Genomic DNA, 70778 nt, shown 5'->3' on the forward strand with positions numbered 1-70778 from the left:
TTTTGGTACACTCCAGGAGAATTCTCCAGGTGGACTCTTGGGCTGGTCTCAGATCAGACACCGGCCAAATTTTCAAATAGCAATTCCTCAATCCCCTTGCTTACAGCTGTCAAAGCTCTGAAAAAGTAAGAATGCCAAGTGTTGCCCTTGGGGGTCTGAGGCCTTGGCCCCACCTCAACCCACCCCCAACCAAAGCCAACCTGGGTAAACAGGTAGTCAAAGTAAAACAGTATGTTTGCTGTGCAGACTCAGCTCTGAGGCAAGCCCCGACTCCCGGGGGCCTCTTTCAAAAGCCCAAACTTTTCTTTGGCTGAGGGAGTCTTCCTGCTTCCTCCTTGGGTCTTCCCTCTGCTCCTTGCCCCTCTGGAGCCTTACAGCCAGAGTCTGTGAGATGGGAGAAAAGCCAAGGAGAAACACTGACCAAAAAGCACTCATGTGCCTGCTTGGTGCCGGTCAGTTGGAATCCTTTCCCATACACCACCTCGAGTTCGTCCTCAAATATTCAGGGGGAGCAGGGCTTAGCGGCAGACTTCCACTGAATGCTCTAGAATTTTAGGCCTTTGGGAGAGCTCCAGGCAGACGCTCAGCTCTGGCCTCTGCCCTCCGCTCTGCCTGTGTCTAGCCCTTAGTCCTCCATGAGGAGCACCCCCAACACCCAGCTTCCCTCAGGCCCTACCCTTCCTCGGCCCCCTACTGGTGACATCTCCCCTCCCTGGTGCCAGCGGCTTCTGCCCTACCTTCTCCTACCATTCTCTTCAAGGGGAGGGTCCTTTTTTGTCTTTGTTTCCGAGACGACTAAGTCCATCCAACAAAAGTAAATGGAACTTTTATAATTTAAGATGTTCTCTCTCACAGACAGCAATCCTGTACTTTCCCACTCCCGACCTGCCCCCCAGGACCCATCCTGGTCTCTCAGGATTACTGTAGGCTTTGGGTACGGCTCTCTCTATAGCCAGGATCTCAGAGGGCCTCCCTCTGGTGAGTGAGAAACTGCAAGGGGGCCAGGAACTGAACACGGAGATGTGGGGACTCTGGGAGCAGAAGGTCTGTGACGGGCGACAGCTATAAACCCCACATCCCAGAGGCCCCGGAGACCCTTGCCAGTCTGTCTCCTCTTAGGATGCTACTGCTCTTTCATTCATTCGTTTGTTCATTCCATAAATGTCCTGAGCACAGCTCCATGCCAGGCACCAGACACGGGAGAAAACCATGGTCTCCAGCAGGTCCTCTGCTTACTGTGCAAGAAAGGGACCCCTTAGCTCATAAACGAGTAATAAACTAATTAGTTAATACATGAATTAACTGGGTTCAACTTCAGATGACCAGAAACTTTTCAGTCCTCTGTGGGCCCTCCCTTCAGATCGGCCAAAGTATCCCATCACCCTCCCCATACATGGTGTGACCCAGGTGCTGAAAGCCAGCACCCCACCAAGTCCCGTGTCTCTACCCCAAACACTGGAGGGAGGGGTCTAGGCCAGGCAGGCCAGCCCAGGAACCCCTGCCTCCTCCCCCCACCTCCCTTCTGCCAGCAGTGACAGACCACAGTGCAGAGAGCAGGAGGGCACGACCCTGCGTAGCTTGGGGTCTGAAGAGGGGCTGCCCACCAACACCCTCTGTCAAGTACTCAGTACACCTGGTTCTTGGGCTTGGTATGGCTATTGCTGGGCTTGGTCTGTGATGACCCCAGGCCCTGAAGCCAGCCCTGGCAGAGGGCAGACTCTGACAGACTCTGGCCTCAGTAAATGAAGGGATCTGAGGCCGACAGGGTGGTGCAGGCACTTGCAGGGAGCTGGGTCCAGAAGGCCCTCCTGCTACCCTCCCCATCCCCCACCTTTACCACAGGCCTGGGTGTTCTCAGTCCCTCGGCAGCTTGCCCCTAGGGATGCACTCTGCTGTGTACTGGGCCTGGGAGGGGATCCCAGTTCCTGGGAAGAGAGGCCACCGAGAGGAGAGACTGGGGCTCTCCTCCCAGGGGCTGCTCCCTGGGGAGGCCTCCGTCCTCTGGCTGTGCAGCTGCTCCTCCCAGCCCCCATTATTCAACCTGGGGACACAGGCAGGATGCAGACACTGCCCTTCCTTCTCTCATGGGTGAAGGCCGACATGGGCACGGATGTTCTCTAAGAGCAGGTGCCAACTCGTGCCTGAGGCCTATCTCAGGTGTTTCCATGTGGATGGATGCGGATGGGGCAGGGGGACACATTTGAGGGGCTCTTGAAGGAGGCGTTGAGATCACCAGAGCACAGAAGAGACACAGAACATTCCCCATGGAGGAACAGCCCCGGCACAGACACACATGGCATCTCCCAAGGACCGTAGGCAGTCCTGAAGCCGAGAAGCCTGGTGGGGAGCATGGGAGAGGCAGAGAGAGGATGGGCAGGGGCTTGCCGTGCCCCACTACAGGCTGGGTTTTCTCCTTTGGAGCTGAGAAGGGCCATCAGGGGCCACAAACCAGGTAAATGTGCTGCCTAGAAAGATGCTGGTAGACATGCCAGGGTGGATTTTTTTTTTTTTTTAAGATTTTATTTATTTATCAGAGAGAGAGAAGGGGAGAGAGCGAGCACAGGCAGACAGAATGGCAGGCAGAGGCAGAGGGAGAAGCAGGCTCCCCGCTGAGCAAGGAGCCCATGTGGGACTCGATCCCAGGACGCTGGGATCATGACCTGAGCCGAAGGCAGCTGCTTAACCAACTGAGCCACCCAGGCGTCCCGCCAGGGTGGATTTTTAAGGGGAAAACTGGAGGCAGAGAGAATAGGTCAGAAGCAGTTGCCACAGGCCATGCTCGACAGGATGACTGCTTAAATCTGGCCAGGGCTGCCGTGGGAAAAGACAGTAGAAGAGAGAAGACATGTAGGCTGCTCTTGAGCTTCCGACTTGGATCCTGGGGGTGATGGTAGCCCTGACCCAGATGACTAGCCAAGAATATGGGGACTCCGGGACACAGGTGGTGGGAGGGGCATCCCATCATCGTCACTGGCTCACCCACCTCCACCGTCCCACTCCTGGAGAAGCTGGACGATGTCTCACCAGAAGATGACAGCAGCTTCTAGGAAAGAGGTGTGTAGGTGGGACCGGACCCAAAAGACTCCACAACTAAGTATTTCTCCTGTACTTCTTAGGATGACAGATTTATTTCCACAGGTGGAAGCACTGTCCCTCTAACCCTCTGGTTGAATCTATCCTTTGGGGACATCTGGGGAATGGTCCCCATCTGCTTTGAGAAGGGCACATCTTTGACTCCTCCATGCCATCCCCAGACTGGTCACTAGATGGCACCAGACTCCACCTGTCAAACAGGAAGGGGTTAGGTCCAAGGGGAGGTAGGGCTGTCCCTGAAAGGGCAGCATCCGGGAAGGATGTCCATTTTATCTAACCCCGATTTAATTGAACTCTTTGGGAATACATTCTTATCTTAATATATGTTATTCCTATAAGTAGATTCTTTTTATAATTATATTGATGAAGAATATATTCCTGAGTATAAAAACTTCTCGCAAATACACTTTTCTTACCTCCCTGTCCCTCCAACCTCCCCATCTCTGCTCTCAGGGCTTCAGACCTCTGGGGCAGAGGTCAGTTATACATTCCTTGGCATTCTGGTATAAAATATGAGAACTGTTCCAGTTAGACTAAAAGGGGTCTACAGACTGGCCAGCTCCAGATGGGGATGGAGATGGGGGCTGCAGGTGGCGAGTCAGTGTGTGCCTCGTCAGGGGCACTCCTGTGCCTCCAGCCATCACCCTGTGCTGAGGCGCATGGCCATGTCTCATCCAGGAGGGCTCTGCCTGCAGAGGGCACAGCCTGCCTGGGGAGGGCCCCACACACCAGCAATGACTTGTGGTAGCTATCGGTGGTACCTGGAGACCCAAAGGATAAGGGTGGGCAGATTGGAATCTTAGACATGGACAATAGCTCTATGACCAGCACCTGAGCCTGAGTGCAGGGGGGAGAGATCCAAGGGCTGCAAGAAGGCGCAAGAGCCAGCAGAGCAGGCAAGGAGGTCCATCAGAGGAGACAAAAACAGAGAAGGAGCCCTGAGTGGAGCTCAGGTCTGACTCAAGTGGGTCCTACAGTAAAGCCTGTGCTGAGTACCCCCTGAGCAAGGCTCCAGCAGATCCAGGGCAAACGGGGGAGGCAGGAGCCCCCAGGCCTCCTTAACCACGATGAGCTTGAAGGCTTCTGAGAAACACAGGATACAATGTCTTTTTATTTTACATTTTGCATTTTTCTAGGCCAGGAATTGGGGTGAGGAGGGGCTGTGGGGACAGGGAATGCTCCCAGCCCCTGGGTTCGGACATAGGCTCACGGCCGTCCTGATATAGAACTTCCTCACCCCACACATGGTGGTCTGGGGGTCTCAGGTCCTGGACACTAAGCAGAAAGGACTGAGTTGCAGAAATGGGAGTTGCAACCCATCCAGATCTTGCCATTGGAGTCCCCACTCGGCTGCCAGTTCAGGGCTCCCTTCCTGTCTCCAACCCGTCAAACACACCTGAGCAGCACCTGCTGGGCCCAGAGCCCAAGGCCTGTCACACTCCATTCAAAGAAACCCTGAATCCACTTTTGCAAAACAACTGCCCAAAACAGGAAGAGCAACGGGACGACATCCTTCCTCCACCTGGAAAAGACCCTGTTCTGCCCTCCCACTCGCAGCCCCCGAGTCCCCACACAGGCGGAACAGCAACAGCAAGGCCACTCGCCCTTGTTCATGCCTTTATTCTGCAGGGTCAGGTCAGCAAGCTCAGCTTCGGGTGTCCCCTGCTGTCCTGGGTGAATGCAGGGCAGAGTCCAAATGGGAGGAGCTTGATGGGGCTGGTGTTTTAGCAGACAGTGGAGGCCCGTGACACAGCTCCCAGACAGATGGCTCTGAACTTGGGAAAGCCCTTTATGTCTAGAGAAGCTGACTTCTCTGGGTGTGAGGCCTGTGCAGCCTGGTCCTTAGGGGACAGTTGCCTCCCAAATCAACGTGCCTGCCTGCTGCCCTCCCTCCCACCTCCCACCCTCCCCAGCTGGGCAGAAGCCCTGTGTCCTCAAGGTCACAGACTTGCTCCCAGGACCTCAGAAAGGAGCTGCTTCCTAAACTTTCGTGGCCGATTAGATTAAGCTGCCCTCACTTGCATTCTACAGGGAGGTCGTGGGAACCGGGGGCTTCATTGGTTAACGAGTAAAGTGTGCGGGGAGGCAATGCAGTTCTGGCCTAGTGGGTGGGCTCCCCCCACTCTGCCATGAGGTCACTGCCCGCTGCACCTCTGCACCCCACCCTGAAGGGCTGACCTGGGGCCCATGGCCTAAAACTGAGGACTTAGTCAATCAAAGGAAGACGAGCAACTGCCCGGTTGCCCCTCACCGACCTCATGGAAAGGCTTAGCCCAGGACCAGTCCCTCGGAGCAGTACACCCAATACATACACCCAGTAGACGGGGCCAGTGGGGGCAGGGGCTGGGGAATGTGGGATTTGGGCAGAAGAGCACATGCAGGAAGGGGAAGAGACGTGCCCAGGGAGGAAGACCAGTCACGTCCGTGAGTGAGGCGGGGGTCAAGGGAAAGAATCCCGCTTCCTGGTACTTACAACCCCTCAGGCAGCTAGAAGGGGAAGAGAACCAGTCGGGGCGCCTCTCAGACCACAGCCCAGAGCTGGGACCCCGTGTGCTGCACGCACGTAGGTGTGTAGGGAAGAGGGACCGAGGAGGACCGTCTGGGGCGGGGGGACAGGGCAGCGATGGGCTGGGCCATGTAGCAGAAATGAAACACCCTCTGAGGCGAGCCCAGGCGGGACTCAGGCAGAGGCCCCGTGTGTGTCCCGACAACAGATGAGCTCCTAGAAGCTGATGTTCTTCAGGTCCGTGGAGCAGCGGTACCTGCCATCCGGGCACCTGGAGCACAGCAGGTTGGGCAGGCAGGGACAGGTGTGGTGCTGGCGTTTCCTGAAGAAGGGGACCTGGGGAAAGAGGAAAAGAAGGAGGACAACTTCACCATGAGGGAGGTGGGCCTTCTGGCAGGAGCTTCTGGCCGGCCCAGCCCTGGCCGGTGTCTCCCCTCCAACCAGCACAACAGTAACAGTTATCACAGAGGGGGGAAATTGAGGCATGATGGCTGAGCGACTTGCCAAGCTCACGCAGCTGGTTTGTGGAGGAGCCCCAATATAGACAGACCCAGGCAATCTGTCCCTCCCCCCCCCACAAGGTAACCAGCCTAACCTAACTCAACGCTAGGGGGTGCTGACGATGCAGCAGTGGACCGGACAGACACTGTCTCTGCCCTGTGACTCACCCGGAGACTAAACTATTGATATTTCCTCCAAGGAGGGTGAACAGGAACAGTTATGATCATAGGTAGGGTCAGACCGCCCGGGTTCATTTCCCAGGTCTGCCCCTTCCCAGCTGCGTGACAACTGGCAGGTTCTTTAGTCTGTGGGTCTCAACCTGATTATCTGCAAAATGGGTCAAAAATAGCACCTCCCGGGTGCCTGGGTGGCTCAACAGGTTGGGCCACTGCCTTCGGCTCGGGTCATGATCTCAGGGTCCTGGGATCGAGTCCTGCGTCGGGCTCTCTGCTCGGCGGGGAGCCTGCTGCCTCCTCTCTCTCTCTCTCTGCCTGCCTCTCTGCCTACTTGTGATCTCTCTCTGTCAAATAAATTTTTAAAAAATCTTTAAATTAAAAAAAAAATAGCACCTCCCATGTATGGCAGAAAGAGGTTTAAGCTATATAACTGCAAAAGCTCTTAGTCTGAAAAGTGGCCCATAGTAAGCACTCAGCTTTAGCTTTTACTGCCCCCGGTGTCCCCTTGCGGGAATGCAGATCTGCAGCCAAACTATCACACACCCCAAGGCAGCGAGGACTGTCCCACTGTCCCATCTTGACTCGGGCCCGCCTCCCCAGGCCCCTAGCTGTCCCGATCTGGAGCATGACCACAGGAGGACGCCCAGAAGAACCCAGGGCTCCTAGGTGCAGACGTGCTCCCCTGAGCAGCAGGGGGTACTCCAGAACCGCAGGGAACCCAGGGCAGGGGCTGGCCCACGGGGTCCCCGTGCACACCTGGGGTTGCTCCTATCTCAGCTGTTGAGAAGCAAAGGCCTAGTGGCCCTTCTATGCCGCTGGGGCTGGGAGCAGCCTACCAGGGGAGGGGAACTAGGCACGTAGGGCCCAAAAGGGTACAAAGCATATGCCCTGGGCCTGGGGCTTGCAGCGCCCTAACCAGACTCATCCCTTGGGCGGGAGGCCATTTTGTGAGTCTTATTTCAGGTTCTTGAGGGATGGTTCCTAGGGGCAGAAGACATTCAGGTCCCCTTGAGAATCTGAGTTCATCAGATCTGAAAGAGACTTCTGGGGTAACCAGTCTCTTCCCCTCATATTCATGAGGTGATTAAGGCCCAGAGAAGTCATGCTAATTGCCCAAGAGCACCCAGCTGAGGAGCAGCTGGGGTTCCGGCCCGCAGATAACAGGCTGTGTGGTCAGTAGCACCCCTCCACCCCAGGCTGCCCCCAAGAAGCAAGGAGCCGGGCCCAACCAGGTGAGCTGCTTCTGATGTCAGAGTCAGAAAATCAGGGTCTAGTCCCAGCTGTCTGGCTCAGGGCCCTGAGCACGTCTGTGCTGTACCTTATGGCTGCTGGGGTGACACTCTTCTCCTTCCCGCCCCAGCGGGGTGCACATCCGAATCCCACGCAGCCACAGGCTGATTGCACAGCAGGAGCCCGCCCCACACTGGACATCCCTCTCACAGGCCTGCAGGGAGACAAAGCGGCCATTCGGAGCCCGTTAGTGCCACCCAAGAGAAACCAGAAGGGAAAGGTACATCCGAATCCCTCACGGCTGCCTGGCACCCCAGACAGCACATCTGTGCTTCTGCTCCACTCACAACAGGATGCCGGGGCTCAGCGAGGCATCCAACTGCGTCCGAGGACCCCTCCAAGCTCCTCGGAGCCCATCCAGTAGGGAGGCAACGCTCCTCCTCGGACCAAGCCAGAGTCAGGAGCACGGCTCTTCAGCTCTAGTAAACGCTCCAAGAATGCTGGGGAAATGGAACTGATCTGAATTCCTAGAGGGGGGGTTGGGGACATTGATGGTCCAAGTCCCGAGGGGATCAGTCCTTGGACTAACGATCCAACCTTGACCCTACACCCAGGGTTGATGTCTTCCTTCCCCTGGCCCCCACCTCGGCCCTCCCCTTGGCCTTCACAAGAAGCCCAGCCTCACTGAGATGCCAGCACCCCAGAGAACAGGGGTCTCCCCAGTGCTTCTCTGCTGGCATCCTCAATCCCCAGAGACAGGTGGACCCCTCTGGGCTGGGCTCCAGAACAGGAGCTGGGCGGCTTTGCCTGGTTTCTGGAAGCTGTGAACTTGCTCAGACCCAGGGAGGGAAAGTGGGGCTGTGGGGTCTGCTCCCGCCTCCCAGAAGAGGTGCAATGACAGTCACCTGGCCGTGCATGTCTCCAGTCCAGTGAGGGCACATCTCACACACCCAGCAGCCCCTCAAAGCCCGGGTCAGGGTCGAGCAGACCCTCCCTTACTGTTCTGCCACAGAGCTGGAACATCATGGTTTCAATCTGGCAGGAGGGAATATCCCATCCTGAATCCAGGAAGGTCACAGTCCAGGGAGCAAGGGCATGTAGCCATGTCCACCCAGCCTCTTCCTGGGAGTCAGCCTCAGGGCGGCAGCAGGGCATGGAGAGGGGAGGGAGAGCCTGACACCCCCTCCCCAGCACTGGGTCCCACCCTCTCCAGATGGTGGAGCAGGCCCAGTGGGGTCACCTGGGCGTCAAGGTCAACCCGCATCTCCCATCCCTCTTGGTGGTTTCTCTCCTTTGTTCTTGGCCTCCTCCGTCTCAGGCTACACAATAGGAGATTCAGAGACTGATTCATTAGGTATAATTTTGCCCTAACAATGTTATTCATGCTCTGGGTCTTAAAAGCATTGACTTGACTTTAATATGTGTTCGTCTTTGAAACTTAGTCTTTTTCCTTTAAAAAGGAGAAGAAAGACCTTTCCTTTCTGTGACCATGAAAACTAATGAGATTTTAGGAATGGTTTGGCATTTTTCTACATTTCCATCCTTTATGTAAAAAGTTAAAGGACATTGGGGAAAAATTAATTTCCCTCTTTTTTTTTTTTTTTTTTTTTTTTTTTAAGCAGCTTTGATCTGGAAAACTGTTAGGTATTACTTTCCCTTTTAGTAAGAGTCATCCCACCACTGTAACGCATTTGAGGGTGGTCCCAGGGAAAGCCCCAGTCTGAGGGTTTCGAATTCTAAGACAGGCAGCGCCCCTGTGTGGGAAACCTCCACTGGGAGGCAAGATTTCTACTTGTTATCAGATGCTTACTTTTGGGTACACCCAGCCAAATGCTCTGATCAGAACCGAGCACAGTTAAAATACATAAACAATAAAGAAAGGAAAGAATTTCAAGACAATCTTCCTTAAGAGTAAAAAAAGCAGAAGTTAAACATCCCCAATTAAAGCTAATAAGGTCCCTGACTTTAATTAAGTCAACATGCTGTGTAAATGACACGGACATGTGGACCAGATTGTATATGAAATCCCAAATTTATACAAAAGATAAATTACGGGGTGCTAATCAGCTTTATGAAAGAAGTCCTTACTACACAATTAGGAATCTTATTCTTCCCCAAGGTCTAAACTTCAAAATGTCCGATGTTCTTCTAATGAATTTGGAAATAAGACTCGATTTACGCATAGCCTCTCCAAAGTAGACCCCATCTAGGAGGGGGGTAAGGTATGATTAATCTGAAAATCATGTGGAATGCCCCTCTGAAACGCTGGCTGACCACTGACTCCCTAATTTTTGTTTTGTTTTGGTTTGGTTTGGTTTGCCTCCTGCATGGTTGCTGGCTCCTATCCCATGCAAACCCTGACACCCGCCCAAACCCAAGGCATGGAGGGAGTTGGACGCCTTACCCCAGTGATCACGGCACAGTCCGACATAGTCAGCAGAAGGAACATGAATGAGACTCGCATGGCACCTCTCATGGTCACTTGGGGTGAAGGCACAATGCTGCCTGCTCCACGGCCTCTCGCTTGGTCCCCCTCAGCCTCCTGCACCAGCTGGGAAGGCCAGGCTGTCCAGCCCTTTCCCTCCTCCCAGATTTATGCAGTCCGATCCCGGCTGCCCGTGGGCGCCTCTCTCGGCTCTTCCCTTCCCCGTCACCAGTGCTATTTAGATGATCTCAGGGACAAACATGAGACCTGAATCTCTGATGACATCAGATCATCATCAAAACCAATAAAAATGAACACATCGGGGGCGTTGACAGTGGCTCGAGCTCTCCGAGGAGCCCAGAGATGCAGTCAGTGACATACATTTCACTCTATAGTCTTTGGTGCCTCTGGGGCATCCTTCTATTCTGATTGGGGCGGGGGGTGGGGGGGCAGGCAGCTCTGGCAATGAATTAAGGGATTTACAACATCACCGTTTATCCTTTCTGCTCCAAACCATGCAGCATACACATAGGATCACCCGCCCCCTCACTGTCAAGCCAACAAGAATTACCTGGGTATTTACCATTGGTCCAGCCCAGAGTTGGTGGCCCAGAAGACATGCATGGGGAAGGCAGTGTCCCTGGTCCTCAGATTAAAAGTCTGATAGGGAGACATAAGACAGTGAGAAAATAAGGCTATGCTTGGGGGGAAAGTGTTGACAACTCTGAGAGGCCCACATGAACAATAGCTCCGTAAGAGGCTCAAGAGGAACACCAAGTGTCACTTGGTACAGGAACCAGAGGGCAGAAGATGAGCCCAGGTCTCTTCAGAGAAGCATGTTTGGGTCCAGGTATAAGATAAAGAGAGCCAGGAGCCTCCCCGCTGCCTTCCTGGGTTTGGGGTGAGCATGAGAGGGGGTGAACAAACACAGTGGACCCAGTGCCAGTTTGGTAGGAACTTGAATTTGGGCATGGGTCCTCTCATTGGGCTAGGAAGGCCCCGGTCCCAGACCTCCCACACCAGCCAACCCAGAGATAGCTCTCAGAATCCTGTACCAGACATCTGCTTCCCTTCACAAGAATAAAAGCTATTATTTCCAAGGTATGCTTTGAACTTACACAAGTTCAACCAGGTTTTTTACTGCAGAACTTTTCAGAGTCTTTCCTAGGCTACCAAGCAGGAAAGGCAATTTGTAGCTCTCCCAAACCAAGCCATCCATCAGAATCTTTTTCCTTAGAGTGTCTCAGGGAAATAGGATTCCTACACAGAAACACCGGCAGGTGTTTACGAGTGCAGAGAGAGGTGAACTGGCACAGTAGCTAAGAGCCAGACTCCAGAGGTGAGACATCTTAACTTCTGGTCCTAAGTGGCTCATTCATTTTATGACCCCAAGAATACTGTCAAACTCTCTAAACCTCAGTCTTCTCATCTATAACATGGGGAAGAGAGTACCTCTTACATTATGGGGGTTGTGAGGATTCATCCATTTATGTTTTCATTGGCCACATATTTATTTATTTATTTATTTATGACCACTCCATTGGCGGCACCGTTCTCAGTGCTGGAAATCAAGCAGTGAACAAAACAAGGTTCCTGCACTCAGGTAGCTTTGGTTCTAGGGAGGAGATAGGTAATAGACAACCAAATAGATTTATAATAAAATAGCCACGTGTGCTGAGTTCTATCAGGAACAGAAGAAATAGAGCCCAGCAACACGTGATACTTTGGTTGGGGTGAGGCTCTCTGTAAAGAGACACTAGAGAAGGCCTGATAAAGTGAAGGAATGATGTGGGCAGTGCCAGGGGGGAAGAACCAGTGCAAAGGCCCTGGGGCAGGGCCTTCTTGGCCAGTTCCAGAAGCAGCAAGGAGGCTGGTGAGCAGGGGAAGGGAGGGGATACAGTTGGAGCAGGAGCCAGGAACCATGCCCCACCAGCATTGCAAGACACTGTATTGGACCTGGCTGCAAATGTACCAGAGTTCTTAGATGGTTTGGGGCAGGGGAAAGGTCCGGGGAGATGTCGTTTATACTTTGAGAGGATCTTTCTGGCTGCATACAGAGAATTAAATGAGATGATGTGTGTGACGTGCTTTTCACCAGGCCTGGTACAGGGCAGAGATTTGCTAACAATTAGCAATTTGTATCACACACACACACACACACACACACACACACACACACACAAAGATGGACCAATCTGCCTTAATATAAAATTCTCCTATGAGGTGGGCATGGAAATAATGACCCTGTATGACCTACTTTTCACTGCGCACTGAGTCAGGCACACAACCAGAGAAACAAGAGACCATCCAGCCTGTCAAACACTTACCTGCTGGAAGAAAGCAAGGCCATGCTGGGTGCTAGAGGAACTCCCGAAGCAGTCCTGGGCTCTGGGTGTCCCCACAGATGCCTCCTCACAAAGGCCGCCTCCCCTGAGACAGTGGTAAATGATGGCTGATCACCCCCCACCCCCCCACCCCGTCCTCCCTCTGCCTCCCATTCTCACCCCCTCCTTTCAACACAAAACTAATTATCCCACGCAGCTGATGAAGAATGGTAGCGAGAAATACTGTTGCAAACAAAGCCAATAACATTGATTGAAAGCGTTGCATTCATCTGGAATGCTGGCATTTGAGGAAAAGCCAGCTTCATCAGAGGAAGGTAAGGGATAGCTGGTGACTTTGGTGGGAATCCCGAAAGAGGTTTTTGGGGAGCTTTGGGGGTTCTTTACCCGATAACTCGACTAAGCAAATATTTGCTGGGTGCCTTCTACATGTCAGGCCTGAGAGTTCATGGTTACGGGTCTGATTTCCCTCTGGAACTTGGAGCTCTCCTGTTCCTGTGAATACGTAGATTTCAACAATATTTTTAGTACACTTTAACCAAATCGGGGTTACTTTGGGCTGACAGATATAGCACAGAAGAGAAAGCAGGAGTGGGGAGGCCCCGAACTAGACCTAGGTAGGAGCCCCAGGAGACAAAGGAGAAGTGAATGGTGAGAAGAAAAACACAATGACAAGTACTAACAGTGAATTTTGTCCCCTAGGGACACGAAAGCCAGTGAGATGTGCAGGGCCAGAGGGGATGAGGCATGTGGACAGAGATGGCCTACTGCTGACTGATCGTACAAGAGGGCTCTGTGCCACACACCTTGTGACTGAGACCTGGCCCTACTTCTCCCTCTAGCTAGTTTTGGTGTCACCATTCTCCAGACCGTACAGCTCTCTCTCTCTCTGTGTATGTGTGTGTGTGTGTTCATGCACACACATGTGGCAAACAAGAGCCATTCTCTGGGCCCAGGTAAGCACTGGCCTGGCATCCTCTCCAAGAGGTACCTTCATCCACAGAATAAATTTGACTGTAAGGGCATTGGCGCTCTCTTTCAGCTCTGCCATGAGGTCCTTGTTCTATAAGCTACAAAACAGTGCACATCAGGGGGTCTCCCTGCCCCTGTCTTGAGTGTGACAGAATGGGGTCACTACCATTGGTTCCTTGCCAATGATTAAACATGAATTACTCTGGCTCATTTAGGAACAATATGAAGGGGGCGCCTGGGTGACTCATTCGGTTGGGCATTTGACTCGATTTGGGCTCAGGTCATGATCTTGGGGTCATGGTATCAAGCCCTTCGTAGGGATCCACACTCAGCTTGGATTCTGCTTGAGGTTCTCTCTCTCTCTCTCCCTCTGCCCCTCCTCCTGCTCATGCTCTCTAAGTAAATAAATAAAATCTTAAAAAAAAAAAAAAAAAAGACCAATGAAGAAAGAAATCGACAAACAATGGAAAACAAAGCGCAGGGACCAGGGATTCTGAACCTGGGGTCACAGCCTCCCAAAAAGTTCTTGAACAGAATTCGGAGGACCCATGAGCGTGGCTAGAGAAAAGAATTGTGTCTTCATCCTCACTAAGGTCTAACAAGGTGTGAACATTTTCTTCGGTTCTAGCTATAGCCACAAACACAACAGTATCAGTGAAACCTAGCTCATGATCACCAAGAGAAGTTGCAGGTGTTTTCATATCCTATGAAAACAGGTCAAAAGATTTCTTTTGTTGCAAACAGCTCAAAAGATTTCTGCTCATTCGATATTGAAGTTATGGGAGTTACTGGGACACTGCTAGACTGTGCTACTAGAGGGGTGAATAAAGACACACATCTAGGGATGCCTGGGTGGCTCAGTCGGTTAAGCATCTGCCTTCAGCTCAGGTCATGATCCCAGGGTCCTGGGATCGAATCCTGCATTGGGCTCCTTGCTTAGCAAGGATCCTGCTTCTCCCTCTGCCTGCCACTCTCCTTGCTTGTGCTCCCTCTCTATCTCTCAGACAAATGAATAAATAAAGTCTTTAAACAAAACAAAAAGCATACCTATTACCATATCACAAATGTGTTTTTAATATGTTTGATAACTATATTTTAACTTAATCGATTTCCTTTGCAATCTTGCGTACTTTATTTTATACATTTCAAAACATTATTCTGGGAGAAGAGTTAAGATGATGGAGGAGGAATGGGCCCAGGCTTGCCTCCTCCCTCAAACACAGGTAAATACATAACAAATCATTGTGAACACCCAGGAAATCCATCTGAGGACTTAAGGAACCAGCCGCACATCTAGAGTTAGAAAAATGGCCACACCATAGCAAGTAGGAGCTGTGGAGAGGTGATTTGGGGGAGAAAAGAATCGTGGGTGTTGCAGAGGGGAGGGAGCTCTGATAACGGAGAGAGGAGTGAGACAGAGAGAGAAAGGGGGGGCAAAGACAGAGTGAAAGAGCACTGCAGAACTTCAGCTCTAGGGGAAACAGGATCTAGAATCTTTCAACAAGCAGATCAGAACACACCTTGTCAAAACTTGTCACACGGTAGACAAGGTCCAGACACTCCCCACTGATGGGCAAGGAGAAACTTGGCAGAGGACTGACCTAAGGGAAAGAACAGCCAAAACACAGCAGCAGAGTGTACACTCTGAAACATTTCCCAAAGCACCAAGCCCAAGACAGCATGGAACTTCTGAATATAGTCATTACTCTCAGGAGCAGGAATATAACAGGCTTTCCTCACACACACACACACACACAGAAACAGTAACCTGGACAAAATGACAAACAGGAGCAGGAATATAACAGGCTTTCCTCACACACACACACACACACACACACACACACACACACACACACACAGAAACAGTAACCTGGACAAAATGACAAAATGTTGGAATTCACCCAAAGAGAAAGAACAGGAAGAAGTCACAGGTCAGGGATTTAATCAAAACAGATATAAGTAAGATGCCTAAACCAGATTTAAAACACCAATCATTAAGATACTAGCTGGGCTCAAGAAAAGCATAGAAGACATTATAGAATTCCTTACTGCAGAGATAGAAGAACTAAAAACCAGTCCTGCCAAAACAAAAATGTTATAACTGAATGCAAAACTGACAGAATGTGATGACAAGGAGGATGGATGAAGCAGAGGAATGAATCAATGACACAGAAGATAAAATTATTGAAAATAATGAACTTAAAAAGAAGAGGAGGGATGCCTGGGTGGCTCAAGTCGGTTAAGCGGCTGACTTTGGCTCGGGTCATGATCTCAGCATGCTGGGATTGAGTCCCACATCAGGCTGCTTGCTCGGCAGGGAGCCTGCCTCTCCCCTCTGCCTCTGCTTGTGCTCTCTCTCTCTCTCTCTCTCCCTGACAAATAAATAAATGAAATTAAAAAAATAAATAAATAAAATCTTTAAAAAAAAAAAAAGAAGAGGAAAAGAAAGGCATTGGATCATGAACGTAGACTTAGTGAACTCAGCAACTCCTTAGGGCATAATAACAGATAATATCATAGGAGTCGCAGAAGAGACAGAAAAGGGAGCAGAAGGTTTATTTCAGCATATTATAGCTGAAAACTTCCCTAATATGGGAGAAAGAAACAGACATCAAAATCCAGGAGGCACAAAGAACTCTCAACAAACCAACACCAAGACTTATCATAGTCAAATTCACAAAATGCACAAAGAAAGACTCCTGAAAGCAGCAAGGGGGAAAAAGTCCTTAACTTACAAGGTAAGACAAATCAGTTTTGCAGCAGATCTGTCCATAGAAACTTGGCAGATCAGAAGAAAATGGCGTGGTCTATTCAATATGCTGAATGGGGAACATATGCAGCCAAGAATACCTTCTCCAGCAATTCTGTCATTCAGAATAGAAGGAGAGATAAAGAGTTTCCCAGATAAACAAAAACTAAGAGTTGGTGACTACTAAACCAACCCTGCAAGAAATGTTAAAGGGCACTCTTTGAGTAAGAAAGGAAGATCAAAAGCAACTGAAACCAGACAGGAATGGCATTAAATTCATATCTAACAATAACCTTTCTGAATGTAAATGCTCCAATCAAAAGACATAGAGTATCAGAATGGAAAAAGAAAACAAACCCATCCATATGCTGCCTACAAGAGACTCAGTTTAGACCGAAAGTGAGGACATGGAGAACCAGCTGTCACACTAATGGGCAGCAAAAAATCGCTGGAGTAGCCATACTTACATCAGACTAACTAGATTCTAAACCAAAGCCTGTAACAAGAAATGACGAAGGGCATTCTGTCATAATTAAGGCCTGTATCCATCAAGAAGATCTAACAATTATAAATATTGATGCCCTCAACTTGGGAGCACCCATAATTTAAATCAATTAATAACAAACAAAGAAACTCACTGATAATTATACAAGAATAATAGGGGACTTTAACACCCCATTACAGCCACGGACTGATCTAAGCAGAAAATCATCAAGGAAACAATGGTTTTGAATGACCCATTGGACCAAACGGACTAAACACATATACTCAGAACATTTCATCCTGAAGCAGCAGAATACAGGGCACACGGAACATTCTCTGGAATAGATTATTTACTGGGTCACAAATCAGCCCTCCACAAGTACAAAAAATTGAGATCATACCATGAATATTTTCAGACTACAATGTTATGAAACTTGAAGTCAACCACAACAAAAAATTTGGAAAGACCACAAATACTTGGAAGTTAGAGAACATCCTGCTAAAGAATAAATGGGTTAACCAGAAATTTAAAGAACAAACAAAAAAAGTACATGGAAAAACCCAAAACCTTTGGGATGCAGCAAACATAGTCCTAAGAAGGAAGTACACAGCAATACAGGTCTACCTCAAGAATCATGGAAAGTCTCAAATATAGAACCTAACCTTACACCTAAAGAAGCGAGAAAAGGAACACCAAATAAAGCATAAAACCAGCAGAAAGGAAATAATAGATTAAGCAGAAATAAATGATATAGAAACAAACAAAAAAAAGCCTCAGTAGAAGAGATCAACAAAACTGAGAGCTGGTTTTTTGAAAGAATTAATAAAACTGATAAACACCTAACCAGACTTATCAAAAAAAAAAAAAAAAAAAGAGAGAGAGAGAGAAAGGACCCAAATAAATAAAATAATGATGAAAGGAGAGAGATCACAACCAAGACCACAGAAATACGAACAAAGAGAATATTATGAAAAATTATATGTCAACAAATGAGCCAATCTAGAAGAAATGGACAAATTCCTAGAAACATACAAACTACCAAAACCAAAAACAGGAAACAATAGAAAATTTGAACCAGCAAGTAAATTGAATCAGTAATTTAAAAAATCTCCACACAAACAAAAGTCCAGAGCCAGATGACTTCCCAGGGGAATTTTACCAGATGTTAAAGAAGAATTAATACTTATTCTTTTCACACTGTTCCAAAACATAGAAATAGAAGGAAAACTTCCAGACTCATTGTTCAAGGCCAGCATTACCTTGATTCCAAAACCAGACAGAGATCCCACTAAAAAGGAGAATTACAGGCCAATATCCCTGATGAACACGGATTTAAAATTCTCAGCAAGATACCAGCAAATCGAAGCCAACAGCACATTTAAAGAATTATTCACCATGATCGAGTAGAATTTATTCCTCAGCTTCAGGGGTGGTTCAATATTTGCAAATCAATCAACATGATACACCACATTAATAAAAGAAAGGATAAGAACCATATGATCCTCTCAATAGATGCATTAGAAGTATTTGACAAAAAACAGCATCCATTCTTGATAAAAACTGTCAACAAAGTAGGTATGGATGAAACATACCTCAAAATCATAAATGCCATATATGAAAGACCCACAGCTAATATCATCCTCAATGGGGAAAAGCTGAGAGCTTTTCCTCTACAGGACTAGGTTCTTCTTCAGGTTCCTTTTGTCAGGAACAAAACAGAGATGTCCACTCTCACCATTACCATTTAACGTAGTACCGGAAGCCTGAACCTCAGCAATCAGACAACAAAAAGAAATAAAAGGCCTCCACATCAGCAAGGAAGAAGTCAAACTTTCACTATTTGCAGATGAAACACTCCACCAAAAAAATTACTAGAAGTAATACATGAAGTCATCAAACCTGCAAGATATAAAGTCAACATAGAGAAAAAGGTTACATTTCCATACACCAATAATGAAGCAGCAGAAAAAGAAATCAAGGAATAAATCCCATTTACAAGTGCACCAAGAACAAACGTAACCAAAGAGGTAACAGGTCCGTACTCTGAAAACCATAGAACACTTTTTAAAGAAATCCAAGGGGACACAAAGAAATGGGAAGATATTCCATGTTCATGGATTGGGAGAACAAGCATTGTTAAGATGTTTACACTACCCAAAGCAATCTACACATTTAATGCAATCCCTATCAAAATACCACCAGCATTTTTCACAGAGCTAGAACAAGCAGTCCTAAAATTTGTATGGAACCACAAAAGCAATCCTTAAATAACCAAAGCAATCCTGAAAAAGAAAAACAAAGCTGGAGGTATCACAATTCTGGACTTCAAGCTCTATTACAAAGCTGCAGTAATCCAGACAGTATGGTACTGGCACAAAAGCAGACACATAGATCAATGTAATAGAATAGAAAACCCAGAAAAACCCACAGCCATATGGTTGACTTATCTTCAATAAAGCGTGGAAGAATAGCCAGTGGGGGGTGGGAAACAGTCTCTTCTACAAACCGTGTTGAGAAAACTGGACAGCCACATGCAGAATGAAACTGGACCCCTTTCTTACATCACACACACAAATAAATTCAAAATAGATGAAAGATAATAAATGTGAGACAGGAAACCATCAAAATCCTAGAGGAGAACACAGGCAGCAACCTCTTGCAAATTCTTACTAGATGTGTCTGTCATCAGAGTCAAGGGAAACAAAAGCCAAAATGAACTATTGGGACTTCCGCAAGATTAAAAAAAACAAACAAACTTCTGTACAGTGAAAGAACCAATCAACAGAACTAAAGGGCAGCCTATGAAATGGGAGAAGATATTTGCAAATGACATATCTGGTCAAGGGTTAGTATCCAAAAATCTAGAAAGAATCTATGAAAAAAATGAATGGAATCTTGCTGTTTGTGACGACGTGTGTGAGCTAGAGAGTATTATGCTGAACAAAGTAAGTCCGAGATAAAAATACCTCAGGATTTCACTCATGTGTGGAAATTAAGTAACAAAACATATGAACATAGGGGAAGGGAAAAAAGCAAACTGAGGGTTGACGGAGGGAGGTGGGTGGGGATGGGCTAAGTGGGTGATGGGCATTAAGGAAGCACTTGTTATGATGAGACCTGGGTGTTCCGTGTGAGGATGAGTCTCTAAATTCTACCCCTGAAACCAACTCTACACTATGTGTTAACTAACTAGAATTCAAATAAAAATTTGAGAAAAAAATATAAAACTTCGTTCTGAGCAGGATTTATGGACTTCAAAGGGGTCCATGGTAGAAAAATAGTTAAGAACCTCTGAGGCAGAGTGAGGAGACAGAGAAAAGAGAGAAGATGGGGCGCCTGCGTGGTTCAGTCGTTGAGCATCTGCCTTCGGCTCAGGTCATGATCCCAGGGTCCTGGGATCAAGCCCTGTATCCGGCTCCCTCCTCAGCGGGAAGCCTGTTTCTCCTTCTCCCACACCCCCTGCTTGTGTTCCTTCTCTCTCGCTGTGTCTTTCTCTGTCAAATAAATTAATAAATAAGGAAGGAAGGAGAGGGGAGGGGAAGGGAAGGGAGGACAGGAGAGGAGACCTGGTTGAGCAAGGTGGAAGGTCATAGCCCAAAGAGAGAACCTTAAACTGGACGCCTTTGAGAAAAAAGCTATTGAGGAGGAGGAGAGGCACGGGGTGGGAGTGTGGGGGAGAAACAGCAGCGAGTGTAAACTGGCCTGACAGTGTGGTCTCGGTCTCGGGGCAGGGCAGAGCAGCAGGACCAAGACAGTGGGGCCGCCTCCAAGCTGAGGGCTCGCCAGAAGAGCTGAGCTGGCTCCTAATTGGGATCCTAGTGGATCCCAGCCCTGGTTCCCCTGTCTCCCCAACCCATATCCGACCTATCCCCACCGACCTCAGCTTCAGAAGACTTTGGATTTAAACAAACAAAAAACCAAACCAAACAAACAAAAAACAAAGGAAAACAAAGACCATGTTCCCATCAGTCTTTCAAACTTCAGTCTACTTTCAAGTTCCTTTGATCCCAACTGTCCAGCTGTGTTTCCAAAGAGGACAAGACTTCTCTGTTCTACAAGTTGAAGGCGTCGTTAGAAAGAAGACACCATGGGGGCGCCTGGGTGGCTCGGTTGGTTAATCGTCTGCCTTCGGCTCAGGTCATGATCCTGGGGTCCTAGGAGTGAGCCCTGCATCGGGCTCCCTGCTCAGTGGGAAGCCTGCTTCTCCCTCTCCCCCTCCTCCCCACTCATGCTATCTCTTTCTCTCTGTCAAATAAATAAATAAAATCTTTTTAAAAATTCTTCTCTTACTTTTCTTGACATCATTTTCTCTGTCATCGTCACCCTCCACCTTCAGAGGTTCCCCTGCCCTTTCCAACCCTGAAACTGTTCCCTGGGGTCACACTCAATAGTCTTCTATCGCTCCACACCCACCCAAAATGCACATCACCGAAATGCTTAGGATCCCAGCCTGTGTCCCCACCCTGGGCACCCCCACCTCCAGGCCCATATAGCCAATAGCCCCAAGGCTGTCACAGTGATACCCACTGGCCCCCCACACTCACCGACCTCTGTCCGCAGGTGTGCTGAGAAACGGGCGTCCAAGAACAATTCGCAGAGCCACAGGGCAGAGCTACCTAACAAGGGAGCCTGCCTCCCGAAGCCAGATCTGTGGTGACCTCCAGGCCTCATGGGGAGCTTCTTTCTTCATGTTACTTTGTTCCTGAGTTCGACTGCAGAGTCCCGGTCTCCCCCTGCACCCCCCATGGGAGCGGGGACAGGGTCGTGGCTGACTTGTCCCTGAAGACACGGAAAGTGTTCAAAGCCCTCAGGCAGCTACAAAGCACAGTCTCCTGCTGCTCCATTCTTCTTCCTGTGTGCCCTTCTCATAATGGCACCACAACACAGTCAGCAGTCCCACCCGGGAGTGTCCTGGTTTCCGGAAAGTCTCAGCTTTCATAAGTCATCCCCTCCTATCACAAGTGACTCCCTGGAACTCACACGCACCCCCACCCCCCTTCCATCTCCACCACCACCGTCCACCACCGTCCATGAACATCTTCCCTGCTGGCTCCCTCCAGGCTCACCCCTTTCCAACCCAGCTTCCGCACAACCCAGACCTTGGCTCTGCACCTGTTGGAGATCAAAAGTTCCCCAAGGACTTCTCACTGACCAAGAGCAAGCCCAAACCATCAGCCTGTTGCCCAAGGCTGGAATGGCCCATCCTGCTCTCTTTTCAGCTTCACCAGCCCTCATCCCCCAGCCGCACACCCTCACCTGCCCAGCCACGCAGAACCCCTCACGGCTCCTCCCCGGGGCCGATCTGTGTCATCCCCCCACAGATTCCACGTGTCACTCCTCTTCCCTCCAGCCCCAGTGCTAAAGCCCCAGGTCTCCGTCCTCGTCCAGCCATTTACTACTGTTGGTTCGAACTTGGAAAGCTACTGCATCTCTCTGAACCTTGGTGTTCTCTTCTGGAAGAAAAGAATAATCCTCCTCCTGGGTGCTTTGTGAAAGGTACACAGCATAACTCCGCAGAGTGTTTCAACATCACAGTGGGTTCAAAGGTGGCCCCTCGAAAGATATGTCTCCCTCCCATCCCAACCTGTGAATATTACCTTTGCAGACATGATGGAGGGAAGGGTCTTGGCCCGAGCTCAGCCTGGATGCGCAGTGGCAAATGGCCTTAAAAGGAAGAGACCAGGGGAGGGCTGTGGGAAGATGGAAACCAAGATGGTAGTGAGGCCACCAGAATGCTAGGAGCTTCCAGGAGCTGAGAGAGGCAAGGAAAGATCTCCCTGGAGCCTTTGAGGGAGCACAGCCCTGCCAACACCTTGATGTCCGACTTCCAACCTCCAGAACTGTGAGAATATATTCCTGTTGTTTCAAGCTACTGAATTTGGGGCAACTTACAGGCAGCCACGGGAGCACAGACATACCGAGGCCATCTCTCCTCCTCCCCCTCCCCCTCCTCATCCTTTCCAGCAGGGGCTGCACCGAGGATGCTACTGGCCTGGGGACCAAGGAGGCCAGGCCTCTGGCCAGCCAGCAGCACATCCAAACCCCTTTAAAAATAAGCACTACCAGGGCACCTGGGTGTCACAGTCTGTTAAGCATCTGACTCTTGGTTTCAGCTCAGGTCATGATCTCAGGTTGTGGGATCGAGCCCCGTGTTGGGCTCTGTGCTCAGTGGAGAGTCTGCTTGGGATTCTCTCTCTCCCTCTCCCCCCTGCCCCTCCCCTCACTCGTGCATGCGTGCTCTCTTTCTCTCTCTAAAAAATAAATAAAATCTTTAAAAACAATCCCCACAGAGAATACCTCTGTGAAGAGTGAGGGTGGACTAGGGACATTGTACTGCCCACACTCTAGGAAGGGAATAGTCTCCCCAGTGGGTACAGGGCTAGTCAGCCCCGGGGACCAGCTTCACTGCTCAAGGGCATTGCAGGGGAATGAGCTCCTATTTATCTTTGCTTCCTGGAAACTCCCTGGAAATTTACAACTTATGTTCTTTGGCTTCTTTCTCTTTTTTTAAGTTCCTTTATTTTGTTGTTGTTGTTAGTATTCTCTACATCCAATGTGGGGTTCAAACTCATGCCCCCAAGACCAAGAGTGGCATGCTCTTCTGGCTGAGCCAACCAGGCACTCCTGTTTGTTTCTGATCCTCTTCTAAGAAATGCTTGGACAGTCTTGTCCCTGTGGACATTGTAGACGCCGTGACATCTGGTCATTTTGACTGAGCTTCTCCATCCTGCTTCCTAAGGGTCTCGTTAGGGAACTTAAAGTCCCAGGCATTGCAAGGACATTTGTGTCACTGCCCAGGGAGATGAGCCTGAGCTGGCCGAGGGGAGTCTACAGGAAGCTGGCCATTCGTGGGCCCGGGCTTTCTTGCCCCAGGCGCCCACTGCCAGGAGACCACTGTCCATCTTCACTCTCCAGTGTTAGTCCCTCCCTATCCACCCACTCCTCAGATAAGTTGCTGAGCCCAGAAAGGTTATGGAATTGCCTGGAGTCACACAGCTTGACAGTGGGGGCGCCCACAGTCTACCCAACTGTAGTAGAGAAAGCAGAGAACGAGGCATAGAAGGAAGAAAGCTGACTTTTAATCCTGGCTCAGCTGGCTTCCCGTGCCCCTCCCCTCCCATGTTCTGGGGAAGACCCCCAGAGAGGCAAGTACGAACGTACTCTGAGCTGGGGTGTCTTTCACAGAAGTGGGACACGGATCCTCAGCCCTGTGGAAGCCCTCATGCTTTAGCTCTAAAGCAGAATCATCTGTCCAGGTCTTGGGAGTGGGACTCTTGCCGAAGGTAATTTGTGGTGATCTGGCAGAGCTCTGGAAGGAGACACGGCCAGGCAAGATCACATCATGGGCCGTGCTGGTACGTCCTCAGGGTCTGGCAGGTAACAGTCACAGGATGGGGCTCACTCAAGACCCACCAGGCTGGCTCAGCAGGCAATAAGGATAGAAGAGGGGCCCCAAGAGGATGTTAGTAGGAACATCTGGGTGGCTCAGTTGGTTAAGCATCTGCCTTCAGCTCAGGTCATGATCCCAGGGTCCTGGGATCAGGTCCTGCATTGGGCTTCCTGGTCAGTGGGGAGCCTGCTTCTCCCTTTGACTGTTGCTCCCCCTGCTTGCGTGCTCTCTCTCTGACAAATAAATAAATAAAACCTTTAAAAAAAAGAAAAAAAGAGGATGTTAATAAACTCCACTGCCTCCTCCCTACATCATTCTCCCCGCCCCCCCACCCCGGCAACTCCAGGGCATATCCCAACCCTCCCCAAAGCCAGACTGTTGCTCTCCAGTCCAGCCCCCTGCTCCTGGGTGGGGAACTCCACAGACAGAATTTGGGGCACAGGAGGGAAAGGGCTAACAGGGCCTTGAGCCCAGAGGCATACTCCACAGTCCAGACCCGGTAGAGCTTTTTGAATACTGCCCAGCCCTGGAGAAAAGCCTGGGCTTCCTTCCCTCTTGATCTGTGTTACCCACCTGGGCTGCGGGGGGGGGGGGGGGGGGAAGGGGAGGGTCAAAGTTGAGTTTGGGGGTCAGTTTGGAAAATCAACAGACCAGTTTCCTGCAATCCCCTCAACTTTCCCCTCCTTAGGTCCCACTCTGAGGGCCAGCCAGCTAATCTACCTTCTTCCCCAGATAGTCCCCAACTATCCTCTCTCCCATCACGTTGTCAGCCATCAGCTTCCAGACCCTCCAGTCCCCAGTGGTAGAGTCCCAGAACCCTCACTGTCCCCCTGCCTCAGCACAGGCCCATTTGCAACAGAGAGCAGGTGGGCTGTCTTAGAGCAGGTCTTGAAATGGCCCCCTAGCACCTGAAGGAGAGCTGGAGGGGCTCAGCCTGGAGAAGCAGTCACGGTGACAATCTTTGGTTGTAATAACTCATTACTGAGCAGCCCTTGTGTGTCCTCTGGCTTCATTCTTACAACAGTCCCCCCAAGAGAGCATCACCCCAGCTTACTGAGGCTTTGTAAGCAGCCAAGGCCAAACAGATGGTAAGGACACGGCTAGAATCTGACCTCAAATCTGATTTCGGCACCCCCTCCGAGCCACCACACTGCACTGCCACTTACGTAGGAAAAAAACAGCTGGAAAGAAGGTGGGACAAGGTTGCTCTGGGGCTGCTTCAGAGACAAAAGCAGTGTTAAAGTGTGGAAGTTACAGGAAATGAGACTTTTGCCCAGGGCAAGGAAGACTATACCTAGCCCAGAGCAGGAAAGACTACCCCAGCAGGGAAGGGAAGGGACAGCCAGGGAAGCAATGAGCTTGTTGCTAGAGGCTTCGAGGCTTGCCGTTCAGGCTGCAAGGCCACAGAGGAAATCCTTGTCTCAGGCGACTCTTAGGACCCTATGACACCGAGTAGACAAATGGACCATGAACATACCATATATAAGAATTCAGTTCTGACCCACGATCTGCAGCAACCAGACCAGGAAGCCAGCCCATTATCTTAGGTGAGCAGCTGAGGAAAGCCAGCCTGCTCGAAGTCAGAGCCGTGGGAAGTCAGATTGCTGCCTCCAGCAATAACCCAGCAAGTAGCTCCTCTAATCCACCAGGCACAGAGAGCCAGGACTTGGCTAATACCTGGAAGCTCTCCTCATTTTTTGTCCCTACAGAAAGCTAAGACCATCCAGAAGTAGTTCAGGACGCACCCCTAGCCCATCACAGGGGACACCCACTTCTAATCAGCCCCCCCAACAGTCTCCCCACACAGCAGCCCCCAGCCAGGCCCAGCAAAGCCTCCATTCTCCCCACTGGAGAGCTGGCCCACTCCTCAGCCTGCCTTTGGGTATCTGCCAAAACTGTTGGCGGCCAACTCTCCTGCTGCAGCAAACTGAAAATAGCTTTTGCTTCTCTCGTTTGGTGTTTATTTCCACAATCCTTTCAAGTGCTGAGTAAAATGAATGTGTGTGTGTGAGAGAGAGAAGGAGAGAGAGAATATGTCTGTGATTTTATGTTTGTGTCAGATCGTGTATGTCCACACAAATGGGTATAACCTCCTATGTTATGGTTTTTTTAAAGATTTTATTCATTTATTTATCTGAGAGAGAGAGTGCATTTGCACAGAAGTGGGGGGAGGGGCAGAGGAGGAGGGAGAGAGAACCTCGAACAGACTCTTCCCTGAGCTCAGAGCCCAACACAAGGCTCCATCCCATGACCCTGAGATCATGACCTGAGGCAAACCGACCAAGCCACCCAGGTGTGCCCCGTCCTATGTTATTTCCACTTATAGAGTGGGCCTCCTAGGCCCCAGCTCATTCTCTTCCTGGGCCTTGGATAAGTCCTTTGTAGAGGGCACCACTGGGGCGTTGTGATGACACATCCCTTGGACCTATCACTGATTTCAGGGACAGAGGAGGTGGAAAGCCCCACAGGAGCTCAGATTTACCTGTGCTGACAAGATCTACTTACCGAAGGCCACTTCTTCTCGCCTGAGCACCCAGGGTCTTCTCTGGCTGGCAGGAGCTCAGCCTGCAAACACAGGGGGTTGATCCCCACCCCACCCAACTAGGGGCCCTGTCAGCCAGGGGGACCAGAAGCCCCTGGAAAGATGCTCCAACCTGGAAAACCCTGGAAGAACCTGGCCCTCTACTTCAAAAACACATTCCCTAGTGGCATTCCCTCTCTCCCACCTTCCTCTCCCCGTTTCTCCCTCCTATTTCCTGAATCACTTCCCAAAGAAAACACCAGAAACCAAGCCTTTGCCTCGGCCTCTGCTTCCTGGGGAGCTCAAACCAAGGTTTTATTCATTATCTTAGGACTTCCCACTTCCATCCTCTACAAAGTAAGAAGTTTCTAGAAGATGTTGAGCCTCGGGGACTGTCCTGGGAGGAAGAGGACCTCCCTTGGACAGTGAGGTCCAGAAAGAGCCCCCCACTCTGTCTAACAGAGTAGCTCCCCCTCAGCTGTCTCATCTACTGGGGTTCCAAGTGAGTTTACATTTTCAAAGGACTTGTGCTTTGACTAGTTAGAAGGCCACTGGTCTTGAACATTCCCTCCCGACCCCAGAGGCAGCTCCAGAAAAGAGAGTCCCACCCCTCAGCCTCTTCTACTGAGGGGACACCTCCTGGTCTGAGGAGGCACTACCAGGCGTCCTCTCCAAGGACACACACAAAGCCTGTTGCCTGTCTCATCAGGGGGTCACCCGAAATGAAGCTCAGGGTAGACTTTCCCCTTGGCTGGACATTTCCAATAAACTTCTGGACATTACTATCTGGGATGGATTTCTTCTTCCCGTAAGAAGAACCCTCAGGCACCAGAAAACTCTCTGGCTCATTAGCTCCTTGGTTCCCCTGTAAATGTCAGAGTCACCCTGTCTGTGGGAGTGCAGAGATGTCTTTGAAGTGGCAGTGGGAACCAGCCCACTGTTGCCTTGCTCATGGCAGGGCTGGGAGGGCTCAGAGACTGTCGGACAGCATCAGCCTCCCTGCACACTAATTACTCCCAGCTCAACGGAAGGGTGTCTCGGAGTAGGAGAACAAAGAGGGCAATTGTAAAAGCCAGAGGTCCAGAACCCAGGAAGCTCGTGGTCAGCAGGACCCTCTTCCCTGAGCCACTGGGAGAGACTTCTTTGCCTCTGTGCTTGTCAGAGCAGGGTTCTCAGGAGAGGAGAACCCACAGGTCAGTATTCCCAGCTAGTTCCCATCTAGTCCAATCTACACAAGCTTCTTTCTGGGTGTAGCTGGACCTTGAGCCAAAGGACATTGTATGACATCATCTCATGCAACTGTCCCACTAGCCCCACTAGGTGGGTTTAGTGTTATGCCCATTTCACAGAGGAGCAAACTGAAGCCCAAGAATGCAAGATTAGGGAGTGGGAGTCAGGGATTCAAATCTGGGTGTGGGTGACTTTGGAGCTCTTGTTCTTCACGGCCTCTCTAGCCACTGTTGGAATGTGCCACTGAACTCAAAAGAAGGGCTTGGCTCTGATGAGGGTCTCCAGACCAACTGGAGTTGGTCGCTGTTGGAGTGGAACTGACTCCACCAACATCCCAAGATAATGCAAGTGGGAAGATTCTGGAACTTTTAAACCTGGCGTAAAAAAAAATGCAGCCTCTGTCATAATGGCCAAAATAATGTTCTAATTTTGACAATGGGATGTTAACTCATTACATGGTAAGGGGCACCTCCACAGAGAGCTGAGGCTATGGAACAGCCCCGGGGCCATCTGTAACTTGTTCTTCCAACTCCATTAGCAGCCCAGTAAGTGGGCAGGAGCCATGAGGCCAGCCCCTCCTTTTTTTTATAGAGTGTTTTTCTTCCCCTGTAATCTCTACGCCCAACATGGGGCTTGTACTTGTGACCCTGAGTTCAAGAGTTGCATGCTCCACTGACTGAACTAGGCAGGCACCCCCATGAGGCCCATTTTAGAGATGAGGAAACTGAGGCCTAAGGGATAACATTATGTGCCCAAGGTCAGTAACTAGACCGAGCTTAAATCCCAAGACCAGTCGCAATGGCCTGGAGATCGTCAATGTAATTTGGATTCTTAGCCAACATTTAAAACTCAAGAGATTTTACTGCGAAATCCTGTTCCTGGTTTCTTTGGAAAGTCAGACAGTCTGGCTTCACTGGCCTACGCCTCACATGGCCACAGCTGGCTGGCGCCGAATGGTGGCTGTCTCTTCGGGCAGAACATATGAGCACTAGGGCTGACTGGCTACTGACTTACATCATACATTTGTGTTAGTCTCCCAACCCCTATAGGGCTCACGTTTCCCTCCCAGCTCTGTCCCCATCTCTCTGTGTGATCTGGAGTAAGTTGCTTCTCTTCCCTGGGCCTCAGCTGCCCCCTTCCATAAAATAGGGGGTGGTTTGGGGGGCCCCTTCCAAGGATACAGGGTAGTGGAAAGGTCATAAGCTTTAGAAATCAGCTTTTCCATTCAACTGGTGCTCTGCCATACGTCAGCTGTGAGGGGGGCCCTCGTGTCCACTTGATGGATATTTACTAGATATCATGTGATGAGCATTGTGCCAAAGACAAAGACGAGAGGCTCAGTCTCTGTGCTGGGGGTCAGCCACAGGACAAGTGGGACAGTTCCCAGGTCCTCCATAGGGAGCTGTCCACGTGGCCTCCGTGAGCACAGTCCCATGCTAATGGCTGAGGGGTTCAGGAGGCTCAGAGACTGGGAGATTTGAAAAGCATCCTGAGAAAGGGCAGAGCCCGATTTTTGGTGGTGGGGGGGGAGGGTGCAGAGAAGAAGCCAGCTCTGGCTTTAGAGGAAACATTAAATGCAAAAAGGAGTGAGAGGGTCAGTAAGCAGGAGGAGATCGTAGAGGACCTGAGTGCCCAAGTTCCTACTATTAGCCAAATCCAAGGCCATGGGGAAACCTGAAGGGTTTAGATCAGGAGAAAAGCAGAGTCGAGTGTGCTTTTCAGTGACCTGTCACTGAGGGATAGTTAGTGTGCGGCCTCAGGATGGACATTAGAGTCGTAATTATGCTTATCTTCAGCATGATTAGAATAATAATTATGATTATTCTGTGAAAAGCATCTTTGAGTACAGCTTTCGTACATGCAAATGGGAGCAAGGTCCCAGCCCACCAAGCTGTGGAGCACGGCCCAGGTCCTTGGTGAGGGCCAGGTCCCTGCTCCTGCTGACCTCTGAAAACCCACCCAGCCGCCTTCCTCTCCAGAAAACACGAAACCAGTTCCTCTTCTCTTCTCTGGCTAGGAATTGGTCCACCTGGCAAGTTCATAGAAGAACCCTGTGGCTCCCTCCGTGTTTGGCTACTACAAACCCAAAGGATTAACTGAGGGGTGGTGGGGGAGGGACTGGACTGTGGTCTGTGAGTCGCCATGAAGAGGCAAATGGTTGTTGGCCAGTGCCTGGAAAAGAAGAGCAAAGCCAGAAAGTTCCAGAATCCCTAAACAGGATGAGCTTTGTAAATGCCTGGGGCGGGTTGGGGGGGTGGGGGAGACTCTGGATGGTCAGGACCCACACCCAGGGCCTCACTGACAGGAGGGTGGTGTAATGACCGAACAGGGCCATCAACAGAAGCTCTCTGGGAACAGACAGCCTAAGACTCATATGGGGTCATCGATCTGAGCTGGCCAATTCCCCACTAAAGTAAGTCAGCCACATCCTCCTGGAGAGCCCTCGGGAGCCTCTGGCCCAGTGGAGGGCCTACAGCACTCTCTTCTCATTAAAAAATAATCCTTCAATTTCTGAAGCTTCAGAGAGAGTATGTGGGTGATTGTTTTAATACCATTCCTTAACCCAGGCTCTTTTATGCATTTGAAACATTTCATTAAAACAAATAAAGACAATTAAATTAAAAACAGTTCTCTTGGTGGCAGACGGGGTAACCTCTGTCCGTGAAGGTACATTTAGGACTTCCCTTTTTTTTCTCCCCCACGTAAGATTTAGCAACTGAACAAGCCTTTTCTTGAGGAGCAGGAATAGCAGGGTGTGGAGAGGCACAGCTGGGGTCCTCAGGGGAGGAGGGTCTCAGGAAACAGAGCCAGCCCAGGGTCACTGCATATGATGAGGCCACTACATGGCACAGGGACAGGGCTCTGCCTTTAAAAAGAAGGGCTCCTCGGCCACCACCTCCAGCTGCCCTGCCTTGAGGTGGAAGGCGTCCCAAGAATGGATGAGGAATAGGCAGGAGTGGGGCTGCTTGTGGCCATGGGAGCAGAGACTCACCTCGTCTTCTGTCAGAAAATGCCACGGCCCAGAAAAGACTCCTGGGCCATCTATGGCTCCATTTCCTCTACTCACATCGACCCCTCCCAGCCACCTCCTGCCCTTGCTCTTGCAGGGAAACCAGACAAACTGGAGGCCCTTCTAAGTCTTCTATGATGAGAAACTCGTTCAGGAAAGGCAGAGGCCAGTGCTGGTTGGTGGGAATGGCTGCCGAGAGAATCGTACCAAGCCTGAGCCCGAAGCCACCTCAGGGCTCCATGGGAAAGGGTGCCAGCATTGATTGGTGATGTCTGCCATGGGTACAGATTGGGAAAATACTGACACTAGTGTCATATATCTTTTAACCAGGAGGCACTATGCAGAAAGAATCGTTTTATACTAGAAAATACCAACAAGAAAACAACCCCAGGCTCTGGGTCAAGGGGTTTTCGACTCCCGGTTATGCTTTTGCCTCTGATGACAGAAATGAATTCCAGCAATGCCTTCAGCCTCTGGCTCAAGTCATCCCGTTGGAACCGGAGTCCTTCTATTGAAAGCTACGGGTTGTTGGTGCTGGGAATAGTGTTACGAATCCTCAGTGCATTCCCCTTTTCTAGGGGTTCAAGGAGTAAACTGCTTTATTATTTTTTTCTTACCCTTTTGGTAAAGAGACCTGGGCTAAGCCCTAGAAACTCTACCTTCTGGGATGCGAGTCCTTTCTAGGGAGGTCACCGCCCTGGCCATCCTGGCCAGAGGCTATATGATGCATACACAGGGGTCAAGATGATTTCTACGGGCTCAGATCTCCCCCAAACGATGAGATTCTCTTCACTGTTCCTCAGTTAATGTTTAGCTCCTCAAAATGGTTCTTTTCAGCTCCAAGCAAAAGAAAGACCTAGTACTTTCAGGCCTTAAAGTCTTAAGGTTAGGGGTTCAGGTCTCAAGGTCAGTGGTTCCTGCCAAGGGTATGCAAGTTCACTTTGAGAATTGTTTTCCAGTGGTCAGTAATCCCCCTTCGGAAACAGGGACTAGATAGAGTGGCTGCAAAGGGTCAGTCATCTTAATAGGGTTGCGCTTCATCTTCCCCATACAGCCCTCTGATTCTAAGACAACTGCAGAGGAAGGGACCACACTGCCTCTGAGAATGTCCTTCGGAAGGGCACTATAGCACAGATGGGTGGCATCTCTCTCACTCTTTCTCTTTCTCTCTTTTTTTCTCTCTTTCTTTCTCAGGTGAACTTTGAGTAAGTTAACAGGCCCACCCTGTTTGGTAGGTTCACAAAGCAGGAATGGATCATTTGCAAAGCAAGTCCCTTGGGTACAAACCAGCTCACTCTGAAAAAAGGTTCAGAGTCCCCCTAGGGTACAGCCCAGAAAGGAGAAGTGTGACTGGACACAGAAAATAAAGTTGGGAGGATTGTGCCTTGGATAGAAGTTAATGAGCAAAGGTCATGGGAAATGTTAATATTATAGCCCTGAGCGAAAAAAGCTGGAAACAAGAATGTTTGATGTCATTCCATTTTGTGCATGTTGGAAGGGGGTGCTGTGTGTGCATGCACATAGACACAAAGAAAAAGAAGGTCGGAAAGAAAGGAATTAAAATGTGAGCATTTCATCCCAGCAAAGAAGAATTGCTAAGGACATTGAGTTCGGTTTTATTCATTTGTGGGTCTTGGTGGTTCTTCTGTCTTAATACATTTCCATGCTTTCTAAGTTCTCGGTTAGAGCATGTGTTACTTTTGTAATAGAAAATGAAGTAAATGTTTCTTTAAAATAATTATAAAGGGTGGAAAGGGGGAAATATAAAAGAAGAGGAGTATTGGGATCATTTGGAACTTTGCTCAGATCTTCATTCAGCCCCTGTTTAGCCGATGCCCTCAGAGAAATGATTTCTCTTCCCTGGGTCCCCATTTCCTCTCCCTAACTCACCTATCCAGTACAAGCTTGAAGAAGGCACAGCTGTTGTTTCCATGGTGCTCAGTCGTTATTCGCAGAGCAAGGGGGCTCAGCAGCCAGTGGAAGACGGTCATTGTGCTAGGAAGGGATTTTGAGTCTCCTCTACTGAGACTGAGATCCAGAGACGGCAGACTGAAGGCAGCCTGGGAAACCCTAGAAGAGGTCTGCAGGGACGCGCCCCCACCTGCCATCAAGTGCCCAGCAGCTCCTCCAGCCCAGACACGGGGGTGCAGAACAGCAGAAACCTTCAGTATTCCCATGAGTGAGACTCCAGCTCTGACTATGGCCATGTGACTGACACTGAGGAGTCCAGGACACAGTCTCCAGACAGAACATTCTTTCTGAAACAGTGTGTGTGTGTGTGTGTGTGTGTGTGTGCGCGTGCGTATGTGTGTGTTTGCAAGCAGGGGCCCAAGCTGGACTGAGAGGGGCAGATGGGTGAATGTGCTTGCAAGTTGGTGAGACCCACAGCCAAGAAATTGGCTGAGCCACCATGGCAGGGTCACATGGGACATGGGGATCCCAGGTCAGAGCTGAGCATGGCTCCAAAGGCCTTTGGGGACATTGCCCACCATGGGAATGACAGCAGCAACACCCAGCAGCATGACCCAGCAGCGTTTGCCAAAAGGAGTGATCCTGGTTCCCTTCTGACACATAAATCTTATGCCAAAGCCCTCAAGTCAGTTTCAGCAAGGGGTCCCCAGAGCTCCCAACCTGGCACATAATTTCACCTTCTTAACGAATCACCCGGCATCTTCCTCCTGTCCTAAGAAAAACAAGAAGAGGAACTTCCAGAGTTTCTCAAGAGATTAATTGAAAACATCATTAAGGGGATGCCTGGGTGGCTCAGTTCATGAAGCGGCTGCCCTCGGCTCAGGTCGTGATCCCAGAGTCCTGGCATCGAGTCCCACATCCGGATCCTGGCTCAGCAGAGAGCCTGCTTCTCCCTCCCACTCTGCCTACTGCTCTCCCCTGCTTGTACTCTCCCTCTCTGTTAAATGAATAAATAAAACCTTAAAAAAAAAAAAAAAGAAATAGCATTAAGAGTTTCATGAATACATAATAAGACAGTAATTTCGCTCCTTTCTCAAAGGCAGACTTGGAGACTGGGTACTTTCCCTCTGGGGCCTGCTCACCCAGGGACCCCGGCTTCGGGGAGGAGGCCTTCCTGCCACCAGTGAACAGCAGCTGTTCTCTCTCTAGCAAAACTATGAAAGAGCACATCCTCATCAGCTTCCAGTGCGGAACCCGGGCCAGAGACCTCACGTGCATCGTGGGTGGCTCTTCCAAGAGAAACAAGAAGAAAGTGCCTCTGTGTGTCGCTGGCACCCGGATACATCGTTCACGTATTGGTTATATATTTCATTTGCATGTTTGCATCAGTAACTCCTTTCTTGGGTGGATGACAGACCAAACTAGAATCCAACCGTCTTAGGGCTGGGAGGAAAGCCAAAGAGGAGACAGCATCCCCAGTGCCCAGCACAACACCCAGCACTTCGTGGAGTCATATGGTGGGTGAGAACATCAAGGCCCCGGCGAAAATCACAGGACCAGTCACAGTCACGGCACAATGAAAACTCAGATCCACTGCTCCCATCTCGTTCTACCACGTTGCTTTCCACAGTTCTGCTCAACAAACCAGAGCTAAGTGAGGAGACAACAAGGAGTAAGACAGAGCCCCTGCCCTCAAGGGACTGGTGAGAAAGACAAGGATATAAATGACTGTGATGTTAAAAAAATAATAAAGCCTATTTATAAATAAGGCCACGAGAGGACACTATGCCCTCAGAACATCATTTGGTCATTGTTACACCAGCCCACCCAAGGATTACTTAATTACCGAGGGGATGGTTTTCTGTTTGACTTGGCTATTTACCATTAAGGGCTCAGACTCTGTCGGGTTACATATTAACTTGTAGATCGTGTCCAGCAAAGATGTAAATAATTTCAGGGCGCCTGGCTGACTGAGTCAGGAGAGCAAAAAAGGCTTGATCTTGGGGTTATAAGTTCAAGCCCCATGTTGGGTGTAGAAATTACTAAAAAACAAACAAACAAACAAAAACAAATAAATAGGGGCATGTGGGTGGCTCAGCCATTAAGCATCTGCCTTCGGCTCAGGTCATGATCCCAGGGTTCTGGGATCGAGTCCCACATCGGGCTCCCTGCTCAGGGGGAAGCCTGCTTCTCCCTCTGTCCCTCTTCCCACTCCTTCTCTCAATCTCCCTCTCTCTCAAATAAGCAAATAAAAATCTGAAAAAAATAAGTAAACTTCAAAATAGATATATAAATAATTTCTAGCAAATGGAAAAGATAATTTTCTATTTTAAAGATTGCTATTATAATTGCCTTATAGAACATCAGCTGGTTTTGTTTTATTTTTTAACTGTGGTAAACTACACCTAACATAATATGTCACCATCTTAACCACGCTAAGGTATGCAGCTCTATGAAATACATTCATGTTGTAGTACAACCGTCACTACCATCTGTCTCCAGAACTCTTCATCCTGCAAAACTCAGTGCCCATTAAACAATACCTCCCCATTCCTTCCCACCCCACCCCGGTACCTGGCAACCACATCCCACTTTCTGTCTCCCTGAATTTGACTACTCTAGGCCTTCCTATAAGTGGTATCATATGGATTTGTCTTCAAGTTTCCTCCATGTTGTAGCTGTATTAAAATGTCTTTCTTTTTTAAAGCTGGATAATATTCCATTGTATGTACACCCACAATTTGCTTATCTACCCACCTGTCCCTGGATGCTGGGGTTGCTTCCACATTTTCGCTTAGCATGACTAATGCTATGAATACGTGTGAGCAAATACCTCTTCAAGATCCTGCTTCCAGTGCTTGTGAACATATACCTAGAAGTGGAATTGCTGGATCATGTAATAAGTCTATGTTTAATCTTTGAGGAGCCACTGTATTGTTTTCCACAGTGGCTGTACCATTTTACAATCCCTCCAACAGTGCACACGGGTTCCAATTTCTCCAGATCCTTGCCCAAACTTGTCATTTCTTGGTTTTGTTTTGGGGGTTTTTTGGTCCTAATGGGTGTGAGGTAGTATCTCACTGTGGTTTTAATCTGCATTTCCCTAATGATTAGTCATGTTGAGCATCTTTTCATATGCTTGTTGGCCATTGGAACATGCTCTTTTGGAGAAATGTCTATTTAAGTTCTTAGCCCATTTTTATAAAAAATCAGGTTATTTGGGTTGTTATTGTTGACTTGTAGGAATTCTTTGTATATTCTGGACATTAACCCTTTATCAGATACAATTTGCTAATGTTTTCTCCCATCCCACAGACTGTCTTTCACTCTGTTGATAGTTCCTTTAAAGCACAAAAGTGTTTTCATTTGTTTGGTTTTTTTTTTTTTAGATGGATCGATTTATTTTAGAGAGTACAAGCCAGGGGAGGGTCAGAGGGAGAAGGAGAGAGAGAATCCTCAAGCAGACTCCCCGCTGATCATGGAGCCCAACTTGGGGCTCGATCCCAGGACCCTGAGATCATGACCTGAGCCAAAATCAAGAGTTGGATGGCCCACCTATTTAGCCACCCAAGCGCCCCACAAGTTTCCAACTTTTATAAAATGCAATTTATCTGTTTTTTTTTTTTCTCTTGTTTCCTGTGCTTTTGGTGTCATATCCAAAAAATCATAGCCAAATGAAATGTCATGAAGCTTTTCCTTTATGTTTTCTTCTAAGAGTCTTCAGTTTTAGTTTTTATGTTCAGGTCTTCAACCCATTTGAGTTCATTTTTTGTATACTGTGTAAGGTGAGAATCCAACTTAATTCTTTTGCATGTGGATATTCAGTTTCCTTTGTAGAAAAGACTGTGGAACGGTTTTGGCCCTCTTGTCAAAAATCATTCGGCAAAGAAAAAAATTATATATATATAAATATAAATATATTTGGCCACATATGTAAGTTTTGTTTTACTCAAACATTTCCTTTTTTTTTTTTTAATATTTTATTTATTTATTTGACAGAGAGATCACAAGTAGGCAGAGAGGCAGGCAGAGAGAGAGAGAGGAGGAAGCAGGCTCCCCACTGAACAGAGAGCCTGATGCGGGACTCGATCCCCGGACCCTGAGATCATGACCTGAGCCGAAGGCAGCGGCTTAACCCACTGAGCTACCCAGGTCCCCCTCAAACATTTCTTTTTAAGTGCTTATAAATACACAGTTCTTCAAAATGCTCTCCGAACCAGCTTTCCCACCTTCCAGGCTCCCTCATTCACGAGTTTCTCATGTTGAGATATGCCTATTCTGTGTTTTAACAATGTTCTTAAATGTTTGAACATTAGGCTTAGATGGTTCTTAAATGTTTGAACATTAGGCTTAGATGGTAACATACAAAGGGTTACAATGTTCTTAAATGTTTGAACATTAGGCTTAGATGGTAACATACAAAGGGTTACACATGTCTGAGTGAAGATCACCTCTGGTTGGGGGATTCAAAAATCTTTTCACTTCTGAGATCAGCCTTCTGATTAATAGGAGGACTTCTGGCCAATGGAAATGGAGATCTGTGGAGGATATCAAAGACCCCAGGAGCAGCAGGAAGAGTGCCTTCCTTCCTGTTGACTTCCTTTCTTGTGTGTCTTAGCCAGCAAAATCTAAGGGCCAACGTAGATGTGAAATTTTCACACAAGCAAGTCCAGAAAAAAAGCCCCTTGCCTTTCTTCTGTCTTGTTTCTCCTCACAGCCCTTCCCAAGGGGTCTCTATTCCAGCTCTGGGATCCACAGCCCTTCCCAAGCCCCTGCCTCCACCTCTCTTCCCTTTCCCCTACCCCCCCAAGAAGCTAGAAAAGTCCTGGGCCTTTCTTTCAACAATTCAGATTCATCTTCCATGCTGCCTTACCTAGGGAATTACATTTCCTGGCTGTCTCAGTCCTCCCGCGCGGCGCATCCGTGAAATATCTCCCTGACGGACTCTAAATGTTACCAGCATCAATCACGGGGATAAACAGCAAACAAGCCCGAGACAGAGCAGCCATCTCTGTTGGGGCCAAAGTGGTATTAATTAGAAAACTTACTTCTGGCCATAGAGCATGAGCCCTGCAGCCCTCAAATGACTTTGCTTTGGCAGCACACATCTCGAGGGAAGGCTGCTGGCAAAACCCCTCTCTTGAGGCTCTTTGCTCTGGAAGGGGCTTCTGCCCCTGGTTGAAGAGAAGGGTCCAAATTTAACACTGAGACCTGTGTTTCCTGAAGATGTCAGGTATGCATGTTTCTTCTTGAGTTTCTGAGATCATATTGCTGTGGTCCCCAGGCCTTCCTAATGCAAACCTCCTAACCCTTGGTCATCGTGTTTTCTTGGGCTCTCAGTGGTCACGGCGGCCTGCACTGGCCAGACCCTCCGGATGTCTCAGCTTCTGACAAGCCAGGAGACTGTCACCGTCACTGACCTCACCTCTTTCCTCCATGGAAATCCATGCACGGCAGGAACCATGAGGAACCTCAGCAGAGCCTGAGCCCCGTGTGCTGCTGAGCCCCTTGGCCCCAGCTTGCCCACCCCACCACCTATCCCCGAGCCTCAGCTGCCTGAATGCCCTGACTGAGGCCTCAGGATGGTCCCAGCCCCTCGACCTTGGCTCAGCCTCTACAACCAGCAAAGGCCATCTCCCCCTTGGGGTCAGCAGGGCTACCTAAGGGGCTGACTGAGAAAGGCGTGAATGGAGTGGACAGAAGCACAGCAGTCTGGAAGCAGTTCAGGGTTGTCAGGACTCCTTTCAGGCTCAGTAACCTGCAGGCACTGAGTGGGGACTATGGGCAGGCACGGCGGCAGCTATGCTGCTCCTGATTCCCCTTCGATAGCTAAGTAATGTTGGGCCAAGTCACTCCACCTGTCTAAGCCTCAGTTTCCAAATCTGTAAGATGGTGCTGATGATAACATCTCATAAAGCCGCTGGAGAGTGAGAATAAAGCACTTGGTAAAGCACCAGGCAATAATCAGTCCCCAGCAAATGTTAACTATTTCTTGGGGTCAAGGGTGGATTTTCTCCAGTTTGTGTGGTTGTGTGGATATAAGAAATAGAAAGTCTTAAGGAAAGGACAAGGAAAAAGAGCTGAGAACTTGCTGCTCATTTCCTTAGACAATCTCTTTGCTGATCGATGTTTCCACCAACTAGTAAAGGAGGTTAGTCCTAATTTCATATTCGCTTGTCCAGAGAGTGATAAACTGTTATCCCCTTAAAGTAATCCACACTGCTTTCAGATCGGCCCTTCTCAGCCTTGACAGATGGGATTATATTCATCTTGCTTCCCCTTTAGCAATAGAAAAGATCAATGAGACATTAGTCTCCCCACTCCTGAGTTTCTCCTGGGGGAAAATGCTGATGGTCCAGAATTAATGCGGCAATTGATTTACTGTGTGCTGTCTAAAGGCAGGCAGACAAGCTCTCCCACCAGTGGGAGGGGAGGCGGGGGAAGGCAGCCGTTGGCCACTTTATGGGACTGGCTCAGGGACCTGTGTTATCCAAACTGGGGGAGAAAATAATTTGCAACCGACCGACCTGGGATCTACATCCTGGCAACTGGCTGGCCCTAGCCTTGGAGTCCCCAAAGCCATGGACACTTTCAAGTTCTATGTCCTTGACAAATTATTGACCTCTCCTCTCCTTCATCCACAGAGTGGGGATACAGATCCCCCATCCCAGTATGACCGTGGGATCAACGTGAGGAAACGTGCGTGAACAGATGTGCTTTGTAGATTTCAGCTTTTCATCTTCAGGTGCAAGAGTAAAGGCAGTGCCTTTGAATGAGAAACTGACCAGGTTTACAGATGGCCAATTACGGAGGCCTAGAAAGAGGAAATCCGTAACAGTCAGTAAGCTAGGAAGACCATCCACCATCTTCACCGTTATTAACACCTGAGATCACCACCGTTTCTACTGTTCCTTGGGAACTGGGATAATGTACAAAGGAGTGGAGAGGGTCAGTTTGCTGGGATCTGCAGAGGAGATTCCTTCTCTAACAGAACAGGCATTCACTGAACACCTGCTGTAGCCCAGATGCTTTTCTAGGGACCATGGAGAGTGAGGACCACACACTCAAGTTCTGAAAAGGCCTTGGCTGTGAGGGTTTGGTGTTTCTCTCTTGGTCTTCCTGCCACCTCTCTGTCATCTTCTCCATCCCAGAAGCAACTCTGTCCCTGACAGGCTTGGGTAGGGATAAATGCCCCCACCCCTTCCCCACCACTGCTCATCCAGGAGCCTGCTTCTCCCTCTTCCTCTCCCTCCCCTGCCCCCACTCATTCGCTCCCTCTCTTCACTCTGCACTCTGTCTCCAATAAATAAATAAGATCTTCCAAAAAAAACCTTAAAAAAAAATTCTTTCCCTCCCCCTTTCCACCTGCTTCTCCCCGCACCTCCATGTGCAGTCTCTCTCTCTCTCAAATAAATGAATCTTTAAAAAATAAATAAAAATAAAACTTCCTTTCCTACTCCATAAGTCAGCTCCTACTGCTGGTAACTATGAACCCCGAGTGACAGTCAAGTCCCATTGCGCCCCAGCTATCATTCCTTGAAGTCCCAGCGACGACGACGGTTTCCCTTTGTTCAGTGCTCTCACTGGTGCCTGGGACTGTGCTCCCGGATCCACGTTCCTCGTCTGCCAGCATCCTCACACTGTTGCCACGCTGATGCAGGTGCTCTTCTTATCTTCAGGGATTGTGGGGAAGAGTGGGGACATGAGGGCGTGAGAAGACTTGTGCAAGGTCTTCTCAGGGTAATGAAATGCTGGGACAGTAGCTAAGCGCTAGAACCCACATGTGGATGCCACAGCTGGTGGCAGCGGTCCAGGCGAAAGCTTCTCCTTCTGCTGGGCCAGCAGGCAGGACGAGGTGGGTCATCTCTTCACAACAGTCTCTTCTCTGAAGTAAGGGCCAGCATCATCTCACCAGGTTCACCGATGACGAAGTAAAGACACAAAGACACTGTACGAGAAGGGATTTGTCCACAATGGTGGGGTTTTTCACAAGATTACTGACCATGTGATGTCATGTTCACCCACAAGCAAGTTCTCTGAAACCCACCTGGGGTGAAGGGGATGCACGTCAGGTAGACAGTGATATGTAGTAGAAGAAGCTAGATGCCGGCGTTGGACTAAAAGCCTCGGAGCACAGGTCTGCACTGCAAATACATTTTAATACAGGTAATTTCTTTTCCTTTCATTTTCAAGTTCTTATTTCATTTACACAATTCCAAGGCCGATAAATCTTGACATTAAGCCTGATTTGATGTGTGGTACAGATGGTCGGATTAAGGATACAATATTTCATCAGTTCCTCTACATTTTCTTTTCTCTGATGGATGATTTTTTTTATACTGCGTTGCTCTTTTTTTTATTCATAAAGGCTTCATTCCCATTTGTCATGGCTGCATTAACTGGGCATCCAATGAAGGCTTGGATATGGAAGTCTGCATCTCATTTATCCTCAACAGCAAAATTAATAAAGCATTGGGAAGATAGCATGCTAAGCTGGAACTTCTCTAGGCCACCCTGAGTTATCTAAAATATATTTTGCTTGTGTCTTCCAGGATTGGGACTCAGCTGGACACTTTGGGAGACAGTGCCCAATTTCAACTTCTGTCCACGGACAGTCCATACCCTCCCCTCCCCGTCCACCCCACCCAACTTGTTGTTTGGAGAGGCTTGGGTCAAAAAGGCCAGGAGCCTGTTCTTGTGCTCATTCTCTCTACACACACTTATTGAGCTCTTCGATAGGCCAAGCTCAGGGATATAAAACAGACTCAAGAAGGTCACAGACAAATGGGTCATGCCACCACTGTTGGCCAGTGTCCAATATAAGGAAAATAGTCAAGTACTAAGGTTGGGAGCAAGCTGGAAAGATTATCTGCTCTATCCTTTTGCCTCTGGTGAGGTGATCTTCTCAACCAGTTTTTCTATTAAGTCCTACCAAATATCTGATATCACAGACATTGACTTTGACTTACAGACGGGTACGGTGGTTTCCCAGGGCTGCTGTCTCAAAGTACCACCAATGGACTGGCCTAAACAACAGAATGTTATTGTCTCACAGTGCTAGTGGCCAGCTGTCCAAAGTCAAAGCGTCAGTGGGGTTGGTTCCTTTGGATGGCTGTGAGGAAGGGATCTGTTCCGGGCCGCTCTCTTTGGCTTACAGATGGTGGTCTTCTCCCTGTATTGCCCTGAATCCCTGTCTCCTCTGGGAATGTCTTTTTGTCCAAATCCCCTCTTTCTAAGGACACCTGTCATATGGGATTTGGGCCCCCTGTAATGACCTGATTCGAAGGATTATTTCCAGTAAGGTCACATTCAGAGTGAGGACTTTAATACATGAATTTTAGGGAGACACAATTCTACCTGTAACAATGAATGTCTCTGAAGTTGGTTCAAGGAAAGGTCTAAAACAGCCTCCAGCGAAACAATATAGTTAGAGCCCTGGTGGAAGGTTCAAGTTCTAAATTAGCCATTTGTCCTCTCTGAGCCTCAGATTTCTTCTCCAGAGAGCAGGAGATCTGGATGGGCCTCTAAAGCCCTCTCACCTCTCCAGGATTGTGCTGCTGAGAAAGTGAGAGAAGTTGAGGCCACGTAGTAGGGAAATCCACGGTAAGGTTCTACTACCTACAACTAGGGAGATCCTGACCAAGCACTGACCTTCTGAGCCTCAGGGACAGTGATGGAGACAGTGATGGAAGCTACTTCATGGACTGTACGATGGAATATAGCTCAGCAAGGAAAAGAAAGAAATCTTGCCATTTGCAAGGGTGTGGATGGACCCAGAGAAGATTATGATAAACAAGATAAGTCAGATCAAGACAAGTACCATATGATTTCTTTCATATGTGGAATTTAAGAAACATAACAATCAAAGGGGGAAAAAATGAGAGAGGGAGAGAAACCAAGAAACAGACTTGGAGAACAAACTGATGGTTCCCAGAGGGGAGGTGGGTGGGTGAAACAGGTGATGGGGACTGAGGAAGACACTATCTGAGATGAGCACGGGGTGCAGTATGGAAGTGTGGAATCACTGTAGTGTACCCCTGAAACTGACATTACACTGTATGTGAACTATACTAGAATTTAAAAAAAAAAAAAAACTTTTAAAAATACAGAACATAAATATTCTTCAAAAAAAAAAACTAAACCAAAACCAAAAACCAAAAAAGGCTATGAGGACTAATAAGGCCTGCAAATTGCCTAGAACATGGTTGTCACTCACGTATATGAACTTTAAATGGTATTACTGCTCTTCGTAGAGGCAGTCAGTTAGGCTTCGGATCTGGGACTCCGCTCTCTGCTCTCCGGTGGCGTCCACTGTCGGAAGGCAGGGACCCAGTGTCTTACCCAGTGGCTCCCATGGAGTGAGACACTTTGGCAGCAACACTCTGGCAACCCAAAGGGACATGCTTTTCCCCAGCTCCACCTTACCTAAATCCTGTCCCATTCTATTTAGTTCATTCACACTCGTGTCATTAGGATTAGCACTAGAATTTCAGGTTATTTTTTCTCTCACTGTGTTTTATAATTTTTATATCATACAGAAGTGTGATAAACCATATTCGATTAGGGCATTTAACAGGGCTCTGTAGAGCGGCTGTGTAAATCCAGCCCTGTGACCTCCCTTCCCCGGGAACTAGGCTGCTGGAGGTATGTCTCAGCGTTTGGCTCTGACCTTCATTGAACTGTTTCCGACTTTCTCATGGGTGTCCTCACCTAGACTGGAAACGGTGTGAGGAAACAAACAGGGCTTCTTTCTCAGATTTAGGAGAGCTGATTTACTGACTCCCACAATGCACCAGCCCCTCTGATGTAAAGCATCTCATATAATCATCCCCGTAATCTTATGGGGCAGGTAAGGGTACTGTCAGACCACAGAGGAGCCCCTGAAGCTCAGAGGTCACACGGGTAGGTGGTGGTCAAGGCAGGATTCAATTCTCTCTCTGTGTGACTCCTAATGCCATCCTAACCAACTGTGCCTGCTCAGTGGATCCCTTTCCTCCAGCCTGAGCGGGGTTTTCCATGGAGGTGGTGCCCCCTAGTGGCAGATTCGGAGCCATTTCCCAAGGCAGGTTTCAGGCTCCTTCTAGGACAGGCCTGGGACATTGAACACTTCACAGAGTGACCAACAGGGCTGGCCCTGGGTACCAGACCCTGTGCACACAAGGGATAACCAGACTGTGTACCTGAGCTGTGCTTCTTCAATGCCCCCACCAGGAAGACTCTGCTCCTGAGAGGTCAAGGAAGAGGGACTTGGGTCTTTGGGGCCTACAGCAACGAGAGGACCTAGGTCTGGTTCCCCCAACTGTGCTTCTCACCTCCAACTTCCCAGTTAGGACATGCTGGCATGGCCATTCTCTGCTGGACCCTCCTGGGACTTCCATTTTCCAAGAGCTTGTTTATGGAGGAGAGGAGAAAGAAGAGGATAAATATGGCAGAAGTTCAGGACTTAAAGGTTTTTCTTTTTTTTCTTTTCTTTTTTTTTTAGTAATCTCTACACGCAACAAGGGGCTCAAACTCACAATCCAAAGATCAAGAGTCACACACTTCTCCAAATGAGTCACCCAAGTGCCCCATGACTTAAAGGTACTTAACACGACAGAGTTCCTTTCCCAAAGACCCATCAAAATTCTTTGATAAATATTGAATCCTTACTGTACTCCGCAATGCTCAGCATCCAGAAATGGAGGAGATACTTTTCCTGTATTTGAAAAGCAAACATATAAAGAATTACAATGCAACAAGGCAAGTACTTGAATATGGGACTTGGTCTGTCACCCCAGGAATGGATACCAGCATTCAAAACTGAGAAAAAGAATCGTCAAATATCCCCACCAACTGGTGAAAGTAGAAAACAGTGTGGGGTCAGGCACACCTCCAACCCTCTCACCAACCCCCTGCATCTCTCCAGCCTATAAGAGCTACCCACTCCTTCTGCCCACCTTGCAGAGGCCAACAGCAACAGGGCAGAGAACGAGGGATAGTGTGGTATAGTCTGCTCTCCCGCCCCGGGTGTGGCAAGGACGCGTGCGCCAGCGGCCACCCTCTTCCTGCTTGCTCATTTGCCCTTGACAGGCCTTTCCTATAGCCTAAGAAGCAATTACCAGCTTTTCTGAGAACACTGTAATCATCAATCTGGCTTTGAGATAATCAGAGATACCTGGGAGCTGCATTAGCCTATATGGTAAAACCTGTAGCCACACGTGGCTATTGAACACTTGAAACGTGGCCAGTGTGAACTGAAATGTGCTGTGAAAAATATACACTGGATTTTGAAGACACTGTACAGAGGGAGAAAATGTAATATATCTCATTAGTATTTTCAACTTGATTACATGTTGAAATGACAATATTTTGGACATAGTATTTGGATAAATAAAATATTCTATTAAAATTAATTTCACCTATTTTACTTTTAGTGTGGCCAGGCCACTACTTTTAGTGTGAGCCACAAATGTGGCTCAAGTCACAGCTCTACGGGAATGGCACTGCCTCGAGGTTACAAACGCATGTGGCCATAGGGGGCGCTCGCGCAGAGCCAAGTCTCTGCGTGCAGAACTTCGGAGGGAAGCCAACTGGTTTCTTAGCCTTTTTAAATGCTATTTCTCTCTCTCTCTTTTTAAAGATTTTATTTAGTTCTTAATGCTATCTTTTAAAGGTAGTTTTAAGCTGCTTCCTCTAAGATTTAAATGGCCCATACTATGTTAACATGAATAGTTTTTCTAGGCAGAAGTCCGAAACTCCTGAATTAAGACATTCAAGACTAGAATTTTAAGGAAGGTGCAAGTTTCACTATCACAGCCAGACACCCATTAATTCCATTCTAATAACTTATCATAAATTATTAACTTTGGACCCAGTAATTCCATTCTAAGAACTTATCATAAGTTATTATTTAAAAAATAATTATCATGGACAAATATTTACCTACAAAGATATTTACACCGCATTTGTAATACCTGCCCCCCTAAAACCGACAACCAACTAAGTATTAATAAGGGATTAGTTAAATCATTTATGGCACAACTGTATTATGGAATATTTTGTAACTACGACAATGGATGCAAATGAATATTTAATGACCTGAAAAGACATTTATGCTAAATTCTGTGGAAAAGGCCAGCTACAGACCTACATGTCCATTATGTATCAATTTTGCCTAAAAAAGTGAATAAAAACACTGAAAATTCTCCAAAGGATTTTTTTTTAAAGATTTTATTAATTTATTTGAGAGAAAGCATGAGCAAGATACGGGCAGAGGAAGAGGGACAGAGACAGAGACAAGCCGACTCCCCAGTAAGCGGGGAGCACAGCACCAGGATCAGGCTCCATTCCAGGACCCCAAGATTAAGACCCAAGAAGAAGTCTGACAACCCACTGAGCCACCCAGGCGCCCCTCTCCGCGGGATTTTAAGTCCTCTCTGCACAGACGATGGGTGACTTTCCTTATTTCACAAGTGCTCTTTAAAAGTTATTTTTAAGTAGTCCTACCCAGTCCTCTTTACAAGTGACACCTTCTTTCCCGGACTTTTCCTGCGCCCTCGCCAAAGGAAGAACCAACGTCTTCCCAATACCTAGCTTGGGGTTTTCACCGAGTTGCAGGTGGTCTTCTGGCCCCCACGCGCACGTCACCTCCCCTACACGCCTGTGCAGCCGCGCACCAGCGTCTTGCGTCTCTCTCTGCCCCTGCCGCACCGCCGGGATCTCACCCTGTCTGACCCGCCCCGTTATTGCAGAACGCAAACAAGATCTGGCCTGAAGGTTTCGGAGTCGGTTGAACGGGAATGCAAAGGTCGACATAGCCGAGACACAGTGCCAGGCCGGAACCAAGGCTCTGCGGCGCGGCCGCACACCTCTTCCCGTGCGGGAATTACTCGCGCCTGCGCCACCCGGTTGCGGATCTGAGCGGCGGAGGCGGAACCAACTTTCCCAAACACAGCGCGGAGGTCGCTCGGAGAAGTTTGTCCCTTCGGAGGCGCCGTCCCCCGCTGCGCCCGGCCCGGGTCACGTGAGCAAGACGCGCCCCGGGCCTGGGGCGGAGCAGGAGGTGTTGAGTTGCGGGATCCCGGGCCGGGCTGGCGGCATGGAGGCCACCTTGGAGCAGCACTTGGAGGATACGTGAGTAGCACGGCGGGGGGACTTGAGCGGGACACGGGGCGCGCGCTGAGATTGCTGGCCGGGCGTGTCGGGGACGCCGCGCGACCCTCGGGCCTGGGGGGAGGGGAGAGGGTGACGCGGCGAGCCCTGTCCCGCGGCCGCGGGGTGGAGGGGGTGACCCGGAATTAAAATCCCGCAGTCCCGCCGGGGCTCCGCACCCTCCCTCCGGGAGCTAATCTCCGCAGCCCAAAGCCAAAACCGCCCGTCGTGTTGCAGTTGTCTGTATGGCTGGGTCTTTCCTCAGTAGTTTTAGGAAATGGGTTCATTTGGGGGAAGGTTGTTCCAGGTGTGCAAAGCGAACCCTGCAACGTGAACATAAACACAAATCTTTCCTCGCGTGTGTAACCAGTTACTTGGTGCTTGAGGAAAGACCTCTCAATTTTTCGAACAAGTAATATCCACGTAAGGTGTAAAATTGAAAGTACAAGAAGGCGCACCGCGAAACAGCTCCCTCCCACCAGCGCCCCTCAGTTTCTCCCACTTCCCCTCCTGGAGGCAACCAGTGTTTTTTCGTCATTTTGAACAACGGCGACAAAATACTGATAAATTGTCGTGTTTGCGGCTCTCGGAAGCAGCAGTACCTGACATAATCTTTTCTCCCATCACCCGTACATTGGTTTAACTACTAAATTTAAATTAGTTCATTGTAGTTTAATTTTTCTCAGCGTAATAAATAAGCAGTGGTTTAAAGCGCAACAGTGCCTGGTACATAGAAAAACCTGTACGTGTGTGTTACAATTATTTAAATTCATTTCCTGACATCATCTGCTTCATTCCTCTGGTGCTCCTGGAATTAGAATGAAGAATCCATCCATTGTTGGAGTCCTGTGCACAGATTCACAAGGACTTAATCTGGGCTGTAAGTATGTCACCATCTACTCTGGTGGACTGCATATCATTTGATATTGACTAGGAGCCTAGTGTGCTGATCTCTAGTTTTTATACCTCCTGTTGAACTGCCGCTTTCTGGGTCCGTTGGTGAGAGTAGAGTTTATCTCCAAATGGGATTAGAAAATTGAAACTTTTCAGTTGGTATTTATGAAGGTAGAAGTGGTCCTTGCAGTTCTTGCACTAGAAATTGTTTCTACTAAAATAGTATTTGAATTATTTTAAATTGGGTCTAGCAAGGACCTCGGATAATGACATCAGGTACCATTGGTTGAGAATGGGTGCAGACTGCTAGGGTTTTGTGTGCTTTATCTCTGATTTTCACAATAACCCAGGAAGATGGACAGTGCTGTCTTGTAGTCCGAATACACCTGAGTAAGAGAGTAGGTAGTAAAAATGAGAGCTTCAGAGTTGAACGCATGGGGTCAGCCCCCTGCTCTTCCATTGCTAATAGTGTGACCTTGGACCAAAAATTCTGAGCCTCAGTTTCTCTGCTGGGTTGTTTTTGTTGGTTGGCTAATTGGTTGGTTGTATAGATTTCTTTTCAAAGGTAAAAACTCTTCGTTTAAATACAAGTCTAAACAGAATTACTCTTTCAAAGTCAGTGATAATGTCACTTCCAGACACTCACCAGTATCTTCCTTGTCTTCTCTAATTGGAGAAAGGGGTCTGATATTTTATTCATGTACATACTTCTTTATTTTATTTTATTTATTTTTTTTTTAAAGATTTTATTTATTTATTTGACAGAGAGAAATCACAAGTAGGCAGAGAGGCAGGCAGAGAGAGAGAGGAGGAAGCAGGCTCCCTGCTGAGCAGAGAGCCTGATGCGGGACTCGATCCCAGGACCCTGAGATCATGACCTGAGCCGAAAGCAGCGGCTTAACCACTGAGCCACCCAGGCGCCCCTTTATTTTTTTTTTTAATTTTATTAATTTATTTGACAGAGAGAAAGATCACAAGTAGGCGGAGAGTCAGGCAGAGAGAGAGGAGGAAGCAGGCTCCCGCTGAGCAAAGAGCCCGATGCGGGGCTCAATCCCAGGACACTGAGATCATGACCTGAGCTGAAGGCAGCGGCTTAATCCACTGAGCCACCCAGGCGCCCCTCATGTACATACTTCTTATCTGCAGTGTAATATACAATTTCTTGGGGGCACAATAACTTCTCCACATCTGTCTCAAGAATGTGATACCCAAAGTCCTCCTTCATGGCCACGATAATCTCCACTTGGTCTACATGGTCTAAATCGTTTGTTCTTTTCATCAAATGGGAATTTACCTAGAGCTTTTCTGGGTCGATTTTTTCATTGAGTTTAAAGACTTTGGTTTGTTTGTTTTAGTATATGTGCTGCCGAAGCGAGCACGGTTTGTTTTTATAAAGAACATGGTCTTTGATTCCCTCTCACATCAGAGGAGGCACATCAGGATATTGGCAGCTGGTCTGCAGAACTGCCTGGACCCTACATGCGCATCGAGGCCGCCTGCACAGGTGCAGCCCTCATCTGGGCCTCCGGGGGCACAGGATGGTGCTGAGCAGGCAGGCCTTGGCCAGTGAGGGGGCATTGGGCAGCAAAGGTCTAGGGCAGTTGGCTGAGATGGGTGGAAAGGACATGAGCTGCCAAGGCTTTGCCAACCCAGGATCTCTGTACTGGGTTGTGGTTTAATAATGGCAGTAATTATAGAATTGCATTTATTGAGCACCTGCTATGTGCCAGGCACCATTCTAAGTGCTTTCCCCAAACTAAGTCATTTAATCCTTGTAGCAGCCCTGTGAGGCAGATTAAGAAATTGAGGTTGAGTAACTCGCCCCAGGTCACAGAGCTAGGGTTGAGCTAGGATTTCAGTCTTGCTTAAAAACCTCTTAGTCACGGTGTTGTAAGATTATATAATATGTGTGAAACACTCAACACAGAACCCAGACGTGATGCTCAATAAATGGTAAGAGTTACAGATGAGGAGATAAATCCTGAAAGGTAAGTAACTAAAGTGTTCAGCTAATTCATGTCCCAACTCGTAAACCAAGGACTCCTCCCTCCTTACTCAATTAAATTCCTTACTTTACTGCAGGAATTTTTAAAGCTCTGAATTTCTGCTGGGAGGGTAACTGAAAGAGGTAATCTGTGTCACTCAGATTTTACACAAATCTAGTTGGGAGAAAAAAGGCAGATTTACTTGAGGTGCTGGTTGATGGAAAGCCTGAAATTCAGGTGTGGAAATCTAAAATGAAATTAGTTCCTCCAAGACCTTCAGGACCCAAAAGACTGCACCGTCTGTCCAGTTAGCGTTTTCTGTAACCATAGAAAATCCGCCAGCTCTGCCACACTGGTATGTCTGTTATCCACTATAGTTCCAGGCAGGCGAGCTTGTGCTGCCTTTGTATGTGGAAGTGTAAACTTAGTAATTACCTTTTGTATCGGGCACCCGATTATCTACAGGCGAAAACAGATTTTAACAAAAAGCCAGTTAAGTTTGTATTTGAAAACAGCCAGCTTATTCAGGTCGAAATAACTGCGCACAGAATATTCACGTGTACTGTCAACCAAGGTGATATTGCAACTGAACTCCTGAGTAAAGACTTTTGTATCCTTTGAGGTTGAGCTCGCTAAAAGAAAATCAGATTCCCCATGAAGAAATTATTCGTTTCAACGAGTCTCTTGCCCTTACTGTTTTTTGTCAACTTCACCTTTGAGTGTCTTCTTGGTTTCACGAAGCTTCCTGTAAAAGGCATTTATGGCTTTCAGACTGACTTGAATTATAGCTTCCTTATAGGTGCGAGAAGGTGTCCAGAGATGGTGATGAGAGTGATTGGAAATCGAGTGTCTCCTGGCGCTTTATTGATTTAGGAAGTGCTGTCTAGCTTTCTTGTTGATGTAACCAGCTGACTATCAGGACAAAATCATTTCCTGTCAGTACCTAACCTAAAAGACCATGAACTGAGCCTTCTTTTTGTGAATAAATCAGTGAGAGATTCTACTATAGCTGTGTACTCATTGACATGATTACATCTCTGTCTTCCAGGCCGTGGGACCCTGTCAGATGAGCATGCCGGGGTGATATCTGTTCTAGCCCAGCAAGCAGCTAAGCTGACCTCTGACCCCACTGATATCCCTGTGGTGTGTCTAGAATCAGATAATGGGTGAGTACATCTTGACAGATTCTTTCCTTTTTAATCAGAAAAGTCACTGGGAAGGTTGAGTAGGGCCTGCCCTGTGTTATTAGTGATTTGCATTCAAAGAACTTGGAGGGAGGCTCTTCACTCTTTGGACCCCAAAATAGACTGATCTCCAAAGCTTAACATGCTTTCAGACCACAGTGACATTTAAATGAAGAGTACGAATTGTCCTGACTGTCAAGAAAAAGGAAGTAATAAATAGCATAGGCAAAGACCAATCAAGGAACAGAAACCACTTCCATAGTAATAGAAATACTAAAGCTGTTCCAGGTGAGCATCCTCAGAGTAATAGTAAGTGATGAAAGCAGAGTATGGAACTACACAGTGTGATCAGTTTTGTAAAAAGAGCAGACAAATGCACAGATGGTATACACGCAGCTAACAAAACACAGTAGTGCCTGTCTCTTAAGCTGTAGGATTATAGATTCATTTGTATATTTTATACTTATCTGTATTTCCCAAATGTTTTCTTATATTCATATATTGCTTTCGTACCTTAAAGAAATGATAAATAATATTTTTTTAGTTGTATCCTAAACCAAACAGTGTCTTTAATCTTCAGCAGACTCCCACTTGTAACATTTTATGGAATATCTTTTCCTTTCAGGAACATCATGATCCAGAAACACGACGGCATCACGGTGGCGGTGCACAAGATGGCCTCCTGATGGCTCATGGTGGTTCTCCAGCAGCCTGTCATCGGGGCTCAATCCCGCCTGTGTAAATTATCTTAGACAACTACACCAGTCCCAATAGTCAGGCCATTTATTTCGTGTGCATTGGGCACTTTTCTCTTAATTTTAGAGTAAGCTTCTTTTGGACACTCAATGGACTGATTTATCCAAATACTAGTAAGAAAGGATCATGTGTTGAAGCAGCAGGTCCCAGTCACTTTGTACATAGAATTTTCTTACATTCAATAAATCTGGTCAGAGGAAAGCTTGGCTCTTTTTTGGATTGTTTAAATTCTTAGCAAATGTTCATTTTTTTGGATTACCAAATTATAATTTTTTTTAAATCTTTGCTCCAAGTCCATCTCTTCTCTCTCAGAAGCTTCCTGAACTACAGACAGTCTCACACAAGTGTCCATGGATACTGAAAACTAATTAAGCCTATTCCCACCCCATAACAGCTATTATCATTAAGTACCTATCAGATACCACAAATTCATGTAATTCTCACTGATAACCCTATATGAACTCTTAGCTGCCCCATTCTGCCTTTGTCTAACTAAGGCTAAGGGATTTGCTGAGTAACTCGGGGACGCCTGGGCAGCTCAGACAGTTAAGTGTCCGCCTTGGGCTCATACCATGATCCCAGAGTCCTGGGATCAAGTCCCACATCGGGCTTTCTGCTCGTTGGGGAGTCTGCTGCTCCCTCTCTCCTCTGCCCCCGACCCTGCTCATGTTCTCCCTCTCTCTTGCACTCTCAAATAAGTAAATAAAATCTTTAAAAAAAAAAAAAAAGACTCAAAACTCTGAGCTTATACTTTGAACACTAGACCATTATAAAAATAGGCATGTTTGGCGAGAAAAAACTAACGCCTGAACGTAGAAGACCACATTATCTTTTCTTTAACCTTTATAGTTCTCAACAGCAGAATGGAGCACAGGTAGGCACAGATGACCTCATTTTGTTGAATTTAAATGCAGTCCTGTTACTCTTTAGCAATTTAGTATTTGACAGTATAAAAAAATCTCCAGAATATTATTTATTCCAAAATATCAAGCATCTCCAAATATAGGATATTATAAGAGGATACAAAGATTTTGCATTAAGACCTGGTTCTAGCCTTTTGAGTTCGTACTTTGATAGAAGGGATGTGCACATAGGTTGTCTTCACCAATACTTGACATGTAGTACATGTTTGTTTTATATATTAAAAATTGTTTATATGTTACATTGTATTTGTCTGGCCTGCCTCTGCATAGCTTTTGAGGGTAGGGGCATTGTCTTAGTGTATTCCAAGTACTTAGTACCAGGACACAGTAGGCACTGAATACTTGCCAAATAGAAGAATATATAACTAATAGGAGAGAGATTTATGGAAAGACCTAGGCCTTCCCAGGCAGAGGGAGTGGCAATAGCAAACACCAGTGATAGACCGGGAGGACTATTTATGTAATACTATATGTTTTAGTTTGGTCCTAAGGTAGGAGGTGAAAAAGCTGGGAGGTAGGGAAGGAACTTAAATATCTACTTTTTAAGAATCCTGGGCCTTATTCTGTTACCGAATGGAGTTCAGAATAAATAAGCTTCTAATCTGAGCTTAAAGATGAATCTGATGGGGTGCCTGGGTGGCTCAGTGGGTTAAGCCGCTGCCTTCAGCTCAGGTCATGATCCCAGGGTCCTGGGATCGAGTCCCACATCGGGCTCTCTGCTCAGCAGGGAGCCTGCTTCCCTCTCTCTCTCTGCCTGCCTCTCTGTCTACTTGTGATTTCTGTCAAATAAATAAATTAAATCTTTAAAAAAAAAAAAGATGAATCTGATGAGGTAGACCAAACTCACTTCTTTTCAAGCATAAAAACTTGCTCTTAGTATTTATTTCCAGTTTATAACCTTGAGTGATAGGAGCCGATCTTTAGATTTGCTACACGCTAGACACATGCTAAACAATTTACATGCAATTAGCTCATTTAATCCTCTTACAAGCTATGGCCCCCATTTCAGAGGAAGAAATAGGCTCAGCAAGATAAAGTCCTTAGCTCAGGATCAAACATGAGAGACAATTTTTAAAAAATTGGCAGATGGGGTGCCTGGGGGGCTCAGTGGATTAAGTCTCTGCCTTCAGCTCAGGTCATGATTTCAAGGTCCTGGGATCGAGCCCCGCATCGGGCTCAGCGGGGAGCCTGCTTCCCCCTCTCATTCGGCCTGCCTCCCTGCCTACTTGTGATCTCTCTCTCTGTCAAATAAATAAATTTTTAAAAATCAGCAGAAAGGGTAGTGCTTGGGTGACTCAGTGGGTTAAAGCCTCTGCCTTCGGCTCAGGTCATGATCCCAGGGTCCTGGGATCGAGCCCCGCATTGGGCTCTCTTCTCCGCAGGGAGCCTGCTTCCTCCCCTCTCTCTCTGCCTGCCTCTCTGCCTACTTGTGATCCCTGTCTGTCAAATAAATAAAATCTTAAAAAAAAAAAAAATCGGCAGAAAGGAAAAGAGAACAGAGGAAGATAACTGCATTGTCTAATCTAGAGATAGGAAGAACTAGGTGCCTTGGAAAGAAGCAGTCAACTCTGAGGGACGGGTCAGAGAGCAAAAAGGGCTGGGTTTGATTTTAGATATGCTGAACTTGAATTTCTAACCGCACATGCTGGTGGGAATGCTCAGAAAGAAACATGTATCAAGGGGCTCACTTTGTAGCAAACACAGTGCTACACCTCCCATTGCCTGTAGAACAAAACCTGAAACTGTTACATGGTCTCCCACGCAAGATTCCGCCCCTGGCCAACCCTTATGCCACATCTCAGACCACCCTCTGCCTGCACATAGCCCCTCTGTCTAGCACAGTGCCTGACACACAGAAGGCAACTTTATTGAATGAAACTAATAAACGAACATAGTTCCTCCTTTATTCTTCATAACAACCTTCAAGGTGGGGCAGAGTGCCCCCATATTTATTGATGAAAAGAGTGCTGCAAAGAGCTCAGGGTTGGAGACCGCTGATTTTGGGGTCTGTACAGAGCTGGGGCTAAAGTGGGATTGTATGTGATCTGATGCCACCAAAGTAGGATTGTGTGTGCATATACAGAGATCTCCTACCAGTTCTATTCTCTCTATATATTGTTAGTCCTCGCCAAAAAACTTGCAAAGTAGTTTTAGCTACATCTCACAGATCTGAAAACAGACTCAGGGTAACCCGTCTGGAGTCCGCAGGCTTAAAAAATCAGCAAAGCTGAGATTCTAACCAAGTCTGCGTTTCCCACCACACTTGAAAACTCCCTGTATGCCCCAGGTTCTCCGAGCAGTTCATTGGAGGACCCTGCATCCCTTCCAGCCTCCGTGAGTGACTGCCTGTTCCCACACACTTTGAACCTGACCTCCCTCCCGCCCTCAGCATCAGAACTCTCTATCTATATAAAGCCTACACTCAGCTCATCCCGCTATCAGGACTATAGAGTGCCCTCCTTTAAAAGAGCAACAAGTGCTCCCCAGACCACCCCCCGCAAAATTAGTCCACAGATGTTTCCTTGAAAATGCTTGTTAGTATGTAAGTACAACACACTAACAATTAGGAACATTGTTAGTAACCACAAATAACTGTCTGAAAAGCCTTCACCTTCCCTCTTTAGGCTTTTGCCCTGTGCTGAAAGTGGGTCAGCTGGATCCTTGGCACCAGCACCTCGCAAATACGTAAGCTTTTCCACCCCAAACACAAGGCATCTTCCCAAACCACGAAGCTCTGCTCCTGCCAGCTTTCATCAGAAAGTATTACAGAGTTTGGTTTTAAGAGCCTGAGAAACTCCTTGTTTTTTTGTTTGTTTGTTTTTTTATAAGAGAGTAAGCATAAATATGTGCAGGTTTTCCGGATAAAACAAGAAAAACACACTCTGGTTCAAAACCTAGAAAGCTGGTGCTGGGGAGATGAAAGGCTATTTCCTGTTGCCTTTTTTATTATATTTTATTTTTTGAAGTGGAGGGTGGGACAGAGGAAGGAAATGGGATAAAAAAGCGAATTATCCCCATCATTTTTGAGGAAATGTAACTGTTTCCAAAATGCAAGAAGAAAGGCTTCATTAAAACTGTAAGTACATATGTTCCACGAGAGGGGTTTGGAATTAAGGTAATTGAGAATTTAAAAAAAGGAATTGAAATGGGGCTTCAACTCCAGATTACTAAGTAAAATTAGTTAATACACAAAAGGTCACACAGATAGGCAGAACCTACTAAAGAATGCCACTGGTAGCAAGGAAACACATCTCCCAGCTCTGGGAGAGTTGTAAAATAAGTATATCCTGAAGAGCCCACAGAGGAACAGCACCAGGATCAAAGTTCTGAGGCCCTACCCCCTGCCTCCAGCATAGTGTTAAACAATAAACTAAGGTATATTAAAATTTATACGGGGAAGCTGGCTGGCTCAGTGGAGCATGCAACCTTTGACCTTGGGGGTGTGAGTTTGAGCCCCCATGTTCGGTGTAGAGATTATTCAAGTAATTACAGTAATGTTTAATTTAAACATAAATAAAAATAAAAACCACATTCTACTTTCCTTCCTTACTTTTCATACACAATTGTTTTCTTGCACCCTTACTATTTCTAAGTAGTTCTAATTACATATATTAATTAGAATTCTTAACCCTTAGAATCCTTATTTTTTTCTTTTTCTTAACATATAATGAATTGTTTCTTCGGTACAGGTCTGCGAATCATAAGTCATTCACAATTCACAGCACTCACCATAGCACATACCTTCCCCAATGTCCATCACCCACCTACCCTATCTCTCACATCCCCTCCCCTCCAGCAGCCCTCAGTTTGTTTCCTGAGACTGAGAGTCTCTTATGGTTTGTCTCCCTCTCTGGTTTCATCGTTTCATTTTTCTCTCCCTTCCCCTCTGATCTTCTGCCTTGTTTCTCACAGAGTACTCGTATCAGGGAGATCATATGGTAATTGTCTTTCTCTGATTGACTTATTTCACTCAGCATAATACCCTCTAGTTCCATCCAGGTCGTAGCAAATGGCAAGATTTCATTTCTTTTGATGGCTGCATAGTATTACATTGTATATATACACCACATCTTCTTTACCCATTTATCTGTTGATGGACACCTAGGTTCTTTCCATGGTTTCGCTATTGTGGACATTGCTGCTATAAACATTCAGGTGCACCTTCCCCTTCAGATCACTTCATTTTATCTTTCGGGTAAATACCCAGCAGTACGATTCCTGGGTCGTAGGGGAGCTCTATTTTCAACTTTTTGAGGAAATGCCATACTGTTTCCAGAGTGGCTGCACCAGCTTGCACAGAATCCTTACTTTCTTATGAAAACAGGGAAGTAAGCAATAATAGACTGTTATTCTGTATAGTGTAATAGTGGACTAGCATTCTGGGGACTGGCAGATTTATAAATACATTTCATCATTTCTAGTAGTGTATCTCTCCTCACAGCAAATTTTTCAGTGTGGCACAAAAAATACGTACCAATAGACTCAAACATCCTTAGTTCCTCTGTATAAAAAGCCGAAAGTATGGGGAGCCTAGGTGGCTCAGTGGGATAAAGCCTCTGCCTTCAGCTTGGGTCATGATCACAGGGTCCTGGGATGGAGCCCTGCATCGGGCTCTCTGCTCAGCAGGGGGCCTGCTTTTCCCCTATCTCTCTGTCTGCCTCTCTGCCTACTTGTGATCTCTGTCAAGTAAATAAATAAAATCTTAAAAAAAAAAAAAGCCGAAAGTAATTAAACTTGTGTTCAATAACTGATATTCTAGTATTTTATCTTATTTGGAAACGATGTAGATATTCTATGAATAGCCATCATTTAACTTAACTTAGAATAACTTTCTCCTAGTTTCCAAGCAGCATCCCCAACCCTAGCAGCAGTTTTTCTGTCCCTTCAGATAAGAATTACCTCCCTGAAGTCCCCATTTCAAAGAAATGGCTCTGGATACCTAGAGAACAAAAGTAGAACATTTACATCTCAAAGGCACAGGGAGAAGATATAAATTCTGTCAAAAAGGACTTTTATTCCCTAAATCTAGATGTTTTATAGCAGCTTTTTGAGATGAGCAGGAGAGGTTTGGTGATGGTTTAATGGATTTGAACTGTTTGTAGAGCCACATTTCTGGTCTTGAAAAACGAGATTTGTCAGGACTGTACAGTTGTTTTTAATTTCTCAAAGAACTGGGTTGCAACCTGAATGAGCAAGAGGGTGACTGACCCTCCCATCCACCTACATGATCTTCAATTTGCTGCTTCGTTTATTATTAGGATTTTTTTAAAAGATATTATTTATTTATTTGACAGAGAGAGAGAGAGCACGCACAAGCAGAAGGAGCAGCAGAGGGAGAGGGAGATGCAGGGGACACAGGAGATGCTCAGCGGGGAGCCCTGTGCAATACGTGGGCTCAGTCCCAGAACCCCGGGATCATGACCTAGCCAAAGGGAGACACTTAATTGACTGAGCCACCCAAGCACCCCCGTTAGGGGGATTTCAACTAAAATGGAAATTAAAAGATTCTTACGCTTTAGATTTAGAGCTGTGTGCCTTTATGATTTAGTAAATCCTTTCATAGTGGCTTGGGAATGGTTTTCTTTCCCTTTTGGTTACATAGTTTCATTTTAGGGAAAAAGCTTTTTTTTTTTTTTTTTTTTTTTAAAGTTCCTATCAGGCTCTGAATATTAGCTTCCAATCTGGCCAATTTCTGACCGCAGAGCTCACTAAAAATCCTTTCGAGTATCTTATTAATACTTTTTAGCTGGGCGAACAGTAAATATTTTTCTTTTTCTTTTAAGCCAGAGGTATCACTGTCAGATGACTCAAAACCCAAACTAACAAACCCTTTATGACTTAACCATGGACAGAAGAGGTGCTCCCAAGGAGGGGACAAGAGATGTTATCTCCCTACACCCTGAGTTACTCCCAAAGAGAACCCAAAGGAAGACTAAGGACAAACCCCGACAGCTGGGCATGGCTGGCAGGAGGCGAGCCACATATGGGGTGCAACCCATATTTCTAGCAGCCATAGTTTTAGGCTCTCCAACCTGCACTTGCAAGAACTAATAACCTGTGCATCCCAACAACAGGCAGAAAAGCCAAGCCGAGTTCTCAGGACACAGAATGAGACAAAGGGAAAAGCATTATCTGTCTCCATACCTAGCAGGTACCCAAACAGAAAATCACGAGCCACAATTCAAAGATCTAATTCTCACAAATGTTTTCCTCCTGTCAACCTGAATTCAGACAGGAAAGGACAGCATGAAGCTCACCATCCTCTCTCAAACGGGCACCACAGACAGAGATCTAGGAAAGCTAACTCTGGTAGGAATTCTCACCCTTTGCTGGCTTCTGCGTTTTCCCAGGATCCTGTCTGTAGGCTCCGGAATGAGTGGGGTGTCCCAGGAGGTCTCCTGCTGGTCATCAGAAATTGCAGTGGAGGGGGCGCCTGGGTGGCTCAGTGGATTAAGCCGCTGCCTTCGGCTTGGGTCATGATCTCATGATCTCGGGGTCCTGGGATCGAGTCCCGCATCGGGCTCTCTGCTCAGCAGGGGGCCTGCTTCCCTTCCCCTCTCTCTGCCTACTTGTGATCTCTGTCAAATAAATAAATAAAATCTTTAAAAAAAAAATTGCAGTGGAGGAAAAATGATTTCCCCCCACCTTTTATAGTGAGTGTTTGGCTAAGACCCTTTTTTCTCAAGAGAACCGCATAAATGCAATTTATGTAATTTACATTCACCTAAATTACAAATTCTCCACTGTGGCCACTGGCATTCACAATTACCTTTGGTAAGGCTAAAATGCTTGTTCAGCTTGAACACATTTTTTTATTCAGCTGAGGCCTCACACTGGACCCAGCCCAGTTTAAACTGGACCTAATCCTTCCCCAGGCCCAGGCCGGTGTTTAAGTTGAACGCAGTCGGTTTCTGGACCCAGTCCCTAAAAAGAAATGCTTCGATGAAGTCTGACAGTTTTGAATACCAAAGCAGTGGAGCTAGGACCCAAAGGGACTTGTCTGTGACCTGCAGAGGATGCGAGAAAGCCTTAAGCTCCATGCGCTAGGCAGGTGCCCGTGCCCCTTGCTCGTGGAGTCAGGGCAGTGGCTGGGGGGCGGTAGCAGGGTGGGTGGTTGGGTCTCCTTCCTTGGTTCTCTCTTCTGATACCAGAATTGTTAAAAGATAAACTGAGGCATATTAAATAAATATTTTAAAAATTTGAGGAAAAATCAATTCAGGGGGAGGCTTTTACAGAGAAAAGGTGGAAGCAAAGCAAGGAAGTTTTGGGTAGTTTATTTTTGTTTTGTTTTTTAAGATAGTTTTATTGATTTTAGGCAGGCCATATGCCTGCCGTGGGGCTGGAACTCGGAACTCTGAGATCAAGAGCCACACGCTCTACTGACAGGAACCAGTCAGGCACTCCAGCAAGGAACTTGTTGATAGTCTATGGTTGAAAGCCTAGTTCACTGTGATGAGTTGTCTTTACCATTTTAATTTGGTACCTCTGTGGCACTGACCGGCTCAGATTTTGGGTTGTTTCCAGAAACCCCCCTGGCGTTAGACGCACCTCTGTGTAAGGGCCTCCTTGTTTAATTAACTTAACCATAGTTACCAAAAGGATTTTCCACTTGGTTTACTCTGATGCTTGCTTCTGAGCCTATGGTGACAAATTCTACTTTCTGAGTCTGGATGGGTGGAGGGAGGGCCTGGGATGATGTCAGATCACAGTGTTTCCTCCTCCCCTCAGGAAGTAAAGTCCACTGGCAGGAGTGACCACACTGGCTCGGCCTCACAGACTTAGAATGCTTGCCTGTGTTCACAGTGCAGCCGAATGAAATGCCTTAGAAAAGGGAGTCACTTTGTCAAAAATCCTATACTTTTCTTCCCAGATTGCCTCACTGCCTCATCGCTGAAGGATTCCTTTGCTGAAGACCACATCAAAGGTAAGAAAAAAATGGGACTGTGTGCTGGGGTTACTTTTCTGTAATGTTTTGTATGAGAGGCATTGCCCACCCCCCAGCCCTCCTTCCCCGGCCTGCTCACCAGACAGCCGACCATTCCACACATGCTGGCCGCAGCCTGGCCATTCTGGAAGCAGCAGCCTGCCTGCCAATCTGATGGTGGGAAATAAAGAATACCGCATGCCATCCTCAGAACATTTATATTTCTTTCTGTTACTTCTCTTTATATATCGATTTTTACTGAACCACTTGGGAGATAATACAGGTTCTAGAATACTGCACTCCTGAGACCAAGAACATGCTCCTAGCAGAACCACAAGACCACCACCACTCTTAAGAGATTTCACAGGTCTACTAGAAAGTCCAGAAGTGGACTTCCAGAATTTCCCCCAAGTGACCTCCTGAAGTCCTTTACAACTTGTTTTCTGGTCCAGGATTCATTCAAGGAACGGTCACGGCATTTTTGTTGTCACATCTACTTAGTTAGTCCCTTAGAATATTTTCATTTTGGCAATTGCTTTGTAAAGGAAATTCCTAAACCCGAAGCTCTTCCTCCTTTCCTTATTTCTCTAAGGTCAAGAGCTCACCCAGAAGACCAGAGGGTGATGCATGACTTCCCCTAGGATGTGGCTTGTAGACCTAGGCCAGGGAGGCCAGTGCTAATACAGGCCACCCTACAGCGAGGTGGGCTGGTAGTTAACTCCTTTGTAATTCCTGCCTGAAATAGTAAACCGAGTGGTAATCTTTCAGATGCCATTCATATCTCTGCGATGGCTTTGATGTCTCTCAAATTATGGCCTTTCATTAGCTTTTTCTTACCTCTCCCATGGTTCTGCCTGGATTGTGATTATGGAAAAAACAGGGATAGGAGAAATAGTTAGGCAGACTTATATGTAACTAAGGCTATACCCCAAGATAACTGTCAAAGGCCTCCGGACTTGCCAGGTGAAGTTAGGCAGCAGGCCTCCAGAAAAGTCCCCAAAGACAATACAAAGCCCTGCTTGCATTTTTGAGGTTGAGATCAGAGCCCGTCAACAATTTAGAAATGAGGAAATCATCTATTTTTAAAGGGGTGGGCTACACAAAAATTACAAGTGGTTTTACACCAGAGAGAAAAATAAAGTTTAGAAGTTTAGATCAGTTTCTTGTCAACTGAGTCAACTGTTTTGGTATTGTCACAGAGACCGAGCATCATGACGCAGAGGGCAGGGAAGGCCCAACCATACACTGAAGCCCTGGATGGAGGCTGGGGATGGATGATTGTATTTCATTTCTTCCTGGTAAGAATTTACTTTCCCCTTTTCTACTGCCCCCAAGAAGGCTCCTCTGGAAGAAAGCTCAGAGCAAAGCCAGGAACTGCCAATAGCTGCCCAAGTCAGTGGCCCACACTGAACTCAGGAGAAAAATGTCCTCCCTGAGTGAAAGACAAATTTGTTCCCCTCCAGTCCCCTTTGCTAACACCACCAAACCTACAAAATGTTCCAGCCACCACCTGCAGCTCTACCCTGACTGCACAGCAATTAAGATGTGTAGATAATCATACATTGAAGCACCCCAGAAGTAGCAGTGGGAGGTGCTGGAAAGTGCTGTTGGGTGGGTTCCCAGCTCAGCCCAGCATACACAGGACAGCAACCTCCCTCTCTCCCAGGGGTTGGGGCCATTGTCTCTCTGTTCTGCCTGCTGTCCACTTCCCAACCCATCCTTGCAACCCTAACTTGTGCTATAATTCAGCCCAGCGTGTCTTTCTGACATGTCTGGAAAGGGAGAGAAGTGTGTGGATTCTGAAACCAGAACCTGATTTTTCTCCTTCATTCTGTAAGCAACTAGACTGGGCACTCCCATTTCCTAATGAACAACTCTCATCCTCCCAGAGGCTCTTAAGGTGGTTGTGAGACATGGTGATCTGAAATGTCAGCATGGCCATTCTAGAATATTGGAGAGTCCCATCCCAACTGTGCCCCAAGCAAGGCTCAAACAGTGGCACCAGCTCCATATTCCACATCAATGTTCCCAAATCGGTTCACTTTGAGATGGACTCACGAAGGTATCCTTTCCCTCCTGTCCTCCTCCCCTGCTCTGCCCTACAGTAAGAGGCTCACAAACACAGGACTGCAGGTCTTAGTTAATAATCCTGCAGCCCGCAATGTGATACAAGGACGCAATGTGACCCATGAACAGGACGATGGGAAAACATCATACCTCCTCCTCCCTAATGACAGAGGGGAAAGTAGCAGCACAGGTCCTCAGGCAGGATTTATGTAATACAAATCTCTTACCAGAGGACTATTAGTTAAACATTAGCTTCATTACGAGAATGTGTACTCACTTTTCCTTAAGCTCTCCCAGACATGTTATTAATAAGGAAGCTAAGGATGGGCTAAGCCCAAGAGCCCTCCCAGGAGCTGGGCCACATCCCCAGATCACAGACTTTGCAGAACTAGCATTGCTGGTGAGGGTCTCCAGATCTCCCACCTTTCTCCCCAGTAACGAGTCTTACTTTCCCGACATGGTCCTCTGGGGAGAGGTTATTTGATTAATGTAGTTGCTGGTAAGAAACACTGCCTAATAACCAGATTATTAAACAGCGTTCAGTGTTCCACTTTTCTGGATGCGATGCTGGTGACAGAAGCACAAGGAATATACTGAGTCCTCAAGCGTTAACAATGGGCTCTGGCTAAGTGACTGCAGTGGTACATGGATACTTACAGGACTATGGCTTTCTGTCTGCATGAGTTACAAGTGTATTTTTCTACAATAGAAAGGAGGTGAGTGAAAAATCCTGGAGCATGTGGTTAGTGCAACTGAGAACCTACATTATAGGGGTAGGGGGCTGAAACACTGTAATTTGGTTAAATAACTAAATAAAACAAGGAGCTGGAGTGTGCAATATATTCATACAGACACCCTCAGGGGGACGTTCAAGTCCAGTGTGAACTCCACACCCCCTTCCCTAGTCCTGACCTCATAATCTGGGACCCCAGGATCCCTCCATATACAACCATGCACACTTTATTTGAAAAAGGGAGCCCCAGTATATTTTGATGCAGCATCCAACTTAATTAAAATTACACAAAATGAAAATTAGCCCCCAACTTAATTAAAATGATACTGAAATTCATTTAATATTAAAATTCAAACAGCCACATGTACAGGTTGCTATACTGGACAGAACAGTTCTATAGTCTATCCTGTGGCCTATTACAAAATGTTATTTTCAGATTACTAGCCTAATAATTATGTTTTAACCAGTTAATAAATGAGAGGTACGGAAAGACCCTTCAGTAGAGTTTAGTTTTGTTGTTGTTGTTTTTTAAAGATTTTACTTATTTGACAGAGATCACAAGCAGGCAGAGAGAGAGGAAGGGAAGCAGGCTCCCCGCTGAGCAGAGAGCCAGATACAGGGCTCGATCCCAGGACCCTGGGATCATGACCTGAGCCAAAGGCAGAGGCTTTAACCCACTGAGCCACCCAGGTGCCCGGAGGCCCTTTAGTATTAAAAAGTCAAGTGCATGAGAGAGGAAAATGAATGAGCAAGAAGCCAGAACCTGAGGAAACAGGGATGGAGTCTAAGATACTCCAGGGCTCATCTTGGTTCTGACATGTAGCTGTGGGCCCCTGGCAAGTGATTTAACCTCTCAAGGGCAGCTTTACCCTCCGAGAAAAGGGGTGCTAACAGCCCTCACCTCCAGGCAGGGGTGACTACATCATTTGCAGGGTCCGGTGCAAAATAAAAATGTACGGCCCCTCATTCAACAATTATTAAGAATTCAAAAAAAAAAAAAAAAAAAAAGGGACGCCTGGGTGGCTCAGTTGGTTAAGCAGCTGCCTTCGGCTCAGGTCATGATCCCAGCGTCCTGGGATCGAGTCCCACATCGGGCTCCTTGCTCCGCAGGGAGCCTGCTTCTCCCTCTAACTTTGCCTTCCACTCTGTCTGCCTGTGCTCGCTCTCACTCGCTCTCTCTCTGACAAATAAATAAATAAAATCTTTAAAAAAAAAAAAAAAAGAATTCAAAAAAAAAAAAAGGGACCCCTGGGTGGCTCAGTGGGTTAGGCCTCTGCTTTCAGCTCGGGCCATGATCTCAGGGTCCTGGGATCGAGTCCCCACATCGGGCTCTCTGCTCAGCAGGGACCCTGCTTCCCTCTCTCTTTCTCTCTGCCTACTTGTGATCTCCGTCAAATAAATAAATAAAATGTTTATTTTAAATATTTAAATTTTAAAAGGAAGAAAAAGAGAAAAATCCAGTAACAAAATGTCCAGGAGCAAAGAATGATGAACAGATGCTGCCCGAGGCGGGATGTCACAGAACAGATGGCGGGGTTTGTCAGTTCACCAAAAAGGAAGCCTCTGGTAGCCTCGCTGAGCATCCCTACAGTCAATGGTGGGATGTGAGGAAGCAGGGATAACCTAACAGACTGTTCTCTAGTTTGTGTAGTCCAGGAAGGAAGAGCTGGGGGGTAAGAGAGAGAGAGAGAGCCAGAGTAGAAGGAATTTGTTGTTAAACAATCACCCAATCATTTCTGACAAAGCCTGATGCTCTCTATTCAAAAGCGGCCCCTCTGGCTGATCCAGCCCTCTTTCCCAAGACAATTTCTAATGAGAGTGATCTGGTGAGGGAGCTCTGTGTATGAGTGTGTTTTGGCGGGGGGGGGGGGGGGGGGTTCTCTTAAAGGTGCAAAGAAAATGAGGGGGTTGGGTCAGCCACGGGAGAACTTCTAGGGGCTTGTATTTTGGGGTGAGCCCATTTACAATGTGAGATAGACTCTGGAACAGGGCTGAAACCCACCTACCTTAGATAAAAGTCAGGGTGGAGAATAGCAGTAGCAGTAGCAGTAGCAGAATATAGACGTACCTAGTCTCCTTGGATAACCAAAGGAAAATCCAGATCTTGGGAAAGAGTTTTGATATCTGAGTCAAAACAGAAACAAAGTTGGAAGGTTAGAAGTTGAGGGAGGGAGGGAGAGTTGATGCAAACGCTGTGTCCTTGGCTTTCTTGACACACTGTGGAAAGCACAGACCCACTTGTCAGAGACAAGCAAGCCCCAGCCACTCACTGCTGCTCCGCCCAGACATCAAAGACAGACCAGAAAGAAAAGGTCCTGAACTGGGAATGGGGGAGTGGGGACAAGGAGCTAGCCCATTTCAGGTGGTTAAGAAAGGAGAGGTCAGCACCATCTAGATGCCAGCACAGAACCCAAGTCAACAGAAAGAGGAAGGGTACTTTACAGAATGATGCCTCATTGTGGGGTCTCCTGCTCATGAGAGGCTGCAATCGCCACTCTGCATTCCGAACTGAGCAAGACAAGTGGGGTCCACCTGAGGTCTGCTCTGCTCTCTAGCCTCAGTTCCTGATAGAAGCAACTCTGAGGAGTAGGAGGATTATAAATTGACTGAATAAGGGCCTGATAAAATGTCTTCTTCACTTGTGAATGGATAGCCCGGGTTTCCGTGGCATTGTTCACTCTGAATAAGGACAATTTTGTGCTACTATCAAATCAAAACAGGAAAAATGCACGAAGGGACCCCCTCCTCGCCACGCCTGACTTTTGGAACCTCAGGGCACCACTGGTTCTTAGTCCCTTACTCCATACAAGAAAAAAATACTAGTTTGAAACAAGAGTCAAGTGAAGAGGCTGGAGGGGGAAGCTGCTGGTTAGGTAGCACGTGGGGGCTGAGGGAAACAGAGGCCCAAGAGGATGCAGATCTCTGACTCGGGTGAGCAAGACTGGGTTGATCCCAATGAAAGGAGAAATGAAAAGGAAAACCAGGTATGGGATAAGGGGGAAAAAAGTCTAATTTTGGATGGGTTGACCTGAGTTAGATAAGGTGGTAATACAAATGAGTCTGAAGTTCTTGAGAAAGCAAAACGGTTATAGGAGGTAACAAAACCACAGTTAACAGTTTCTGTGTTAAGTGTTATTCTTTATCTGAATTTTCTCAATCTTCAGTTCTGTGAGCATAGTATCTCCTTTTCATTCACTTTACAAAAGAGAAAGCTTAACTGCTGTGAAGTAGTTTGCCCAAGGTCACACCCCTCAGAGGAAGTGCTGCCAGGATTCAGGCCAAGGCATGCTGATCTCAGAACAGTACTCGTCACCATGACACTATGAATATGTGGGCATCTTAAGGTTCAAGTGAATGACTGTCTATGGCTAGGTACAGAGTGGGATGAGTCAATGACAGCGGGTAATACTCACCAGGCAGACAGAGAAAGTGGAATTAGTGAAAGGAAGCCCAGGGTCTGTGGTTCATAAGTGATGCGTGGCCAGGCTGAAAGCAGAGAAAAGCTAAAGAAAGCTAAAGCCGCTGAAAAAAGAAAGGCGAAGCCTGGAAGCCCCTGGAGTCAGTGAGTGCCCATGGCTCCTGTGCTGCGTGCCCCAAGACTCTGGCCTGGTGGCTTCCCTTCCAGTTCCTCCTGCTGATCCCAGGGTACTGCCCCCAGTGTACTGGGAATTCTAAGCAACAAATGTTAGCATGTCACAGAAAGAAAACTTGACCTCAAAAGGGATATTCCTCCTAGTGGGAGGGAGAAGGGTAGTGCTGGCAAGGAGGGTTAGCTGGGACAAAAGGAAGGATGGGGCACATGACCAACCAGAAGCTGACTCTCCAACCTGTTTACGCTCGCTAGTCTAGCATCAGTTAGTAGTGCTCCCTTCTGCCCTCCAGTGTTTCCACTGGGACGGTATAGGGCCACCCTATTTATATACCAAGTGAGGAAGTGTACTCAGTTTAAGAGCAAAGTGAGCAAAGCTCATTTAAGAACCGATGAGAACAATTCATCTTTTGGATCAATGTGCTTCTCTCACAAGAGTTAAATGCAACTAGCTGTCTTTAACAGATACGATTCTGACATTACAGTACAGTGTCTGGTCTGGAGTCAGTCTATCTGGGTTCAAATCTCACCTCTGGCACCCCCATATCAAGTTCAAATGACTTTTAATCTCTCTAAACCTCACTTTCCAAAGAATACATTGATTGCCAGAGCCCTGTAATGAGGATTGAAGGAGATGCTCTTGTGTCAAGCACTTAGATACTCCAAGAGTAGGACCGCCCCACAAAATACAAAATGTATAATGTCGAACCAACGAACACACTGGTAAATACTGGTGACCTGGGGCCAGGGGGATGGGGTCAGAAGCGTAAGCAGTTGTAACCTTCTCTGTGATGGCTCACTCACCACCTGACTTGGACTCTTTGGTCTGCTTTGCTTTAGGTAAACGTGTTTCTGATGGGGATGACCAAGACATTCGCCATTTTCTTTGTGGTCTTCCAAGAAGAATTTGAAAGCTCCTCAGAACAAACTGGCTGGATCGGATCCATCATGTCATCACTTCGTTTTTTTGCAGGTATAAAGCCGGCAATAAGCTTGCTGTCCAAGGAAAAGCACCACAAAGGGCAATCCTGAGAAGATTTGTCTGTCAGTCATTTAAGGCTGAAGCATTGCTAAAACCCAGATTCATTAATAGGTAAAGCTGATAACAGTTATAGACTCGAAGTGTTTGGCCTCTTCTTGGCTTGACAAAATCAGAAGAAATGGGGTTCAAAAAAAGCTTAAGAATCCAACTATTAAAGTCCATGATTCAATTTTTCATGCCTTGTTTCTTTTCACAGTGCCTGAACACAGGTTCAGTGAGCCAGTCTCTCTGGGAAATCAGACCACGAAGTTCTTAAAGTCCAACATCTAAGCATATTCAAAATACAGCAAACCAATTCGTCTTCCCTTACTTCTATTTGGGGCTCAAACATGACAGAGTAGAATAATGATCGAATCTTATTCTAGTCATAGGTAACTAGGTGCAATCTCATTTTGTGGGTTTTTTTTTAAGGTTTTACTTATTTAAGTAATCTTGTACACCCTGGGTGCCTGGGTGGCTCAGTGGGTTAAGCCGCTGCCTTCGGCTCAGGTCATGATCTCAGAGTCCTGGGATCGAGTCCCACATCGGGCTCTTTGCTCAGCAGGGAGCCTGCTTCCCTCTCTCTCTCTCTCTGCCTGCCTCTCTATCTACTTGTGATTTCTCTCTGTCAAATAAATAAATAAAATCTTAAAAAAAAAAAAAAAATCTTGTACACCCAATGTGGGGCTTGAACTCATGACGCTGAGATCGAGTCACATGTTCTTCTGACTGAGCTGGCCAGGCACCCCTTGTTTTGTGGTTTTATAATGCATTTTTCAAACCCATTTGCAAACCTCTTTAAAACAAACAACTTTTTCCAAAAAGTACAGTAGTGTGGGACTGGGAATATTATGAAGCCCAAAACAGACACCTTTCTGAAGGATACACAATATTCCAAAGTCAAGTCCTCTTGTTTTCCTTCAGTTGCTCATTTAAATTGCACATCAGAAAATAAGAAATGCCAGAGTGTATTTACCTAGTACTTGCCTTTCTTCGTTTTTCCGAGGTCCCCTGGTTGCCATTATTGGTGAAATAACTGGAGAGAAGACTGCCTCCATTCTCGGGGTTTTCCTTGTTTCTGGTGGATATCTAATCAGCAGCTTGGCTACTAACATCCCCTTTCTTTGTGTGACTATGGGACTTTTACCTGGTGAGTCCACTATAAAAATAAGACTGTAGAATATGAAACTAGGAACCTTCCTTTTTACTCTCTTGTCCATGGACCCAACAAGCCTACTTATATTATCTCAGGTCCAGGAGAATAGTTCATCTGGTACCAAGCCACTTCATGTGATTCCAAGCTACTGTTCTTTTTAGGTTTGGGTTCTGCCCTCCTGTACCAAACAGCTGCCGTGGTAACTATCAAATACTTCAAGAAACGATTAGCTCTTTCCACAGCTATTGCCCGTTCTGGGATGGGCCTGACATTTCTGATAGCACCTTTTACAAAAATCCTGATAGATCTGTATGACTGGACAGGTAAGTCACTCTGTGTCTGAACTATCAACTCCACAAGGTAAGTTCAGCTCTCTCCCTCGAATGAGCGGGAAGTGCAGACTTTTTGAGCCAGGGAAGAAATAAGCAGGACTTCTACAGTAAAGTAAACATGTGCCTCCTCTTCCTCGGAGAACACACAGCAGAAGACATGCTGACTATTTGCAGGCTTCACCACAGACCACACAAGCAACTCAGAGTTCACAGGATTCACGTCTGCGGGGATGGAGGCCACTCTGGAGAAACACCTTGCAGGGAAAGTGATACTCCTGGGGACACACAGATTCCCTTCTCCTCTTGTACCACTGAAGCACTCTCTTTTCAAATATTCTCTTTAAAAAATGCCCCGCCACCTGACTCACTAAAATAGACCTTAATCTCTTCTACACCATCATCTATATATAAATTTTTCACAAACAAATGAAACCATTCACTCCACAATTTTCTTTGTGCCTGACCTAAAATATTCAGATTTTAATAATCTTAAATCACTGGAAAAATATATGTACATGTACACTTATAGGGATATACATAAGCCTGTTTCTACCTACAGAGCCTTTTTGCTGCCTCTTTCCTTTCCCAAGTGAAAAACTACCAGTGGTCTCATGGCAAACTGAACCAGGGGGCAAATCCCTAAGACAGGATAGCAGAACCTACAGCCAATTCCATCTCTGGAAACATCGCACACAACCCACAGCTTTGGTCAGACCACGCTGAAACCAAGACTGACATCCGTCTTCTTTCAAGGAAATTAAAAATGGAATGATATGAAAGGCAGGCCCCTCTTCTAAAGCAGTTTCTGAATGACTCTCATCGCCTAACTCTAGAATTCTGTATTTTCTGTCCTGAAATCTATATCCCCACTTCAGGATACTTTAAATCCCTATTGAAAACACACAGTAATTTTCTAACATTTCAAATACCCACCCCCCGGACTCCCCACAAAAACTATTCTTTTTTTCTCTTGCACAAATAACACTCTCTCCCTCCAGGTAATTTCCCGGTGCAGCTTTCTGGTTTTCTATTTTCAAAGGACGCCCTGTTTTCACAAGGGTACAGTGGTGTGTAGGGCTAAAAATAAAGTCAACAGATGTAGATACTTCAGTAAAATTTAGGGGACAAAGTAGTGTTTTCAGGAATTATTGCACTATGACTGAATATATTCATAGTGGGGCCCCTTCTAAGCCCAAGAACAGAGTATTATGAAATGAGATGGGTAACTTTTAACCTAACTTCTCACTGTCTCTCCCCTATTTAGGTGCCCTTATACTACTTGGAGGGATGACATTAAATTTGGTGCCTTCAAGTATGCTCTTAAGATCCATCCATATCAAAAGCGAGAACAATTCTGATATTAAAAATAAAGGCAGCAGCTGGTCTGCAAGTAATCCAGAGGCAGTGGGCACGACCGAAATGTCATCCTGCGATGAGACACGAGAGGCCACCATCACGGAGAATGCAACGCAAAAGGCCAGACAACATGGGACAAATTTAATAGTCTCACAGTACGAAGAGTTCAACAATGAGCCTAATGGGGA

The 70778-nt window shown here is 47.2% G+C and overlaps 3 protein-coding genes and 1 long non-coding RNA gene across 8 annotated transcripts in view; 2 read left to right on the forward strand and 2 right to left on the reverse strand.

The window, feature by feature from the left end:
* Positions 1 to 5017: 5017 nt before the first annotated feature.
* Positions 5018 to 32620, reverse strand: PROK1 (prokineticin 1; the record flags this gene model as incomplete). The annotated part of the gene is made up of 4 exons (XM_082688580.1): positions 5018 to 5935; positions 7595 to 7720; positions 12259 to 12361; positions 32520 to 32620. 4 exons carry the CDS (start codon positions 32618 to 32620, stop codon positions 5816 to 5818), a joined length of 450 nt encoding a protein of 149 aa, XP_082544706.1. The 3' UTR covers positions 5018 to 5815.
* Positions 32621 to 45737: 13117 nt separating this feature from the next.
* LAMTOR5 (late endosomal/lysosomal adaptor, MAPK and MTOR activator 5) lies at positions 45738 to 51690 on the forward strand. The gene is made up of 4 exons (XM_082687486.1): positions 45738 to 46652; positions 47489 to 47550; positions 50598 to 50715; positions 51359 to 51690. The coding sequence occupies exons 1-4, from the start codon at positions 46618 to 46620 to the stop codon at positions 51417 to 51419; spliced, it is 276 nt and encodes a 91-aa protein (XP_082543612.1). The 5' UTR covers positions 45738 to 46617; the 3' UTR covers positions 51420 to 51690.
* Positions 51691 to 60145: 8455 nt separating this feature from the next.
* The window catches only part of SLC16A4 (solute carrier family 16 member 4), a 26576-nt gene continuing 15943 nt past the window's right edge, over positions 60146 to 70778 (forward strand). For 3 of the 5 annotated variants that reach the window (XR_014299757.1, XM_082687484.1, XM_082687483.1), the window contains exons 1-6: positions 60146 to 60336; positions 61536 to 61634; positions 67566 to 67698; positions 68753 to 68896; positions 69064 to 69225; positions 70499 to 70778. The exon at positions 70499 to 70778 is cut by the window's right edge and continues 206 nt beyond it. Coding sequence is in view for 4 of the 5 variants with exons in the window: in XM_082687484.1 (XP_082543610.1) it covers positions 61548 to 61634; positions 67566 to 67698; positions 68753 to 68896; positions 69064 to 69225; positions 70499 to 70778 (806 nt within the window). In the remaining variant the exon portion in view is untranslated. The remainder of the gene's footprint in view (positions 60337 to 61535; positions 61635 to 67565; positions 67699 to 68752; positions 68897 to 69063; positions 69226 to 70498) is intronic. The other 2 variants (XM_082687482.1, XM_082687485.1) reach the window with 2 other exon arrangements.
* The window catches only part of LOC309842762, a 4374-nt gene continuing 867 nt past the window's right edge, over positions 67272 to 70778 (reverse strand). Inside the window, exons 1-2 of the long non-coding RNA XR_014299760.1 lie at positions 68423 to 70778; positions 67272 to 68208 (exon numbers count right to left, since the gene is read on the reverse strand). The exon at positions 68423 to 70778 is cut by the window's right edge and continues 867 nt beyond it. This is a non-coding gene — a long non-coding RNA (uncharacterized lncRNA). The remainder of the gene's footprint in view (positions 68209 to 68422) is intronic.

Source organism: Mustela nivalis (genome assembly GCF_964662115.1).
Source record: "Mustela nivalis genome assembly, chromosome: 10".
NCBI lineage: Eukaryota > Metazoa > Chordata > Mammalia > Carnivora > Mustelidae > Mustela > Mustela nivalis.

Excerpts from the sequence above, each read along its gene's own strand:
- LAMTOR5 (XM_082687486.1), top strand. The coding sequence starts at position 46,618 with ATGGAGGCCACCTTGGAGCAGCACTTGGAGGATAC. Across the intron at positions 46,653-47,488 it reads GAGCAGCACTTGGAGGATAC|AATGAAGAATCCATCCATTG; the intron begins GTGAGTAGCACG and ends TCCTGGAATTAG. Across the intron at positions 47,551-50,597 it reads ACAAGGACTTAATCTGGGCT|GCCGTGGGACCCTGTCAGAT; the intron begins GTAAGTATGTCA and ends TCTGTCTTCCAG.